Below are 60948 nucleotides of genomic sequence, written 5' to 3' on the forward strand. Positions count from 1 at the left end.
GCATTTCACAGAAGATCATTTAGGTAACACTACCCCAGCTGTGTCAGTCTATTTACCATTTCTCAAATGCACAAAAGTATTTTTTCTTTCATGCTATTGAAACTTCTTTCCTCACTGCCCAGAATGACCATGCCCATACTTCTTTTGTCTGCTGAAATCACACCAAACTCTACTTCTCTCATTAAGGATTCTGTGATTCTCTGAAGTTAAACAAAAACCATCCCAAATGCCATTAGATTCTTTGAGATGTAGGAGGTGCTTATGTTTTCTTTTTCTGGATAATGGGAGCCATGTAAATGATAATTTTTCTTTATGGGCCACCAGGAATTTCACTTTAGTAAAGTTTAATAATAAATGTATTAGGCCTATTATTTGTGTTGTTTTTAACTATTCTTGAGCTTTTATTCTGACTGGTATTTTCTCTAACTCTTATTATGTAAGTATTTGTTTTTATATAGGTTCCTATACATTTTTACAAATACTTTTTAAAACAGACCAAGAGTAAATAATAACAATCAAACAAAACAAATTTCTTCTCAAGGCTGTTTCAATTAATTAAGTTGAACCTCATTTTCAATCATTTATGACTCATATTTTTCCACAACTAAATTGTAATTTTATTGATGGCATAATTATTTCTTTGCCTAGCACGTATACTTGGGGAACAAAACATTGTCTAGATTAATTTTGTGCTTTAGATTATTACAATTATTATCAATTTTGTGCTTTAGATTATTATAGTGGTATAAGCAGACCCTCTGGGACCCAGAGTACCTGGTTTGATTCTCACCTCTATCTCTTACTGCTTGAGATCTTGGGCAACTTGCTGAAACTCTTTTGCCTTATTTTATTCATATTTAAAATGGTCATTTGTTTGCTCTAGATTAAATAAATGGATACATATATATATAAGGCACTGAGAAAAGTATCTGGCACATAGGAACTCCTCAAAATATTACATAGGCAATTTGAAAAATTGTTATAGTCTAATATTTGAAATGGTGAATTTTGTAAAAATATTTCAAAGTGCCAGAAGTTATGAAATGGCCCTGTAGTAATGTTCAAAATTTGCTAGCTTTGCAGTCATGTAGCTGTTACTATAAAAAGTGAATAAAAATACAGTTGCATTAAGAAATACAAAAAATAATTTCTTCTAAAGCTTGTATTTTAGCTTCCTTATACTGGTGGTAACACTTTCAGAAGAAGTAATAGGATTAGAATATTAGCATGCTAACACATTATTCATCAATGATTAAGCATGCTTTTTTAAATGTATCAGTGATAAGTTTAGAAACCCCCGGTAGGGTAATGCTAACTTAACTAAAAGTCATATGATCTGTGTATTACTATTGGTTATGATCACTGACATTGTTTTAATAAATAATATTAGTATGTTATGTGTGTGATTGGCCATAGTAACCTGCAGATCCTTCCTTTGCCTGAGCTTACACTTTTTTTTTTTCTTTTTTTTTGAGACGGAGTTTCACTCTTGTCCAGGCTGGAGTGCAATAGCGTGATCTCGGCTCACCGCAACCTCTGCCCCCCAAGTTCAAGGGATTCTCCTGCCTCAGCCTCCCAAGTAGCTGGGATTACAGGCATGTGCCACCACACCCTGCTAATTTTGTATTTTTAGTAGAGACAGGGTTTCTCCATGTTGGTCAGGCTGGTCTTGAACTCCTGACCTCAGATGATCCACTGGCCTCGGCCTCCCAAAGTGCTGGGATAATAGGCACGAGCCACCACACCCGGCCCTGAGCTTACACTTTTGTATGAATTCTCTGAGGGAAATTTGTGCCTCAAAAGTGCAAGGTAAAATAACTTTATTATCAGCTTAATGTTGGACCTAATCTTCATTGTAGGACTCTATTAAGCAAGACTGGAGGTTTCTGTTTTGTATACCAGGTGAACCTAAAGAACAAAGCCAGACAATAGATCTTTGCCTATTTTCCTTTACTCTTATGATGACCAATTTTGAAACTTACCATCTTGGGCCAGGTGCGGTGGCTCACGCCTGTAATCCCAGCACTTTGGGAGGCCAAGGCAGGCAGATCACTTGAGGTTAGGAGTTTGAGACCAGCCTGGCCAACATGGCAAAACACCGTCTCTACTAAAAATACAAAAATTAGCCAGCCATGGTGGCGCATGCCTGTAATCCCAGCTACTCGGGAGGCTGAGGCAGGAGGATCACTTGAGCCCGGGATATGAAGATTGCAGGACACCTCGATTGTGCCACTGTAATTCAGCCTGGGTGACAGAGTAAGACTCTGTCTCAAAAAAAGAAACTTATCATCTTAATGGAAAAGAATACCCACTTGGAACTACCATAGAAAACAAAGACAGAGTGAGTAAAAGCATTTGACCATATGCCTAGAGCCTGGCTGGTCTAGATTGCTGGCCTGGGGTTTCCCTAAGATAGGAGTAGCCTGAGCCAGTGAGAGAGAGCGCATAAAGATTTCAAGGAAAGCAAGATGACCAGGTCTTTGGAGTAGCTTGGGCTCAACGTGTTCTGACCCCCATGTAAAGAAGAGAATTGGAAAGTGAAGCCAAACAAATAGGTGCTTAGGCCTTCTCACTGGCCTTACTGGCATTCTGGCTGCATGAGTGGAAGAACAAGAAGTGTGGGAGAGTAAGAAAAAGACATAGGCATTGTTCTGATGGTGAATGAGACCTGGGATTTGTTGTAGTCACCTGGGCTTCTAGAAGGAAAACAATCTAAAAAAAAAGTGTTGTTCTGATAAGTTTGGAAACCTAACTTAGTGTTGTCTCCACTCACTAAAGCAATGGTGAAAACACTGTCCTGAATTTGATTGGTCCAGCTTAGAATTTCAGAGGATATCTTGTTTTAGGTCTGGAATCTTTATTGTAAAGGAGTGAAAAGGGAGTGGCTATTAAAGCCAATGGATGTTTTATAATTTAAAAATGTCTTCTACATATAGTGGAGCCCTGTTATCAAAGCCCAAATTACCTCATTGAAAAACAAAGCTACATAAACGAAATTGATAGTAAATGCTTCCAACAATTTATTTTATCACACACACATTCACAAATGTGCACACTGGTTCATTGAGCAATATTTTGTTATATTGTCAAGCTTCTATCAATATGCATGTATTAATTGGAGTTCAATTTTTTTGAATGTCATTATTCATAGTCTGCAGTTTCTAATTTTATTTTTTAAAAAGTGGAATGAGCTCTTAAATACATTTTTAGAGTAATAGGAATTCAGGATCTTTCTAACTTTTTTTTTTCTCCTAAGTTTTGTTTTACCTATGTTTAACACAATAGAAATTGTTATTCTTAATTTTTAAAATCAACTCATCTTTATCATATTTTTTAAAACACTCATGTTTCAATGTTTTTTCATATTTACATTGCATCATTTATAAATTTAAATTGTGTAATTATGATAAAGTAGGGTAGGTATGCAAACAAATACAGCAGATTTTTATTATCAGTCCTTTAAGGAGCAGAAGTGCTTCTCAGTTCTGAGACTCTAAGGACTCTTGGTCGTTTCAGAGTGAATGAGGAATGTTGATTAATGGGGTAAAACATACATACTAACAGAGCATAAACAAGAAAAAGAGTTTAATAATCTAACATTTTAGATAAGTTATTTGCAAGTGGAAGTTGATTGTGATATAGTTTTCAAGTCCTTTGCAAAATCCAGTGGCATTTTGTCTACACAGATTTTCCTGAGGCACTTTCTGCACAAATGCACACAAGTACGCACCTCCTGCCCCGCAACTTTCCATATCATCTTTTAGATCTGGCAAAATACTCTCTAAGGCTAGACCAATTTTGGCTCAAACCAGGTCTGAGCTGCTCTTTGGAATTTGGAAATATTTATATCTAAATTTGAGTTGGTTACATAGTCCAAGTTGGGGGAGTATAACAGAATGCATTCAGGTCTGAGAGCCCAGTCTGTGCGCACCCTAATAGGAAAGACACAATGGCAGGAGAGCACCATTAGTGCTTGATTATGTGCGCAGATTCACCACTAGCTTTTTGAAGCTTGTCCCTCTTTTTTTGTGGTTGTCTTATATATGTAGCAACTAGCTCTTTCTGTATTTGGCTGTGATAGAAAAGATAAAAATAAAGGTAGGGTTTTTTAGATGATTTTTAATGCAATCTGAAGTTAGAAGCAGAATGTTAATAAAACATGGCACAGTAGAAAGCTTTCTCAATGAATGCTTTCAGAATAAGAATTTCTGTCTCATGTAGTCACTTACTCACTTAGCAGTGCTGTCAGAGTCTGAAGCCTATGTGGGTGGCAGCTTCCAGGGAATATGAATATACATGAGTGTGTGAAAATAGGGATATTAAAGGTAGCTAAAACCTTGAGTCATTTATTTTTCTATTTTCAACTTGGCCCTTAGGATAAAGCTGCACAACAAATTTAGGGATACCAAGTCGAAAACAAAATAACTAGAGTGTGCTGGATATTCCTAAACTTTATTAGATCTAAGAGAGCATACAAAACATAGTGATAAAAGAGACAGCGAGTGAGCTGTGTTTTAATAATTGAATATTGAATATTAAAGAGAGACTAGCAATGTTTTTATGGATTTTCCTTGGACTTTCCTGTGAAGTATTAAATAGTTTCCACCCTAATTTTCTTGCATTTAATAATTTGCAATCAGTTCATGCATTCATTCACTGAGTAAATATGTAAGCACCGTCTGTCTGTGATATTGCACTATCCCAAGTCATTTAAAATCTGATTAAACAGCTGAGGGGAACAGGTAATGGTAACAGAACATGAGCATGGTCTAAGCAAATATTACAGAAGAGAAGAAGTGAATTGGCACCAAATAGTCAATATGTCTTTTTGGCTTAATGCAACCTAGCACTGCAGAGAGGGAGGACTGACAGTGACAAAGTAATCCCTTTATCACTGTGTCTTGGAGTTTAAGTATTTGCTTTTCCATTAGGAATTAAAGAAGGCTAAATTTATATTTTATAGCTTACAACTTTTAGAAAGGAAACTCTCCTTGAGCACAAGCAACTATGCCTTTTATTATTTTTTTCTAGGACTAGAGTTCCTTGTACTTATGGTTTGTTGACATGTGCCTGGCCTCTTGGAGTACGTGCAGTTAGTAATATGCGGTTTAGAAGTAACAGAAACTAGCTGTGAATCAGCTTACACAACTGGAGGAAAAACAATCAGTCATGACAGCAATAATTAGAATTCATCAAATTATATTCATATTCTCTCCTGTAACTTCTTTATTCTGATAATCTCCAATGCACATTAAGAGCTAATTAGAGAAGAATTGTTCCATCCAACTGACATTTAGTTACTCATAAGCCATTGAACTGCTAGAGGCTGGACTATGTTGTCTTCTACAGTAGTTCATAATTAAGATGTTATAATGCACATAGACATTGTGTATGTATCTTTAAACATGCATAGGAGTTCATACTATATATTTCATTATGCCTAGAAATTTTTCATATTAACCTACCTTTTTCCCATTAGTTTTAAACAAGGAAAAAAGAAAAGCAGGAAAGCAGTGCAAATAGACGCCCGGTTTTACCCTGTGAGTTTTGGAGAATTTAGTCTTCACCAATTGCCAGATAGAAGAGTAGAAGTTGATTTTCCCTGGTAGATTTATTTAGAATCAGCCTGGAAGCAACTTCTGACTTTTATTTTGTGGATGAGAGATTCCCATGACAGTGAATTAAGTGAAGTGTGAAGGTCTTGGGTGCTAAGCCGGTGTCCTGCTGCTGAGCTGAGTTTGGTTGGTATTGCAGAGTAAATTGAAGCCAGTATAACAAGTCATTTGCACAATGTTAGACTAAAAATGCCTGTAAAAATCAAAGCACTCACATAAAAAAGATTCAACTAGAGAAATAATGGGACTCAATTTTGATGATCAAGAAAATCATCATAGAAGATTTTAGGAGGGCAGCACAAACGTCTCACATGATGAAGAAGGAGACTGATAGGATGGAAAGATGGCTGGATTCTCAAATAGGGGAATGAATAAAGAGAAGTAAGAACTTTGAAATGGCAGTCTACTTGAGATCGTACACATAAATGCATGTTTGTGGGAAAAGTCTACTGCTTGCGAACACATTTGTTAGTGAACCAAAAATGCCCTGTGGGTTAAAGCATTTCCCCACCCATCAGCAATTGAGGACAGCAAAGTACATGTTTAAAAAGGAAATTAAGTTCAATAGCTTCTGGTATGTTTGAATGGGAACATACATCATTTTTGCAAAGCTTCAGTGATATTCTTTAAACTGACAGCAGGTCTGGCCACATTTCCTTCAGTTTCACATAATGATTGAACTTGTGAACTCTCCTGGCTTCAGACATTTCAATGGTGTTGGCTCTTTTCAAACCTTCAGCTTGGAGGATTTCTCATAAATTTTATTTGTTTTTATTGTGAATTTTTAAAATTATTTTATCCAGTTGCTCATTGTTGGTGAAAGCAATGGAAAAAGTTACCGTTCATATTCTTGGTCTTTTTGGGTTAAATGATGTCACCCAGCACTGACCGGGGTGGGGGTGTGTGGGGAAAGCGATGGAAAGAATACTGTGAATCATACACAGGCTACGGGACCAAGAAGGTGAACGCTTGCATGTCTGGCTGTGAGTAGCTCCAAAGAGAAATTAAAATTTCATTTATTATCAAAAGAGGGACTATGTCTCTTCTGAATACATTAGAATGTGGTTTTTACTCTCATTGTGACAATCTTACCCACTAATACCCATCAAGAACACATTCATTTCTAGGAAATGTTGTTTGGAATACTTGGAAGAAAATTCTCTTTGCTTCTCCATGGAACTACCTCTTAGCTCTCTGTGCAAACAAAGAATGGCTTCCCCTTCCTTTCATTTTACACCTGCATTCTATATGATAATGGGTAGTGTATGAGCATTTCAAAAAACTACCCACAATATTTCAAATTATCATTAATTGTGTAGAAGTTTTTTTTCCTCTCACTGAAGAATTTCTGACTATATATTTACATGGCCTTTAGTAATTCCAGCATTTTGGGATATGTACTTTTATCATATGTCATGCATTTTCACCATCCAGAAAATCATGTATTAGGAAGCTGTGAAAAAAGCACCTTATGAACACCTACTGTACACTGAGGACTTTACATGGGCTATTTAAGTTAATATCCATAATAACTTGAAGAGGTAGACATTATTTTTATTTTAAAATGACTACATTTGTCTAGTGTGTTCAACAAGAAGTTTTTAAATCAGGATTTGAATAAAGTCCTTTTCTTCCCCAAAGCGTAAGAAAAAGATGAAAATAAATAACTCATAATCTCACACCTGAAGGCAAACACTGACAGCATTTTCTTATACAACTTATACTTTTTATAAAAGCTAAAATATATGTCTCACCCTATTCCCCGCCTCTCAGTTAGGGTCTCTGTCAGCAACAGAATTCCAATCAGACGGTTCAATTGAGAAGACCTCAATGAAGGGATGATTTGCTGAAGTGTGGATAGGGCTGCCAGAGCCAGCAGGGGGGTTGGGGTCATGAGGAAACTGAGATGGCAGCCTATTACCTCCCTAGTCTAAGAGGATCTGGCAAAAAATAATGTCACTGAAGCCCAGTGAAAGCTGGAATACTGGAGGAGGAGCTTCACACCGGGAACTGTAGTCTAGGAGGGATGCAACGACTGCCACAGCCACAGGGCAAGACTGGAAAGAAATAACCTGACCTCCAACTCTCTTTCCCTCCTCTCATTTTAGTCTCCTATTGGTCTTCTTATTGGCAGAACCTAGCTGGAAGCCAGCCTTGATGGGAGCCCAGGTGCAGGGTTAGCCTCTCAGAACACAGAGAAGGGCAAAGAATCGTGGAGGAGTGCAAATGATGAAAAGCCCACACAAGGTTTTGCTATGCATAATCGTTTTCTGTTTCAGTAAAATTAACATTTATCAATGGCTTAATAGCAGTTTGCCACCTGAATATGTCGTAATCTTTTACAATGGGATATTTAGGTCATTTGAGCATTTATTATAATAATGCTATAATAAACACCTTGTAGAAAACACTTTTGTACATATCTTTTATCATGTCCTTTGAATAAATTCCTGGAAGAGGAATTGGTGTTTGAAGGTCTTTGCATTTTTGAGATGAAATATAATATAACATAATGTGACCATTAAGTATACAGACTCTTGAGGACAGATTTTCCACGTTCAAATCTTGGCTTTGCCATTTACCAGCTGTGTGGCCTTGGAAAATTAATTAACCTCTCTGAGACCCAGTTTCTTCCTCTTTAAAACTGGGCTAATAATAACATACGGCAATTTTTAAGCCTAGTTAATAAATGCAAAACATTCGTAATACTATATGACTTGTAATTACAATATAAATATTAACTATTGTTATTTGTAAGGCAACATTTTTTTTTCTTTTTTGAGATGGAGTCTCACACTGTCACCCAGGCTGGAGTGCAGTGGCGTAATCTCGGCTCACTGCAACCTCCACTTCCTGGGTTCAGGCGATTCTCCTGCCTCAGCCTCCTGAGTAGCTGGGATTACAGGCAGGTGCCACCATACCCAGCTAATTTTTGTATCTTTAGGAGAGACAGGGTTTCACCATGTTGGCCAGGCTGGTCTTGAACTCCTGACCTCAGGTGATCCCGCCCGCCTTGGCCTCCCAAAGTGCTGGGATTACAGGCGTGAGCCACCATGCCTGGCTGACAACATATTTTGATGGGAACACTTCTACACTGCTGGTGGGAATGTAAACTAGTACGACCACTATGGAAAACTGTGTGGAGATTCCTTAAAGAACTAAAAGTAGAACTACCATTTGATTCAGCAATCCCACTACTGGGGATTTACCCAGAGGAAAATAAGTCATTATATGAAAAAGATGCACAAGCATGTTTATAGTAGCACAATTCACCATTGCAAAACCGTGGAACCAACCCAAATGCCCATCAATCAACAAGTGGATAAAGAAACTGTGGTATATATGTACAATGGAATACTACTCATCCATAAAAAGGAATGAATCAACGGCAATTATCGCAACCTAGATGGGATTGGAGACTATTATTCTAAATGAAGTAACTCAGGAATGGAAAACCAAACATCGTATGTTCTCGCTCATAAGTGGGAGCTAAGCTATGAGGATGCAAAGGCATAAGAATGGACTTCGGGGACTCAGTGGGGAAAAAGGGTGGGAAGGGGTGAGGGATAGAAGACTACAAATTGGGTTCAGTGTATACTGCTTAGGTTATGGGTGCACCAAAATATCACAAATCACCACTAAAGAACTTACTCATGTAACCAAACACCACCTGTTCCCCAAAAACCTATGGAAATAAAAAAAAAAATTTAAAAAAGACAGCATATTTTGAAAAACTGTTCTTCAAAAAGTTTGTACTAGTTTACATTTTCTTAAGCAGTCTTTAGGGGACACATGTCCCCATACTTTCACCATTTCTCTTAATCTTTGCCAATTTAATAGACCAGAGATAGTATCTCATTACCATTTTAATTTTTAGTTGAAATTTAATTTGGAGATGAATTTACTTCCTTTAATATAGAAAGGATTTAAAAATCATGTAATACTTTAGGGTCATTATGAACATCAATCATCATAGTACTGTGGCTGCACATGAGTGATGGCTAATAGAGAGTTCTGGTTTGGAAAATTGGCTGCAGTGTTTAATAGCTTAGTGACTATGTAAATAAGGTACACTAATGAATATTCATGAAATCTGTAGCCCAGCTAAATGAATGCTCTATCAAAGGGGTTAAATGAATGCACAGATTTTCCACTATGAAACACTGGATATATAACAGATGTACAATTCCAGTGTGGGATGCGCCCACTACTGTTTCCAAACAGCCGCCACACCGCTCATGAAATCATCCTTGCACCTGCTCATGCGGTGTGCATCTGTGCTTTGTTGGCGGTGCCACTGGCATCAATGTAAGAGATGGAACTAAACGTGATTGTTTTGTATCTGTAGCTGTTAGTGCATGGTAAGATACTTCTGGTGATAATTTTATTTACAGCTTCCTCTCTTGTGACCTCATATCTCCCCTCTCAAATTAGTTATTCAAATGCGTCACTATCACCATGCAGCAGGCTAAGCAATTCATCTATTCTTGAAAGAAATCTGCTCGAAACTAGAAGTAGAGATTCCTCTTTAAAGGTTAATAATGAAATTTCAATTACTTTTCCTTAAATGTAATGGGTAGATGCTTTAGATCTGACTCAACTATGACAGGCAAGCAAGCATGTGGGGAGGTGATGACAGTGGAGAAAAGTGATGTCTTCCTCTTGCTGGCAATTTAGTAAAAATTGCTGACACACTGAGGCTATCCAATTAGGTCCTATCAGTCAATTTGTGTAGTGGCGTCTAAGGGGGAAGAAGGCTGTGGCATATACATTTTCATAGAAAAGACTGATTGACTTTTTTATTTTTTGTTTTTATTTATTTTTAATTTAAGGATAACATCGCACGTATTTACTGTGTACAACAGATTGTTTTGAAGTATATACATATTGTGGAATGCCCAAATGTAGCTAATTAACATAGACAGTACCTGACATAGTTACTGTTTTTGTAAGGAGAATACTTTACATCCACTCTGCAGTTTTTAAGGATACAATACGTTGCTGGGCGTGGTGGCTCACGCCTGTAATCCCAGCACTTTGGGAGGCCGAGATGGGTGGATCACCTGAAGTTAGGAGTTGGAGACCAGCCTGGCCAACTTGGTGAAAGCCGGTCTACTAAAAATACAAAAATTAGCTGGGTGTGTTGGCAGGTTCCTGTAATCCCAGCTACTTGGGAGGCTTAGGAAGGAGAATCACTTGAACCTGGGAGGTGGAGGTTGCAATGAGCCAAGATCATGCCATTGCACTCCAGCACTCCAGCCTGGGCAACAGAGTGAGACTTTGTCTCAAAAAAAAAAAAAAAAAAAAAAAAAAAAGAAAAGAATACAATATGTTGTTGACTATAGTCAGTGTTTTGCACAATAGGTCTCTTTAACTTATTCATCCTATCTAGTTGGAATTTTGTATGGTTTTCACTAACATCTCTCCACCCCTGACCTCAACCACCTCAGCCTTTGGTAACCATTCTCCTCTCCACTTCTATGAGATCAGCTTTGTTAGATTCCACATAAATTTGAGATCATGTGGTATTTTGCTTTCTGTGCCTGGTTTATTTCACTTAAAAAATGTCTTCCAAGTTTGTCCATGTTGTCACAAATGACAGGACTTCCTTCTTTTTAATTACGGAATAGAATTTCTTTGTGTGTGTATACCATGTTTTTTAAATCTATTGATCCATCGATGAACATAGGTTGTTTCCATATGTTGGCTATTGTGAATAACACTGCAATACATAGGAGAGGGCAGCTATCTTTTTGACATACTATTGATTTCATTTCCTTTGTATATGTACCCAGTAATGGAATTCCTAGATCATATGATAGTTCTATTTTTAACATTTTGAGGAAACTACATACTGTTTTCCATAATGGATATACTAATTTACATTCCCGCCAATAGTGTGCAATATTGAGAAGATTTGCCACATCCTCTCCAATGTTTGTTATCTTTTGTCTTTTTGTTGATAGCCATTCTAGCAAATATTAGTGATATTTCATTGTGGTTTTAATTTGCATGATTAGTGATGTTGAGCATTTTTAAATATACATATCTTGGCCATTTATGTGTCTTTTTTTTGAGAAAAATCTATTCAGCTCTTTTACCCGTTTTGAAATCAGTTTGAGTTCCATGTATTTTGGATATTAACCCCTTATCATATGTACAGTTTGCAACTATTTTCTCTCATTCTGTAGGTTGCCTCTTCACTCTGTTGATTGTTTTCTTTGCCATGCAGAAGTTTTTAGTTGGATAATTTTTATGATTAATTCTTTTAGAAGATTCTTTAGCCCAAAATTTTCTCTCAGAAGATTTTTTTTTTTTTTTTTTTTTGAGACAGAGTCTCTCTCAGGCTGGAGTACAGTGGCATGCTCTCCGCTCGCTGCAACCTCCGCCTCCTGGGTTCAAGCAATTCTCGTGCCTCAGCTGCCCAGGTAGCTGGGATTAGAGGCGTCTGCCACCATGCCTGGTTATTTGTTTTGTATTTTAACAGAGATGGGATTTTGCCATGTTGGCCAGGCTGGTCTGAAATTCCTGGCCTCAAGCAATCCACCCGCCTCGGTGCCCCAAAGTGCTGGGATTACAGGCTTCTCCTAGAAGTTTTATAGTTTCAGCTTTTAAATTTAGGTTTATGATCTATTTCAAATTAGTTATTTATGTATGGTTTGAGGTAGGGTCAAGGGTCATTTTTCCCAATGTGTATATGTGATTATTCCAGTTTTATTTGTTGAAAAAATTTTTTCCTCCATCGATTGCCTTGGTGCCATGAAAATCAATTAAATGTATTTGTGTGAATATATTTCTTAAATTTCTATTCTGTTTTATTGCTCTATTTGCCCATCATCGTGGTTTTCAAAGTATGGTCCCCAGATCCATGGGGGTTTCTGAAATTCTTCCAGAGGGTTGTGAGGCCAAATTATTTTCATAATAATACTAAAATAAAATTTATTTTTTTCACTAAATTGATATTAGTACTGATTGTGTAAAAGCAATAATAGGTAAAATTGTTGGTGCCTTACTATGAATCAAGGCAATGGCAGCAAACTATACTTACTGCCATTGTATTCGTTACTAGAACTTTCAGTACAATGTTAAAAGAGAATGGTGAGGGGGAATTTTTTGCCTTGTTTCTGATCTTAGCGTGAAAGATTCTAGTTTCTCATCATTAAGTATGATGTTAGCTGTTGGTTTTTTGTATGTACTCTTTATCCAGTTAAGAAAGTTCCTGTATATTCCTAGTTTGCAGAGTCTTTATCCTGAATGGGTGTTCGGTTTTGTCAAATATTTTTTTCTGCATCTATTGATATGATCATATGATTTTTCTTCATTAGCCTGTTGATATGATGTATTATATTACATTAATTGATTTTCAGATGTTGGACCAGCCTTGCATATCTGGGATAACTCCCACTTGGTTGTGGTATATAGTACTTTTCATACATTGTTAAATTCTATTTGCTAAGATTTTGTTGAGGATTTCTATCTCTATGTTTATTTAGCATCTATGTATTGGTCTATAGTTTTCTTTTCTTGTAGTATCTTTGGCTGGTTTTGGTATTAGGGTAATTCTGGCCTCATAGAATACATTAGAAACTATTCCGTGTGCCTCTATCCTTTGAAAAAGATTGTAGAGAATTGTCAGAATTTCTTAAGTGTTTGGTAGAACTCACCAAGGAATTCATCTAGGCCTGGTGCTTTCTGTTTTGGAAGGTTATTAACTGTTGATTCAATTTCCTTAATAGATAGGAGGCTATTCAGATAATCTGTTTCTTCTTGTGTGAGTTTTGGCAGACTGTGTCTTTCAAGAAATTGGTCCATTTCCTCTAGGTTATCAAATTTGTGGGCACAGAATTCTTCACAGTATTCCTTTGCTATCCTTTTGATGTTTATGTGATCTGTAGTGAGGTCTTCACTTTAATTTCTGATGTTAATAATTTGTGTCTTCTGTTCATTTTTCTTGGCCTGACTATAGGCTTATCAATTTTCTTGATCATTTCAAAGAGTCATCTTTTGATTTTGTTGATTTTCTCTATTGATTTCCTATCTTTGATTTCATTGATTTCCGTGCTAATTTTTATTCTTTCTTTTCTTTTGTGTACTTGGGAGTTAATTTGCTCTTCTTTTTCTGGTTTTCTAAAACCTTCTAATTGTCTACTTACAAGGTCTAGACACTTGGAAGGTTTTAGATCTTTTTTTTCTTCCAATATATGCATTGAATACTATAAATTTCCCTCTAAGCACTGCTTTTGCTGGATTACAGACATTTTGAAAAGTTGTATTTTCATTTTTATTCTAGAATTATTTTTAAATTAAAATTTCCATTTGTTTGCTGCTATAATATAGAAGCACAATTTACTTTTGCTTATTGACCTCATACCCTGCAATCTAGCTCTATTTCTGACTTTGTTCGTGTGTGTGTGTGTTTATTCCTTAGCTTTCTCTATGTAAATAATCATGTTATCTCCTTATCGAGACAGTTTTACTTTCTTTTTGATCTTTATGCCTTTATTTATATATTTTTTGCCTTTTATTTAGATTGGAACTCCTTATAAGAGCTTCAGTAGTGGCCTTTTCATATTTGATGAGGTCGATAACAAGAGCTGTTGTGTGGTGATGGATTTTTTGTAAGAGAAAACTCAGTGGGATCCAGAAAAAAAAGCCTTGAGGAACTTTAGGATAGGAACTGAGATTTGGTTTAGTCTGGATAAGGACTCTGACAAAAGCTACCTGAACCTTGAGGAGTGTCTAAAATTTGGAAAAGGACTCTACTCAGATCAATCTGGTTTCTGAAAAGGAATCTATCTTGGAAAACTGCCACATTTAAGCATTTTTCTTAGGATAATATGAATACTGTTGCTCTAATTGTGGCAGATTGCTTGCAAGGGATTCCACCTCCAGCACCCCTTGCCTGAGCTCCTTCCTTAAACACAGTGAATGCAAGCACTCTGCCACCTTCAGCTGACTCTTCCCAGACAGCAGGTGCACATGGTGCTACCACTGGAGTTGGAGAAGGGTGAAGACTTGGAAGTCATCACGTCATCTCTCATTCACAAAAGGTGGGGGCGTGTGATATATATGCCTAAGTTAAAACATGGTCATCCATCATAAAACATTGTTGATGTGGCAAAGGGAATCATGAGAGCAAAGCTTTCAGAGAGTTGGTTAGCGCCACTTAGGCAGAAAATCGACATTGCACTTAACTTGTATTGGCCTGAATTAGAAGAAAGAAAGATGTGACTTGAGACACTAGTTTGAAAGTCGACTGTTTTCTTTGTCACACAGAAGTCTATATTGAGCATTTGCACTGTGTTCACAATACAAGATATTGTAGGAAAAGAAGTTATACTAGCTCTGTCTTAAACAGTGATCGGAGAAATAGCTGCTTTGTACCGTTCAAAATTTCATGATGTTATTGAGATAATGTAAGCTAAGGACTGGAAGTCCTTGGGAGATGTGGTAAACACACATACAGCAGCATATACATTAAAAACCAGGAGAAAAATGTGGTGCTTTCTCAAACCAGAGTGTTTATACACAGAGGACTTTTTGAAATAAGGGGGCTAGAAATTCTTTTACTGCAATCTGCTTTCCTACTGACTTGAGATTTAGGCTCATTTATATAAGAAGTTATGTTAAAGAGATTAAGAATGAAGAATAAGTGAGCGACATTAATTTACCATCACTTATTAAGGATTACTGGTATAGTAGGAACAGACCTAGGACTTAGAGACACACAAATAAGGAAGAAATAGCCCTGTCATTAAGATACATTCATATTGGGGGAAAAAAAGGATACTTTTTCAAATAATTGTAATGAAGTTAAATGATAGTACAAATTTGAGAGATATTCATAAGGACACTGAAGTTTAGGAAGGCTTATTGTCAGATATATTTACAAATATATAGCTATATATGTATATTGTCATTAAACTTGAAGTTTAATATACATCTAATTGTAAAGTGGTTTTTGGACTCCATGATTTTCTATATTTTTTGTTGTTTTATCTATTTGGTATGTAAATTGTTTGCAAGTGAATCAGCTGAGATTTCATTTAGTAATTTAACAAATGTTTGTTGATCATCTACTACATTCTAGGCATTGTTAGGCCTTAAGAATAGAGATGATACCATATAGTGGACATCATCACAGAGATTAAAATCTAGTTAAAAGATATAGGAGTGAACAGGTAATAATGAGGTAGTGTTAACAAGTCATCTTATATTCTGGATGCACAAAAGAAGGGCAGTCCAGTCTGGGTTGAGGGAAGAAGCAATCAGGAAGGGCTTCCAGGATAAAGCATTGTCTTGAAGGATAAACAAGAATTGGCCAGATAAAGTGGTTGAATGCCTGAGATTGGCATAAGAAGTTTCAAGTAGGAGTAATTGTAGCTCTATTTCTAATAGGTTGCTATGAAATAGAAAAAGAAATGATGGGATATAGTCAGAGAAGAATGTTTGGATTCTTTCCTCTGGGTATTAGGAGTGGGGAAATCACATAAGGAGATTTGTATTTTAGAACGTTTGCCTACTAAATAAGACTCCATTTGGGCAGAAATGTTCAACATTGCACTCATAAAAAAAGGGCTGATAAGCCATACTGGGACAAACGGTGTGTACACAGAGACACACATAGACATAGACTGAAACACATATGTGTAACCATAGTGCCTATGTCTAATGGAAACATATTTATTATATGATTATTAATAATAGAAAAAGTGTTATATAATTATTAATAATATAACCAATTTTTAATATTGCATTGTTTTGAAAGGCTGAAGTGGAAGGATCACTTTGGCCCAGGAGTTCAAGACCAGCATGGACAATAATAGTGAGACCCCCGTCTCCACAAAAAATTTTAAAAAATCATCAAGGCATGGTGGCACATGCCTGTAGTCCCAGCTACTTGGGAGGCTGAGGTGGGAGGATCACTTGAGACCAGGAGTTGAAGGCTGCAGTGAACTATAATTGTGTCACTGCACTTCAGCCTAGGTGACAAAGCAAGACCTTGTCTCTAAGAAAACAAACAAAAAACAACCTCCTCCCCACCAAAAAACCCATTACATTTGATAAGATGACATTATTCCTACTTTCCCTTTTTCTTTTTCTTTTTCACCGAAATATTTGTTAAATATTTCCAGCTAAAAGATACCCTGCTTTAGGCATGTACAGTTACATGTATGTGCATATATGTTTTCTAGACCATTTTAGGAGGAAGTATTGAGACAAAGGTAAATGCAAAATCATTAGCATTCTTGGAGTTGACTTTTGTGTTTTTATTGTTCAAGCCTATGTGAGCAAGTTAAAACCAGGTATAGGTCAAGTTCACCTAGTAGACGAAGATAAAATTTGTGTGTGTGTGTAAAATATACCTGGTCTATAGGCCTCCCACACTGGTCATTTTTAGTTGGTGCACAAGCTTATTTAAGGAGATGATTTTCCTTTCTTGCCTCATTTTCTACATATGAGATCACTGTGCCTTATTTTCCCCACCTATGTGACCCTTTTCTGCTTTGTCATTTTTGACCTCAAGGCAGGAAGAGATAGTAATCAGAGAAAGAATTGAAGAAGGATTTTTGTGGCATCAGAACTTTTGGAGTTGACTTGATGAGTTCCAAGTAGTGTTTGACTTTGTACTAAGCCATGGGCAGCATATTTAAAATGCTATCACATGAGCTAGAAATTGCTGAGAGGCTCAACTTGATATTGGAATGGTTTAGAATTGCCTGTTTGATTTGGTGTCTCCTGGGTGATACTTTCTTTGCTTTTCCTTTTGTTCTTACTTTTCTTTGGCTTATACACCCTCTATCCTATAATATTACAATAACCTTTACTTAGACTGAGTGAGAAGAAATTTGTTAAGCAAGGCTAACTTTTCTCTCTGTTTTTATAACTATTGCTTTTTGCTTACTTTTACTGTAGAATCACTCTGGTCCCTATCTAATATAGCTAAATGGAGAATAATTTCCTTTTAAGTAAACTTTAAGACATGTTGAGTTAGGAAATACAGCAATGTTGATGATGATTGGGAAAAGGGAAAAGTCTTACATATGGAAAATCTAACCAGAGCTGTGACAAAATTTTGATCTGATTGAAAGAAGAAAAGAGAAAATTGTTCCAAATAGCAACATGATAATGAACAAACCTGAAGCATAGCTTCTTGCAAGTTTCTACATTATGAATAACTTGCACCATCTTATCTTCCATTGCTTCATTTTTAAGTAATACAACAGACAGAAAACATGCAGCAGGAAGGACTAAATACCTTTTGAGAGAATGCTATTTGCAGCCAAGTTTTGTAAGGCTCAGGCATTATAGATAGATTAGATTAGATTCAAATGTATAATTCACAGTGGCTTCTTCTAGCAACAACATCTAAATGATGAGACTCAGTTGTTGCTTCTAATAGTAAAGGCAAAGAAAGAAATAATTGGAGAAGAGGAGGAGAGAGAAAACAGTAGAATTTGCGGGAAAAAATAAGCCTTACATATGCCTTTTTACTTATGCAAATTTGGAAAATGGAGCAGAGAGAAATGAATTAGGCAGCTGTGTGCTGCATGGAATATCCTAAGTGATCTGATAAATATGTATGTCGTACTTTACCTACTTAACACAGTGTCGTTTCAAAACAAAAGTATTGATTGTATTAATGAAATTCTATTGTATTACGGCCAGAGAGGTGATTCTCTTACAAAATATAAAAGAGGCTGGGTGCGGTGGCTCATGCTGTAATCCCAGGACTTTGGGAGGCCAAGGCGGGCAGATCATGAGGTCATGAGATCGAGACCATCCTGGCTAATATGGTGAAACCCCTGTCTCCACTAAAAATTACAAAAAATTAGCCGAGCATGGGGGCATGAGCCTGTAGTCGCAGCTACTCGGCAGACTGAGGCAGGAGAATCATTTGAACCCGGAAGTTGCAGTGAGCTGAGATCGTGCCACTGCACTCCAGCCTGGGTGACAGAGAGAGACTCTGTCTCAAAAAAAAAAAAAAAAAAAAAGTAAAAGTAGTTTTGTTTTTAGGTTAGCAAACTTTCCTTAGCTTTTATATACATGCCCCCTCCTTGCAAATTCTGCCTGCGAGTATAACTGATTAATCAATAATACACTCAATAAAATATTTTTATCTTGTATATATCCACTGTTTATTCTGATTGCCTTACTTTGGTGAACATAGTAGCCATGATTGGACATTTTATGTTGTTGACACAATGATCTAGTTTTACTACATGAGGGTACTGGAATTTAAAAGGAAAATAGCTTTTAAACTCAACTTGAATCTTTATCTCCAGTTGATGCAAAAGAGTGTCCTGAGTGCTTTTTAAAAGTACAAATGCTCAATCTCTAGGACTCTTTCACTAAACCAGAAACCCTGAAAAGGTAGTCTCAGTATTTGCATGCTCCATAAGTGTGACAGGTGAATCAGCTGATCAGGTTCCACTGGGCTGGAAATGGTTAAGGGATCTCCAATGGCATCTCAATTGATTACTTCCTCTGAAAACTGTTTCCTTTAAACTAATTAGCAGCCATCTGACCAAGGCATCATATTTCTTGTCTTTTACCTGGTTTTGTGCCCAAGGTCTCTGATTCTCAGTCCCCTAGGGGACAGAAACAAGAGATAGAATACTGTGTCATGGACTTGCTTGTGTCAGGGAAAAGAAGAAGAACTTTCCTCGTATGCATTATTGTGAGTCTGTCTTTTATAAAACTACCGTGCTTCTCAAGTCAGTGAGAGCAGCATTCAGATGAGTTGTGAGGATTAGGTGGTGATAGCACAGATGTCTCCTCAGCTACCTCTCTCTTTATCTTTCACCAGTAATAATATAACAAATGATGTTTTCACATTTAAAGTCATGATCCCAGGGAGGAAATTCTCACTGCAAGCTGTTGCCAGACTAGAAGCCACTTGCGCCAGAACATTTTATAGTCCTCCTTGGCTCTCTGACCACTCTTGAGATGGAGCCAGCATTTTACTCTATTTTGACTTGGGTTATAATGATTGTTTTCCCAACAATAATTATAACATTGTATACCAATCCTTTTCATTGCTGGCAAATATCTTTGACTCTTGTAATGCTAGTAAATTATTAGTCTAGGTATTTTATGATTAAAAAAGTATGAATTAAATATACAACTTGCCTATAAGGGGTGTATAGGCTAATAAGAAAAATAAATCACACATTAGTAATTAAAACTGAAAGGAAAGTCATTCATGCAGTAAGGGAAGTACAAGGTAACTGCTATGGCGGAGTTCAGTTGAGGAATAATGTACTTCTAGCTGGGAGCAAGAGATTGTGGGAGACATTGTAGAGAAGGTGATTTGTGAATCTGACTTTGAAATAAATCTAAACGGTGACCTCTAGAGATGTGGTTGTTGGCAGACAGAGCAAAGTGGCAAAGGCACAGGAAGGGTGAGTATGGAGGCCTTTATAGGAGGACTATGAATAGTGCAGATTGGCTACTGGAGAGTGGGGTCCAAATTAAAGAGAACCTTGGTTCTTAGCTTACGGCATTCAGACTTGCTCTGTGGTTAATTGGAGAGGCAGTAAAAGTATTTTCACTGAGAAGCACATTGTTTTAGTAAGATTATTCTGGCAGCAAGAAGTAAAAAGGGAAGAGACTAGAAAGAGGGAAGATATAGTTGAGGAAAAGATTGTCTACCTCTTGTCATGCTTTAAAACTAAACTCAGCTGGTGTGACTCAAAGATTTTTAAAATTTACAGAGCAGTCAGGGAATTAACTCTCTTGTGGAAAATTCCATTAATGACAGAATCTGGCAAGATAATGTCATTAATAGTAGAGTCTTTGAATTTCAAGACTATATCCAGATGATGTTTCTGCTACTACTACTTCATTTTTCTAGGATACATTTAATTCTTTAAAGTGCTTTTACATTTAAAGTGTGGTACTGCATCCTCACTTTATTTCAACAATGTACAGTTAAGATAATAGCTCACTGTAAGTTGCGGCACTAAAGTTCTACAGGAAGTAAGTGGCTTCCCTGGAAATATCACTCGATTTTGCAACTTGTAACATTTCTCTTTTCCCATTATCTTTCCCTTTTCTAATTCAAGTGAATACAGGAGTGCTGGCTTACCTCAGAAGTAGTCATTAGTTATGTATAAATCCTCTTTTTACTCATTTAAGGAAAGACACTTTTCCTTGTGTATACAACCACAAGTTCTACCTTTTATTTTAGGAAATCAGACTCTTCAGTCATCTGAAATGGTTAAAAAAAAATGTCTGAGAAGGAATAAAGGCATACTTATCCTTGGGAATAGAAGTGTACATAAAATTCCAATTAAATTATTATGTGAAAAAATCCTTCTGCTCCTGTGTTTCTTCCTACATCTATAAGCTCTGTAGGTTTAAACATGCTTCCAAGAGCATTTAACACTGGCAAATTTAAATGCTGATGAGAGGTATTTGAGCTGATCTTTTTCTTCCTCACCGCGCCTAATGGATTACTAAATTTAAGTGCTCAGGGCATAGTTTTGCCCTCCTTTGTGGGTGCCTGGCTCTCATTGACGTCAGTGGGAGCCCTGTGTCTCTGTAGGGCAGAATTTGGCACTTCCATGTAGAATATTTTTAAACTATAAAATTGAATTACAAAGGTATTGCATCTGCTTTTTATATAGTCATTGTTTGGTTTATTAAAGAATGTTTCATAAATCTAGCCAATTCTGCAGGACCTACATATTTAGCTAAGCAAACTATTTTTAGAAATTACACAAAAAGGAGAGTGAACTTCCCTTTCAATTTAAAATCAGGGTTGCTTAGGACTGGATTTACAGAAAAGAGAACAGTATGCAGTTGAAAATAAGCTTATTATTAAACTATGCATTTATTTTTAGCAAACATGCTGGGTAGTAAAATTTAGTTTTGCATTTTCATTGTGAAAACACAAATGAAATTGGTAAACAAAATATTAAACAGACCTTACTACCAACTTAAACATACCATTGCCTCTTTTGTTTTTCTGATAGCATTGGTAGAATTTCATGGAGTATATTTATGGTGCCAGTGTCAGAATAAAGACAACTGAGGGTTCTTTCCGGTTACCTCTGGATCCCACATCTTTAGCCAAAATTTTTATTTTAAACCAACTTTCTTGTGCCCCTTCTTGCCCACCTCTTTCAACTCCAGTCCAGGGGTAGGGCAGGTGTTTCTGAGGGCAGAAGTGGATGGACACCAGCCCGCCTGGGCAGTGCTTAGCAAATAAAATAGAACCATGCTTTGTCCATCATTTGATGGATGCCACAGTCCCTAAGGTCCTGATCCTATCTCTGAAATTTGTTTTCTGAACAGGAGCAATGCCGAATTTTTATTTTTCCATGCATTTGTTGTGTGTCTGAGTAATTTTGATAGTGTATGGTCCTAGATAACGTGACAGGACTTTCACATCCACAGGTCTGCAACACTTTGCATCCTCTGTCATTGGATGTTATCGTCATTGACAGAATATATGTCAAACTCCTTGAGGTCTTTCTCATGTTGCAAGCTGCATTCTAACCCGTTAAGAATAGCATTTTTTGGAGGACTTGCTTTGAAATGTACAGAAAAGAACTCGTACTGAAAACCCTTGGGTTTTTGCTAACTGTGCGGTTTTAACTCTGTTCACAGATTTACCCTCTGAAATAGTATAATGCTCATAATTTTAAGTGTAAAGAGCACACACTTTTGGTAAAATTCAATGAATATCACCTGGAAATATTCGCCTTTGAATTCCAATACAAAAAACTTGAAGAAAAATGGTACCACTGGTAAAAATACTAACATAGGCCAATTCCAAATCTTGGGGGAGATGTAGAAAGTTCCCCTGATTTTGTATTTCATTGTTTTAAGTCTGCTTCTTTGGAAAACATGCCAGCAAGAGCACACTGGGGAGAGAGCCAGACATTTCTGTGATCCCAGCATGTTTGAATGTTGCTACGGTAGACATGAAAATAAACAACGAGAACCTCCTATTCCAAGTGGAAACATTTCTCTTCTTACTGAAAAATTATAGAACCCAACAGGACACAGTAGGAGATATTATAATTCAGCAAGACCGGGAGCACTTGGAATCCTTGGGCTTATATATCATTTTGTTCCACCTCTTCCTTTTATAGATGAAAAAATGGCAAAGGGGAGAAATTAAGTGATAACTGCACAGCCAGGTAGTGACAGAGTTGGGACTGAAGCTGGGTTTCCTGGCTCATTATTCCAGTGTGGTTTCTTCTTCAGTAGGCCTGAAAAATTTTTAGAAACTATTTTTCCCCCTTCCTCTTGCCCTTCTCTATGCCTTCCACACTCAGAATTCCAGCAGGTATCCCTGGTGATGAGGGGATGGGCTGGTGGCATTGCTAGTATTTGAATAATCTCTCCATGTATTGGCAGGAAAAAATTGAATTTTGCTTCTCTCTCCTCCCTCCCACCCTACCACGTTACTCTTCTCTGCGAATGTTTAAACAACGTTCTGGTATGGCCTTTGGACTATACCCTTCATGAAGTGTGTTTTATAACACACCAATAAACACTTGCCCAATGTTCTCTTCCTTTAAATCTCTTTTAGGTGACTTTGGAAAACTGAAAAAAATTGGCATTTTAACAAAATACTTCAGGCTGTTTACCCAAAGGTTTGACTAAGGGTGGAAATTTCTAGGTTCTGTCAGGTTGGTTGAAAGGACTTTTGAGCACAGTAATCATTTGGTATAACACAAGTCACAACAAAGGTGACTATTCTGTCCATTTGTAAGTCAAGCGTTGGCTTCTGTTTTCTGAACTTTGTTGAGACTGGAAGGGATGTCTAAAACACTCTTGAAAGGGACATTCAAGAGTGTTTTAGAGTTTTAGCATAAATGTCATTGGTGCATAAAACCCACGGAGGACCTATGTGCTCTGAAGGGCTTAACTCCAAACAAAGCAAAACAAACAAAAAGTGAATTTTAGAGTCACTGAGACAAGATCAACTTGTAGATATGTTCCCCTTCCTTATTGAGATATAACTTACGTAGAGTGAAGTGCCTAAAATGTAACTGGCTAATCTGTATACGTGTATACGTCCATGCAACCACCTTTCAGATCAAGATAAAGAATATTTCCAGCATCCCAGTAGGCTTGCTCATGGAAATACTTGTTAAAATGTTCTCACAGTCTTTTGTAACACCACTAAATATTTATAATGTTTATTTGGCTGCAGACGTTAATGTCGTGGTAGCCATATTTTTCCTCTTCCACTTTACCCTCTAAACTTAAAAGTGCACATTCTTTATCAACAATTATTAAGATAAGAGGAAGATGATGAATCAGCAGATGAAAGCTGAGCTCTGTAATTTTATTAGCCATTAAACTTGGCTGGCAATAAGAATTGGGCCTAATTCCTCTAAAAACTTTTTTTTTTTAAACTGTGTAGGACTTTACTCCTATTCTTCACAAATTCCTTTACAGGAATTGTTTAAAATACATAGCAGGAGTAAGGTCAATAGCAATATCCTGATTACAAGTTTTGTCTGCCTCCAAGGAACTAAAAAACTGTGTATCAAATCTGTTTTCAGTGTCTTTTGGGTATCTAGAAGGTTTGAATGGAGAAAGTTTAGTTGTGGACAATTAAGGGACCTATTTAAGATCATAAAGAAAGGTCAGTTTAAACCATATGAAAATTTGGTTCTTTTGAGAAATGAAAACATTTAAAATGTTAGAAACTGTAATCTCATTCTTCCAGACTTTATGTTTGAACTTTCCACTGCTTCTGCCAGTCATCCCTGGACTCCTAAGATTTTGAGCATTTCATTTTGCCATGAGAGAAACTAAACCCGTGGTTTGGGGTTCATTGTATTTAAGACTTGTGCAAGAGCCTTTAACACTTCACTACTTCTGCTCTAAATAAAGATTCCTCTCTTCTAGGAATTTAGAAAATATGACTTCCGCTTCAGTGATTTGCTAATAATAAAAAAGGACAGAAAAAATGAAAGTTTTGTTTTCTTTTTGGTCAAACTTATTTTTTCTTTGAAATATTGCAAATAGCATATCAAGGTATAAACACTTGTCTGGATCTAAAACATTGTTTTGTTTTCTATTTTGGGGATAATCTTTCCTTTTGTCTTCTTTGCTTGAACTTTTCCCAGAGAGAGGGGAACACTATCTTATCTCACATGATGTTCATTAGCATTTCAGAGTTTAAGTAAATGAATGGATTGTGCAAGTATTGAAATGTTTTTGCTTCAGATTATTTAGATAACAAAATTGAGCTGACTTTCTTAAAGCATTAGTGTTTCTTATGTCATAATTTAAGATTTTGATTTCTGGGCCAGGCGCAGTGGCTCACACCTGTAATCCCAGCACTTTGGGAGGCCGAGGCGGGCGGATCACGAGGTCAGGAGATAGAGACCATCCTGGCTAACACGGTGAAACCCTGTCTCTACTAAAAATACAAAAAATTAGCCGGGCGTGGTGGCGGGCGTTTGTAGTCCCTGCTACTCGGGAGGCTGAGGCAGGAGAATGGTGTGAACCTGGGAGGAGGAGCTTGCAGATCGCACCACTGCACTCCAGCCTGGGCGACAGAGCGAGACTCCGTCTCAAAAAAAAAAAAAAAAAAAAAAAAAAAAGATTTTGATTTCTGGGTAAGATTGTTGAGAATTGGAAACTGGCAATTCAAATGGTGAATGTCTTAAGGATACTTAACATTTCTGCTTTTTTGTAAGATGGAAACTTTAGAGTATGAAAGGTATATGTAAATGGAAGGCAACAGTGCAGTGAAGTCATGCCATTTTCTTGGATTATTTTTACTAATAGGATATTCATATTATTTGACCTTTTGCTCCCTCTGTCTCCACTGCATTTAGTTGTGGCATCCAGAAGAGGGAAGGTGAGTTTCCCGCTGTATTCTCCACTGGCAGATATGACATGTATAAGGTTGTATTCTTTTGGGGGAGTCACACTTGGGTAAGCCATTCGTGGGCAAGAAAGAGACCAAGAAGATGAGTTAATATCTCTGTCATATGAAGTACAGTGAAAGGAACTGGGCATATTTAGCTCATAGATGAGAAAATGTTTAGGAGAAATATAAAGTAATTTTCACATATTTAAAGGGCAGAGAGGGGTCACAAGCATATTCAATGATTTATGACCCCAAAGGGTAGCACTAGAATTGATGGTTACTAAACCATTTTGATTCTTATTCTATAATGTCTTCTGCTCCTTTCTATTTCAAAGTTAATATTTTAGTTCACATGCTCCTTAATATTAATACTTCCTGATCTATTGTAATAAGGTCTCCACTTATCTCCCTGCTTTGAACAGTTTCCCCTTTCAATCCAATATGTATATTGCTTCTAGCTTAATATTTCCAAAGCATAGTTATTATCGTATTACTTCCTTGCTCAAAACCTGTCAGCTGTCCCCTATTGCAGCAGTATCCTGACTGGGGTACACGTGTTGCGGGAGGCTTACAAAGACTTCTCAAGAGATACTTAGGCATAGATAATTTTATGATTATTAGTATCCAAATTGTCAATTTTTTTCAAATTGACCTGCCTGCTGTGAAGATGGGATGCAATTTGTGAGTTTTCCTTTCCAGTGATTTCTTATACAATTGCCCGTCTCCGACCTGACAAAAGAAATGCCTAGCCTACTCATCCTGAATCCTGTGCATTAGCCCAGGTTGCAGAATTTCTGGTGTTAAAAAAGTGGCAGCTTGGACTCTAATAACATCCTCTTGTTGATAAGATAGTATCTCATCCCTTGCTGTGAATAAAATTAAGGTGAATCTAATTGAATTGTTAGATGATAGTTCCAAATAATTTTTTATGATAGATCATTGTGATTTCTGCCATATAACCCAAAGGTCCAGAGAATTACATGATATTTCTATAATAGAACTCATTTCACTCTCATATACTTATTTATATGATGCTTATAAACATCTATAAAAGCAAAAACTAAGGCATAGAATTGATGCTGAATCTACTTTTTGTGATAAATAATATTCATCCACTTATACGTGAAATAAGTTTTTTAAAAAGGCTTAATCTAAAAAAAAAGGCAGACAATGGTGCAGTGCCTTTAAAATAATGAGGGAAAATGATGTTTAAATGAGACTATATAACTAGTCAGATTATAAATCAAGTGCCAATAAAGACATGTGCAAACAAAATGAATAAAAAGGCACATCTATCTTATTGAGGAATACATTTCTAATAATATTTTTACTTTTATATTTAATAATGATTTATCAAAATTTGTCAAATATTTATGTTTTAACCAATTGTGTTCTGATAATCATTGTAATGATAATTTACTGTAGAACATTTTTGGTAACAGGAAATAAATTTCCTTTACATCTCAAACATATTTTTGTTTCAGAGAAGTAAAAAAGTGTGATTGAAAAAAGACTGGGGAATTTTAGGATAAAATTCTATGGAAGAAAGGGAATGAAAACAGGAGTTCAAGAAAGAAAAACAAACTGTAGAATTTCTAACAGAACATGAGCATATATTTTTCAAATAAATGATTTTGAATTCCAATGGATACATTAAAAGAATGCTGTAGCAAGCATTTTTTTAAGTCAGCATTTATAATGTTCCTGGAAATTATATTCTTGCAAGTATTTAAACTATTTATGATATAAAATATAACATCATTGTAAAGACAAAATTGTACAAGGAAGTATACAGCTTTTTCAAAATTCTTTGAGGTATATTTGAGCAAAATATTTGAAGGCCTTGGAATAGAATCCAAAATCTTTAGCATGGCAGTGACAGTCCCATCTATGTTTTCAGCTTTTAATTTTTTATTATTATTCTTCACCTACCATAAATACTTGCCAGACTCTCCTACTTTCTGTTCCTGGAAAAAGTTCTGCATTTTTCATTGTTTGCACCATTATCTCCATGTGGAATGCCCTTTTCTTCCCCTTTTCCACTCTAAAAATTCTACCCATCTTCCAAAGGACATATGAAGAGCCTCTCTTTCCTGGAGCTATTCTTGGTTCTATCCTCTGACATCCTACAGCACTTTTCCTTTTATTTAGTGGTCATCTAGTTTATCCAACTTTACCTCTGTATTAGAATATTTGTGGTATACAGATGAATAAATTGTGTTCTTCAACCTTGACTAGTTCCCAATCTGTATTTGAAATCCCCATATTCAATGCAGAACAAAAATTAGAGACTTTTAGTCACTGCATATTGTTTCATGCACTGATATTGAGGTTTTTAAAAATTTCCTAACCAAAATAATTTTCTTCAGATTTTGTGAATCCAAACCTCCTATCAGATAACTTAACTACATTCTTTCTATCTATTTCACATTTACTGCTAACAAAGACTATAATCTGGGAAAAAATGGATTTTCACCAGATAATACACCAGCTGGTGTTTTCTGTTTTACTGGTGATGTATTACTCTGTAGCAAGTGTAGCAAGGTCTTACTTATTCTCAAAAACATGTAGATATATCCAGTGCTGGAAAAAAAAATCTAAATTAATTTAATAGAATAATATTTATCTTTGTGCAAAGAGAAAGTATATTTTACATAGAAAGATCTGAAATGCCTGTTTAAGAACTTGATGCACTGTAATACATTTTGATTGGGGTGTGTTTAAAAAACAAAGCAAAAAGCAAATAAGAAAAGGATGCTGTGCAATTAGATTGCCTCAGACATCAAAAACCTGTATATTTATGTTGTACTTGCCTACACAGAGGAACACTGACTTGCTTTGGACACAAATTCTAACAGTTGGGGTAAGTAGCAAACATGAGTGAGAAGAGACAGGCTATACTAGACAGTGAGCTCCTTAAGGGCAGGAGGTGTGTTGTCATTATCATTATTCCCATTACATATTTTAGAAACAGAAACAACCATTACATATTTTACCGTATTTCTTTCCAATACTTAAAACAACCCTGAAAAGCAGGCGATTATTAAAATGATTATTAAATCATTTTAAATTATTAAAGTGATTATTCTCATTTTACAGATGGTGCAGCTGAGGCTCAGATATGTAAAGTAACTTTTCCAAAGTGACACTTTAGAAATGCAAGATTGGAGATTCAAGCTTGGATTTCTGTTGACGGCCTTACTTCTGAAATACCTTGCAAAATTATAAAATGAAGAATAGTAGGCATTGTTTAAATATTTATTGAATGTTAAGAAAAAAAAAAAAAAGGCTGGGCATGGTGGCTCACGTCTGTAATCCCAGCACTTTGGGAGGCCGAGGCTGGCGGATCACCTGAGGTCAGGAGTTCAAGACCAGCCTGGCCTCCAGCCTGGGCAACACAGCGACTCTGTCTCGAGGAGGGGTGGGGGGAGGGGCAGGAAAAAAAAAAAAGCTTTGTGACAGGAAAGTTTGCAGGTCCTGATATGCTTTGGTTGGAAGAGGAGGCTCTATAGAAATAGCAGCAATAAGAGATAACTGCCCAGAGTTTTCAGGTTGGGTGGAACTCAGATTTTACGACCGTAATTGAAAGAATTCCTAAGCCTCCCCTAGTGAAATTTTTCTGTTAGGCACTTGGAAGTAACTGGCAGTTTCAGGGAAGCAATTGAGAAGGAGGTATTTCCTTTGCTAAAAGGATAATAGTTCAGCTTATTCTTTCTCATAAATGGAAAAGAAGGACAAGAGCATTTGGATTATATATAATTTGCATGTTACAGTACATAAATTGGTCACTGCCTGATGTGCAGTGATTTTTCCCCAGTTTCAAATTCTTTGGGAATGTGTTTTTATTCCCTGTATTTTAAACATATGTTGTGAAAGGGATTAGTCATATTATTCTATGACTTTGCTTCCCTGCCAGGCAATAATTGGTAATTGTTCAAGGGTAGACAACAAACTTGAGCTAGTCTAGTCATAGACAGGGTTACAATTTATTATCCAAATGGGGTCATTTTTTCCTCAACTTTTTATTTTGAAAAATTTCAAGTATACCAGAAGTATCAAAAGAATAATACAATAAATACAATATGCTGAATTACCTAGATTCTACAACTGTTAACGTTTTGTGACATTTGTTCTATAGCTCTTTCTCTATCGATATGTCCTTTTTTCCAATTCATCTGAAAGCAAGGTGCAGACATTATTACACTTTTTCCTTAAATACTGCAGCGTGTATTATCTCACAGACACAAAGAATATTCTTCTTCATAAGCCCAGTATTGCCATCACACCCAGCTATTCCCCAAACATTCTTTGTAGGTGTTCCTCCACTTCCCAGGATTATGTATTTCATTCAGTTATTATGTTTTGTATTCTTTTTAAATCTCCTTTTCAATATCATTTATGCAACTGACATTTTTCAAGAATCCATGATGATGATATTAATCCAGAACGTCCCACAATCTGGGTTTTTCTAATTTCTTTCTTATAATTAGCTCCAGATTAAACATTTTGGCAAGAATGCTAAATAGGTAATGTTATGGAAACAGGCAAACTTTAGAGACTGGGAGGGTGCATTATTAGTCATTATGCTGAAACTACAGGTATAAACTGGAATGTTGGGCCATGCTAATCATAGAACCCCACCTACAGCCAAAATAGCTAGTCTGGGAATTGGCACAGGATCTAAAATGGGCCAATAGGAGTTCTATTTTTTTTAAATATTTTAAATTGATCTGAGGAAAAAGGACTCCTACAGATTGTTGCTAAGCTGTTTGTCTGAAGCTGGGAAAGATTTAGATGTAGGTAGAAAACACAGTAAGAGGGTCCTGATGGCATTTGTCCTTTCATTTCAGGTTCTCTCTTAAAATCAGGTTCACCTTTGTTCTTTTAATACAATTTATTGAACATTTATTATGTGCTAGACGATTTTTAAGTGCTTTGCATGTATTAAATCATGTAATCCTCCTAACACAGTTCCATGAGATGGTTTTTATACTGTCCCCATTTTAGAGATGCCAAGGAAGGAAAGCTTGATTTACTTGCCAAAGATTTCACAGCCAAAAGAAGATAATGGAACCAAAAGAAGAATCCATAGCACATGATCTTGATCACAGTGGTAGGGTTACACCAGAAGGGATGAGACTCCACCTACTGTTTACTCTTGTGCTTAAACTAGTCAGCTTGGATTTTTGTCTGCAATCCCAGAGTCCAGGTTAATACACTTATGACTTCCAGTCTTCAGATATGAATGGATAAAACCCCCTTCTCAGACCCTGTTTTTGCCTCTTTTAGACACAGGCCTTCATTATGATTAGGAGCGTGCTCTTAATTAGGAGTTTTCCAACAATTTGTTTGTAAGGCCCTACAGGATATTACTGTAAGGAGTACATTAATAATGAAAGAATTTTGACAAAGACAGGGTTGAAGCTTTGATAATAACTGTTTAGTCAAACCTATTAAAACATTGAGGACATCAATTAAGAGGAAATAATATTCTACACATTGAACCTCTTTCACTATATTATTATCTAAAAGCAAATTGTTTTAAGAGGCTCTATTCTTAATGTGTTGGAAGACTGTGTACTCAGTTTTAAAATACAAAACAGAAGTTAGTATGAAGGAAGTGGTCTTCTTGATGACAGGGACAGATGACAGGGTATTGTGAAATTTTAATATGTAGCATGATTGGTTGTAAATTGTTCCCACATAGCTGAAGTAATTTGCAAATAAGAGATGATGAGTCAGATCTTCCATGGGTATGGTAATACATGCCAGTGAATAAAATCTGAAGTTACATCGGTATGATTTAATTTTGAGTTACATTGCTGTCAATTCATGTATATCAATAGAATCACTCCAAGTTTTAGGACTCCAGGTATAAGTTTTAGGATGTGTGTGTGTGTGTGTGTGTGTGTGTGTGTGTGGTGGTGGGGGGCTTCCTGAGGCTAAAGTGCAGTGGTGCAATCACAGCTCATTGCAGCTTCAGGTGTTCACCCACTACACCCAGCTAATTTATTTTTTGTGAGGACAGTGGCTCGCTATGTTGCCCAGGCTGGTTTTGGACTCCTAGCCTCCAGCGATCCTCCCACTTCCGTCTCCCAAAGTGCTGGGATTTCAGGCACGAGCCACGGTTTCTGGCCTGATATTTATGTTTTTAAAGATGAAATATAAAACTAAGATATCGTCCAGAGGCATAAGTTCTATACCCATTTTTATACTAACCATCAGTATCTGAGTATTTTTCACAATAAATTTGGAATCAACATTTGACTAAGAAGATTAAAGAAGAGTCACATATATGGGTTAAAGGAAATAATGTTTCTGTTGATAGAGCATCTTTACACGGGAGCTGTTGTCGCTTCTATTTTAAAGAAGGAAAGGTTGAGTCATCAAGCTACTTGTTTCAGGTCAGTTAGTAAACAGTGGATCTGAGACTAGAACTCGGGTTTTTCCCACTGCAGAGAACAAAGATTTCTGTCACATGCTGGTGTTTAAGAAAGAATAAATGGTGTAGAATGAGTAAAAGAAAGTAATCATGAGTGTAGCACAGGATTGGCGGTAAGCCTTGATTTAGAATATTTGCTGATGTAATAAATATGCTAAAGAAGGGTTAAACAGTGTGATCGTCCAGTTATTTTGATTTTATGTAATTTCTTTCCTTCATATGTAAAGAGAATCAAATATTAACGCTGGTACTGATATACAAAGGTGAACTATATTTCAACAAATATAGATTAGACTTTAGTATATTTGTAATACTGTATTACTGAAAAATAGCAGAGCTTAGAATATTTTTACACACATTTTCCCAGCTTCTTTTATTCCTAGGGGCATAGACATATGAAGTATTATGGTGCCAAGTTATATTTTTTATTTCTAGTGAATTTTTCCTTTGACTGTAGGCTAAGATATTTTAGTCAGACTTCATTTCTTTTAGGAATTGCTTTAGCAGACCTAGACTAATTTTCAAGAGTGGATTGAGTTATTTTTGAATACTCATGTCACATATATTTTCTCTTATCTGGTTTTTTTCGCTTAGTAGAAACAATTTGTCCTTCTCTTTTAAAGTCCATGAGAAATATACATTTATTAACCTCCCATACTACCCCCCCATTACATGTACATGCAAGTATAGATTTCATCTTAAATTAATCCCTCAAACGCTGCTATCAGAAAAGACATTTTAAACTGTCATAACAAGATCTTGCTGGTGACAGCAGACTTGGAGCAAGGCTAGAGTGTGATTCAATCATTGTTAAAAGTTCATGTTCCTCTCATTACATTCTTGCTTTTAATTCTCATAACCAGCCAGCAATGACAGATGAAAATATGAGCTATTTCTTTGTGTTGGCAAAATCACAATTCAAGAAGACATAGTTTCCTTAGTTATTTTTACAGTATATTGTTTATAGTACTTGATATGGTTAGATGAAAAAAAATCTACTCAAACTTTTTTTTAAAGATAAAAGGAAAAGCCTTGAAATGTTTAGTTACATAACCCTAATGAAATATTTTCTTCTGTCTGCATAGGTACAGGTTATTCTGATGGGATCCAGAACTAAATGAGGCATAAACCTCAAATATGTTTAACATTATGCTAGGTAGTATATATTTTAAAAATGCGTTTACATATGCTATAGATTATCTCCCTAGAAAATTGTTATATATATGTGTCACACATATGGTATTTTGCTTACAATTTAAGTTGTTTGTGAACCTTCTGATGCACATTCAGGGATCCAAATTAGGCACCACTGATCCATTAGCAACTTGTGTGGTTGCTATGGAAATGTTGGGTAGTGTACTTTTAAGTTACTAAGGCTGACTTGTATAAGGCACCTGTTTGGTGTTTTGGCTCAACCCTGATTGGAGTGGGGTCTCTCCTTGGTCTCTCTCTGTACCTGTATAAGACCCCTCTGCTCTCTCAAGCTGCTTCACTGGCACTATACACAGGGCAAATTCTCAAAACTTTTCTTCATTGTAATCACTTTTATTGAAAAATATCTTATTAATGGCAGTACATCAAAACGTGGCATTTATTTCCTCCTTCCTCCTCTTCTTTCTTCTTCTTCCTTCTTCTTCCCTCCTCCTCTTCCTCCTCCTCTTTTTTCTTCTTCCTGTTCCTCCTCCTCCTCCTCTTCTTCTTCCTTCTTCCTCCTTCTTCCTTCTTCTTTCCTTCTTCCTTCTTCCTTTCTCCTCCTTCCTCCTTCTTCCTCCTTCTTCCTCCTCCTTCCTCCTCCTTCCTTCTCCTTCTTCCTTCTTCTTCCTTCTTCTTCTTCTCCTCCTCCTCCTCGTCCTCCCCAGAGACAGGGCCTCACTCTGTCATTCAGGCTTGAGTGCAGTGGTGCGATCATAACTCACTGCAGACTTGGCTCCTGGGTTCAAGCACGCCTCTTACCTCAGCCTCCAGTAGCTGTGACGTGCATGCCATGACATCTGGCTCTTTATTTTTGTAGAGATGTTGCCAAGGCTGGTCTTGAACTCCTGGCTTTAAGCAATCTTCTTGCATTTGCCTCCCAAAGTGTTGAGATTATAGGTGTGAGCCACCATTCCTGGCCCTGGCATTTCATAATTCCCAGATGCACTTGCTACACCTAAGCATTTTTGTTTTTGTTTGAATTTTCAGTGAGAGCTCCCTTTGCCTCATCAAATTTCCTCTCCCAAACCCTAATCTCTTAACAAAACTGGAGTTCTCTGTCTGTATTTACAGCTTCTCTCTCCTTTTGCTAGATTAATGAGAAGCAGTTTCTCTATTAGTGAGTGGAAAAAATTGGAATTTGCTGTTGCCCACAAGCCATTCAATAAAGAGCTACACTATTTCCCTATTTCCTTAGGAGGATCAATGAGTATTTTTTTGGTGATAAAATATGGCATATATAACTGGGCAACAATAAAATCTTGAGAAATTAAGGATTTATTTATAGTTCCTCTGAAAATTGCCTACGTTTATTCATATATTTATAGTATTACAAAGTTACATATGAAGCAATAACTTACTGATACATTTGTAAAGACTGCCTAAGGAATTCAAGAAGAAGAACTTAGACATTTTGATACCCACAAAGGGCCAAGTTATTAAAACAACTTGAAACCAGTTGTCTATATAATGAAGACTACCTAAAGGAAAAAAATTACATGTGGCCACTGACTGTGAGCTTTCATTGTCTTTGCAAAGCAATTTATTAAAAGATTGGAAATGTGAAAGAGAGCTGGCACAGTTACAAACTTCAGAGCATGCTGCACATGGTAAACTATTGGCAAACAAAGCATAGGACAAATCGTGGGCATACAAATTAATGTACAAAGGAAAGTCTTGCAGACATATGATTGAAATTCCTGATTAAGTATTTCAATTTAAACTCTACTGAATTTGGGTACTCCCACAGCAAAATCTTATCTTGCTTCTGTTAGAAAGAATTATTGAAGAAGTGTCCAGTTAAAGCTGAAATGATTATGACAAGCCTGTGTTATAACTATGTGGTAAATGTCTAGTCTTAGCTCTAATTGGTCTTATTTTAATGTGTTTATTGTTTAATTGCTTGTGAGAATGATTTATTCTTTCATAGAACTGAGATTAATGGTAACTGGCAGCTTTATTGGCATTGCTATCAGAGAAATGACCAAAAGTCTCAAAATAGAATTGAGAAGACAGATTCTAGGCACAGGGTAATGTCAGACTAATATAGCTACATGATAACTGTATTTTAAAAGTGTTACTACTGCAACGTTTTTTAGTGTGTCCATTAATGTCATTTTTCATTTTCATTTTTTAATGTATGGGGTTGAGATGATACTATGGGATTGAGTATAATTGCCTTTTATAGAATGCGTGGGACTGATATTTTCTAAAAATGGACAAAAATCCAGCACTTAAAGCCATTAATTTGAAACCCTAAGGTTTCTTATATCTTCTGTAGAATAATATTTTTGGTGAAAGTTTGGAAAACTATGTGCAAGGATAACATCTTTTGGGTATTCAATTTTGTTAGATTGCTCTAAGCCTTTACGTATATTTGGAATCTACGTCATATATGTACAAAAGTGGCCTTGCCACTTACATAGATTCATCTGTTGGTAGATAGAAAAAAACCCGATATATCCTTTGCATATTCATGTTATTGTTGTGTTTTCTATGTCAGGTCAGATTTTCATATTAACTAGCTTTGGAGGTGGGCATTGGAGAAGACTGCCATTCCACATATTACGCATTTTTAAATATAAATTCAGATTGTTACAATACAGCTAAACATGATGAGAGGTCTTATATTCTTCAGGGAACAAAGTTCAATAATACAGGGAATGCATTTAAATGGGAAAATATAACCTATAAAATATAAGAAATTGCACGATAGCTATTTGGTAGAACAGAATGAAAACTCAAGATTTCAGTGAAGAAGAACCTAGAAAATATATTACTTTGTTTTCTATTGTTTTTTCTTTATTATGAAATATAATATGTATGTAGAAAAATGTATAAAACAAATACTTGTCATGTGGACAAATAATTATGTGGTAAACACTGTACAATCACCATTGAGGTCAAGAAATACAATGTAGCCAGCTCCCAGGAAGTCCTCAACCATGTTTGTCCCTCTCTCATCACAACCTCATCTCTTTGACCTAGAGATATCCATTCTGTGGTCTTTTCTCATAAAACTGTAAAGAAAAGTAGGGAGCACTAATCCCTCATATCCATCTCTAAAAACTGCATTTTAGTTTAGTTGTTTCTTTAAAAAAGAAACTCTGCTTGAATGGCCTCATATATTTCTTTTTGCCTACCAACTGTATCTCAGTATTACATTTATGAGACATATTCACAGTCATATATGCTATAGCATAAAGTTTATTTTCATTGCTGTATAGTATTTCATTGTATGACTACACCACATTTATATCTGTCCTACCATTGGAAGACATTTGGCTTGTTTCCAGCTGTGACTGTCCTTGTACTTGTATTCGAGTGTGCATTTATACTAATTTCTCTAGACATGAAATTGTTAAGTGGAAGGAATGCAAATCTTCAATTTTACCAAAAAATGTCAAATGGTTTTCCAGCAATATATGGGATTTCCCATTGCCACATTCTTACCAGCACTTAGTATAGTTAAATTTTTAAAATTTCTGTTAGCCTGATGAATATATAATGATTGTGGAAATTTGCATGTCCCTTATTACTAATGAAATTGAGCAACATTTTGTACATTTATTTGTCATTTAGTTTTTTTTGTTATTTTGCCTAGTTACAATTTTGCCCATTTTTCTTCTGTATTATCTTTTAAAAATTTATTTATAGAAATGATTTTAATATTCCAGTTACCAGTTTTTTGTTTGTCCATTGCAAATATCTTTCTCTCTTTTTTGTAATTTTTTTCTTTATAGTTCTTTAGATAAGAAGATGTCCTTAACGTTACATAAAAAATGTATCAATCACTCCTTCATGAATAATTTTGTTTGCACCTTATTTAAGAAATCTTGGCTGAGCGTGGTGGCTCATGCCTGTAATCCCAGCACTTTGGGAGGCCGAGGCAGGCAGATCACCTGAGGTCAGGAGTTCAAGACCAGCCTGGCTAACATAGTGAAACCCCATTTCTACTAAAAATACAAAAAATTAGCTAAGTGTGGTGGCACGCACCTGTAATCCCAGCTTCTTGGGAGGCTGAGGCAGGAGAATTGCTTGAACCCAGGAGGCGGAGGTTTCACTGAACCAAGATCGTGCCATTGCACTCCAGCTTGGGCAACAAGAGTGAAACTCTGTCTCAAAAAAAAGAAAGAAAGAAAGAAAGAAAGAAAGAAAGAAAGAAAGAAATCTTTCCCTACCTTAAAGTCATATAGATATGTTTCTCTATTATTTTATAAATACTTATAATTTTACCGTTTTAATATTGGTCTTTATCTGATTGGCTTTAGTACATTTTGTGACTAAGGGTCTGATTTTATTTTACCCTACATGGATATTCAATTTTCCTGGCACCATTTACTTCAAAAGCTGCCATGACTTTACTAATAGATTCTGGTATTTCTGTCATATACAGATGCCCATACCAATGTGGCCTGACTCTGAGCTCTCTGTCACTGGGCTAGTACCACACTGTTTTATTTACTTCAGTTTTAAAATAAGTCTTGACATCTGTTATAGCAAGTTCCCTTACCTTGTACTTCTTCAAAAGTATTTTGGCTATTCTTGACTTTAGAACTTTTGTGTATATTTTAGAATCAGCTTGTCAAACTCTATAAAATGACTATTGAAATTTTGTTTGCAATTGAATTGAATCCATTCAGCTGGGAAGAATTGACATCGCTATAATAGGGAGCTATCAACCCCTGAACATGTTTTTAATTTCCATTTATTAGGTCCTTTTTACTGTTTCTCAATTAGTTGCATAAATTTCTCTATAGAAGTCTTATATATATGCTCATTGATTTATTTTTAGGTACTTTTTATTTTTGATACTATTGTAAATAGTACCACTTTTAATTTTATTTTATAATTGTTTGTAGAAATAAGTTTTTATATTGATTTTTGTATCCAGGAACAATGCTAAGTTTTCCTCATTAAAAAACTATTTGTAGGTTTTTTTGGATTTTATATAAATGCAGTTATTTCCTCTGTAAATAATGACAGCTTTATTCCCTTTTTTTAATCCTTATACCTTTTATTTGTTTTTCTTGTCTTATTGTACTAACTAGAACCCCAAAAACAATGTGAATCACCATTGTAACAGTAGATATTTTGTCTCGTTCCTATCTCAAAGGAAATTATTTCATCATTAATTGTTGTAAGTACCAAAAACCATGTTTTTTAGATACCCTCTAATCCAGGAGTTGGCAATCTATGTATGGTTCATGGGCCAAATGCAGCCTGCCACCTATTTTTGTAAAAGAAGTTTTACAGAACCCAGCCACACTCTTTCATGTATACATTGTCTATGGCTGTTTTCACACCATGATGGCACAGTTGTTTAGTGTGACAGAGATCATATGACCTGCAAAGCTGAAGTTATTTATTATTTGGCTCTTTAACAAGAAAAAGTTTGCCAATTCCTGTTTTACCAGATTAAAATATTGTTTTCTATTTTTACTAAATATCTTTTATCATTAATAAATATTGAATATTGTCAAACGAGATTCATACATTTTGTGCATTGAGATAAGATGATGGTATAGTGAATTAAATTGTCATTCTCGTGTTAAACTAAACTTATATTCCTGGAAGAAACTCTCCTTTGTTAAAATGTACTATTTTAAAAACATATTATTGGATTTACTTTGTTACTATTTTGTTAAGAGTTTTTGCATCTTTGTTTATAGTTAGATTGATCTGAATTTTCTCTTACTGTTTCTTTGGGTTTTGGTATCAAAGTTATGCCATCCTCTTAGAATGAGCATAAATTATATTTGGATAGCTAGCCAATGGAGCCATTTGTGCCTGGTGTTTAGTTGTGGGAAGACTTCTTTATTGAATCAGTCTCTTTCATGGTTGTAAAATCCTATTTCCTCTTTCTTTTTGAGTCATATTTTTCTGGGAATTTGTCCATTTGTCCTAAATTTATATTTATTGTTATAAACTGTTCATAATATTCCTTAACCTCTTTAATATCTACAAGCTGTTCCTTTTGTCATTTTTAATATGGTTGTGTCTTCTCTCTCTTTTACTTGTTTACCAGTAGTTTATCGGTTTTATTATTATTTTCAAAGAAGTAACATTTGGCATTGATTCTTTTTATTGTGTGTATACTTTCTAGTTCATAAATTCCTCTACTAATACTTAGTCTTTTTCCTACTTTTTTTTTTTTTTGAGACAGAGTTTTACTCTGTCTCCTGGGCTGGAGTGCAGTAGCATGATCTCGGCTCACTGCAACCTCCGTCTGCCGGGTACAAGCGATTCACCTGCCTCAGCCTCCCAAGTAGCTGGGATTACAGGCGCCCGCCAGTACACCCAGCTAATTTTTTTGTATTTTTAGTAGAGACGGGTTTTCACCATGTTGGCCAGGTTGGTTTCGAACACCTGACCTCATGATTCACCCGCCTCAGCCTCCCAAAGTGCTGAGATTACAGGCATGAGCCCCCATGCCCGGCCCCTACTTTTTAGGGGTTTAATTTGATGTTCTTTATCTAATTTACTGAAATGGATGTTTAGCTAATTTTTTTTTTTTTTTGAGACGGAGTCTTATTCTGTCGCCTAGGCTGGAGTGTAGTGGCCTGATCTTGGCTCACTGCAAGCTCCACCTCCCGGGTTCACGCCATTCTCCTGCCTCAGCCTCCCCAGTGCTGAGACTACAGGCGCCTGCCACCATGTCTGGCTAATATTTTGTATTTTTAGTAGAGATGGGGTTTCACCGTGTTAGCCAGGATGGTCTCGATCTCCTGACCTTGTGATCCGCCTGCCTCAGCCTCCCAAAGTGCTGGGATTACAGGCGTGAGCCACCGTGCCTTGCCTAGCTCAATTTTTTAGCTTTTATTGTTTCTCAATGTATGCCTTTAAAGACTAAAGTTTCTCTAAAATAAGATGTTCTTAATTTGATATCTTGCATTTTAATTTTTTTATTTATAACTTTTTCTGATTTGTAAGATGGCTCTAACTCGAGAAATTTTCTAATATTTTAAAAATACTAATTTATAGATTATATTATGTTCATAAAGCTTTCTCTGTATGATTTTCTTGGAAATTTGTTAATATTCACTTTATCACTCATATGGTCAATTAAGTGTTCCATGTGAACTTATAAAGAATGTATATTCTGTAGTAGATTGATACAGTGTTACATATGTCCAAACTTAAGTCAAGTTTGTAAATTTCGTTCTATTGTTCTATATCATTATTATTATTTTTTTTCTTTTGATACGGGGTCTTGCTCTGTCGCCCAGGCTGGGGTGCAATGGCGAGATCTCAGCTCACTGCAAGCTCCGCCTTCCAGTTTCATGCCATTCTTTTGCCCCAGCCTCCCCAATAACTGGGACTACAGGCGCCCGCCACCATGCCCGGCTAATTTTTTTGTATTTTTAGTAGAGTCGGGGTTTCACCCTGTTATCCAGGATGGTCTCGATTTCCTGACCTCGTGATCCGCCTGCCTCGGCTTCCCAAAGTGCTGGGATTACAGGTGTACGCCACCGCGCCCAGCCTATCTCTTTAATTTTTATGCCTCCTTATGATACGGAAAGGACGTGCTGGGAAGGGAAGAGCGTGGTCCCTTTAAATGATGGGGGAGCTGAAGGGAAGTGCTGGGTACAGGAGGGTGTGGTCCCTGGCTAGGCCCGCCTCTCCCCCCCAGCCCAACACAGACCTAAGTGAGGACAGACATTTTTGTATTCCTGCCCCAAGTGTTGCATTTCCCAAGATCACCCTGGCCTGCCATGCCCCCATCCTGTGCCTATAAAAACCTCGAGACCCCAGCGGGAACACACAGGCAGCAGGACGTTGAGAGGGGCAAATCAGCAGAGGAACACACAAGTGGCTGGACGTTAACGGGGATGCAGTGACAGGCACCAGCACGCAAGCAGGCCACTGACTGGCCGAATGACTTGGAGTATGGCTGGGGCAGTTGGAGGAGAGCCCGGGCCATCAAGCAGCCTGACTCTGGGGGAAAACCATCTCTCTTCTGGCTCCCCCATCTGCTAAGAGCTACTTCCACTCAATAAAACCTTGCACTCATTCTCCAAGCTCACGTGTCATCCAATTCTTTAGGTACCCCAAGACAAGAGGTACACCAAGGCAAGAACCCTGGGATACAGAAAGCCCTCTGTCCTTGCAACAAGGTAGAGGGTCTATTTGAGCTCGTTAACACAAGCCACCTACTGACAGCTAAACTGAAAGGGCACCGTGTAACACACGTGCACTGGGGTAAACATTCATAAACACGCTCAGCTGTAAACATTCACCCCTGGACACTGCCTTGGGGTTGGAGCCACAGCCTACCCATCTGTATGCTTCCCTAGAGGTTTGAGCAGCGGGGCACTGAAGAAGCGACCCCCACCCCCATCACACACCCTGTGAGGGAGACAAGGGAACTTTTCCTGTTTCACTTGTCCTATGAGTTAGTGAGAACAGCATGTTAAAATTTCTCACTACAATTTTGGATTTATCTATATTTTTTTGTTTTGTTAATTTTACTTTAAATATTTGAGGCCTATTCGAGGTTGTATTATTATAGGAAAACTATAGAAGAAAAGAAAATGAGGTTATCTAGGAGGACTCCCTGGAAAAACTCCCTGGAAAAAGTAGAGATTGAGGATTTAAAATGATAGTCATAAACCTCTATAATTATTTAAAATGCACTAATGTATTCTTTTTTTTAATAATCATCAGATCTGTGAATTAAGAAAGGTTAAAATTAACCATACTGATGATTCTAAGGTCAGAATATTGCCCCAAGTCACAGGCTACTTAATGACTGGATCAGGTCCAAGATATGAATTTGTGGAGTCATTTTCCAAGCCTGTGTCACCCCTCTTCCCTTAGCACATCCTGACCCAAACATGCTGCTTGCCTGCTGTGTCTTAAACTCATTAGGACATTCCACCCTCAGGTCGTTGTATTTAATGCTCCCTTTTCCTGGGCAGGTAGACATCTGTTCATGTTAGCTCTTCAGAGAGCTCTTCCCTGATCATTCTGACCACTCTCTATTCCCTTAACCTGTCTTATTATTCTTCAGAGCTCTTAAAACTATCCAACATTATGTTGTCTCTTGGGGTATTAAATTATCATCACTCTCCCTTCTGATATATGAGCTCCAAGACACGAGGTTCTTTTTAAAATTCCTTGCAACATTTTCACTGTAATGGCTGACATAGAGTAGGTGATGAGTAATTTTTGGCTGAATGAGTGAATGAATGAATGAACCTTTTCTTGAAACAAGTATGTTGATTCATCGAAATGGTTTGATCAAGAAATAATTATAGAGGTTTTCTGAGTGCAAATAATTCTTTTTAGCGTGATAGAGAGGTAAAAGCAAGAATAAAACAATATTACAGACTTCAAACTATTTATAATCCAGTTGGGGATAGCAGATATATAGAAATGATATAATCTGAACATGACATAAAAAGAAGGTAATACAGGTAATCACAAGATCATGAACAATTAATGGCCAAATATATTATTTAAACAATAAGTGCTATGAAGGCAACACAAGGAAGTGTCACTGAATTCTTAGTAATACAGAAAACAAAAAAAAAATTAAGAAAGAGTATGAGCTGGGCATATTACTGGTTGTTCAATGACTGCCTTTTTTGTTAAAAAGGAGGAGAAAGAGAGAAAGTGGAAATGTATAGTTATCAAGAAGAGAGATAAGCAGAACCTCACTTGTTCCCTTAACCAGGCTATGAGTATCTCTAGGGCAGAGACAGTATTATATTCATAGCTCATTTACAAGTAGTTAGAAAGCATATCTATATCTATGATATTTATCTGTTTATCTCCATATGTATGTATGTATGCATGCATGTGTCTATCTAATCTATGCTTGGTGATTGGCAATGGGACATCAAGATGTAGGCATCTCGCAGCCACAGGATTTTGCAAAATGAGTTGGTAAATATAAAGCAGGCTGGTAGATTTATGTATCATTATACCCTAAAATTTTATTTTACTTTTTCTGTACCATCTTTTCTCTGGCTGAGAGACAGAGACCTTGGATTAGTGAACATGCTTAAGACATCACTTCAGTCCCTTGACAAATGAGGAATGGCATTCTTTTTATTTTGATTTAGTTTTCCATTCTTGCTTAACCTGGACATGTCTACCTTCTGGTTTTCAACATATTATAGATAATTTCTATAGCTGAATCCAAAGTCAAATACTCTAGAAAAAAACTCCCTAAGAAAAAATATTTTACATTGGATTTTCAGTGGCATGTGGACATATTTCGTTTCTTACCGTGACTTAGTTTTATCACTTTTGACTAGATGATTGGCAGTTCTCAGAAAAATAATGATTCTTAAATATTTTACACCTTTAAAATAAAATTCTCCCCACCAATTTTTTATTTTAAAATAAATCCACAATAAGAATTTCCTCTTTGGCCAGGCTTGGTGGCTCATGCCTGTAATCTGAGTACTTTGGGGGCTCAAGTTGGGAGAATCCAGGAATTCGAGATCAGCCTGAGCAACATTGCAAGACCCTGTCTCTACAAAAAAAGTATTTTTTTTTTAATTAGCCACGTGTGCTGGCACATACCTGTAGTCCCATCTACTTGGGAGGCTGAGGTGAGAGGATTGCTTGAGCCCAGAGTTCACAGCTGCAGTGAGCTGTGATCACACCACTGCACTCCAGTCTGGGCAACAGAACAAGGCCCTGTCACTAAGATATAAAAAAAAAAAAAAAGTCTTCATTATTTCAGCAAACTCTACTGCTTGAAATATTTTAGTTGTTTGACTCTAAATTATATATCGGCATTAAGATGAAGTTTTCTTTAAGAACTATAAGTAATTAAAATACTGCACTTATTCTTCCTCTTTGACCATAAAACCCCCTCAGTTTTTATTTTTCACCTGACCTAAGAACATATCTGGAACTGTGAGGACTACTGGGTCCTTAGGGAAGAAACAGATGCCTACTAAATCTGGATAATTTCCTTTCCTAATTAGGCTATTAATAAATGTAGCTTTCCTGTGAAAACTCTTCATGGTTTTTATTACCATTTATATGCCAGTGCCTTGCGATTTTATACTTCTGTTTTAAACCTCTCTTTTGAGATTTACGCTTACTTTTCCAAATTCCTGCTCACTATTCATTTAGTTATTCCACAGGTGCCTCAATATATTTATGTACTTGCACAGGTACCCCCTGAATCTATAAAAATAAACAAATTTTTAAAATCTCAAACTGAATCCATCTACTTCCCAATAGACCTATTGGCTCCTTACCCACTATTACCCTATCTCAATTACTGCCACAGCCAATTACCCAAGGCACAAGCTGGAAATCGGGCTTTTCTTAACTTTTCCTACTTACAAAATGTTACCAAATTTTTCCTTAGTTATTGCTTGAAAAACTTTCATGTAAATATCTCTTAAATTTCTTCCCTTCATCTTCATTCCCAGTTTTACCACTTACTTGTTCTATTACTGTTTTGGTCTATAACTTTTAGGCAAGTTATTTAACCATTTTCTACTTAAGTTTTCTCATCTGTAAAATGGGGATAGTAATAGGTCTTACTGTATAGGATTTTTGTGAATGTTAAATGAATTAATACATGTTAATTGCTTAAAAGGGTGTCTAGAACAGAGCAGGTGCCACAATATGTTAATTTTTTTTTTTTTTTTTTTTTTTGAGACAGAGTCTCGCACTGTTGCCTGGGCTGGAGTGCAGTGGCATGATCTTGGCTCACTGCAGCCTCCACCTGCTAGGTTCAAGCGATTCTCCTTGCCTCAGCCTCCCAAGTAGCTGGGATTACAGGCGCCTGCCACCATGCCCAGCTAATTTTTTTGTATTTTTAGTAGAGATGGGGTTTCACTATGTTGGCCAGGCTGGTCTTGAACTCCTGACCTTGTGATCTGCCTGCCTCGGCCTCCCAAAGTGCTGGGATTACAGGCACGAGCCACCGTGCCCAGCCAAGTTGTTTTTATTATTATTGTTATTGCTCTTACTATTGGTACCAACATACCTAAATTCAGGTTCTGATTAACTGCTGTCTAGAGTATTTCACCAGCCTCCTAATCTTCCCTTCAGTATCTATTCTTGTTCGTCTCAAATTTGGCTTCAACAACCCCTCAGAGTACACTGTCTAAATCATAAATTGGACCCTACACTGTTTAAGATAGGTTCTTAATAGTTGCCAAAAGTATCAGTGAAACAATAAATGGATTAAAATGTCTCCAATATCAATGTAGCAAGGTTTCAATGAACAGTTTTAAAATTATGAATAAATGAATAAAATATTTGGAATACTCTTTGCATTCTCTATATAATTGCTTGTAAGCTTTCAGGTTTGTTTTTGCATGTTCTTAATTGTCTTTACTGTGTAATTTTTTATGTATATAATGTCAAAAGCCAAGATCTAGATTTACAATGAGTCTTGTACTGATTTTTCTTGGGTCTCTCTGTCCTTGCTGATCTCTCATTCAGCTTCCAATTATTTTCTCATTTTGAAGACATTGTCTTTAATTGCTCCAAACACCTTCTTTTTCTACATATCTAGCTAGATGTGCTTTCCCAGCATAATTACTTTCATTATTGATCTTTCCAAGCACGGAAAAAGAACATCACACAATATTACTTTTGTCGTGGTTGCAAGCACAGTGTGGTTTATTCTCAGTCTTTACAATATTCTAATCTATTCTAAATGTACCTTTCTTATTTGGTTCAACTAATTATCCACTTGAATTTGCATAAACTCAAATCCTAGGAAAATAACATTCTAATCAATAAGTGATATCCAAGGCTGCTCTTCTGCCAAACTCTGAAAAAGCCAAGAGCATCCTCCACTTCCTCTTTCAGTGCCCTTCCTCTTTTTCGTTTCCATTTCCCAACCTAATGATGTAACCAAGATAAAGACTTCCTCCCAGCTATCTGTTAAAATGTTTTTTTCTGACGTGGATGAATGATATATGGTCTTAACCTTGCTAAACATGTTTGCATTTCAATTGGAAATTACTGAGAGCTGAAATGCTGTCCAGGGCCAAATGAATATTCTAGGAGTCGAATTTAAGGCACAGATACCAGGAGATGTCTTGGCACATGAAGGTTTTCCTGGAACTTTCAAAGCATAGTGAAAATGTATTTAGAAAGCCAATCCACATTTTCCTTCTAAAGATTGCAAACTTTATCTATTTTTATCGTACATATTTATGGTGGACAACATGAGATTTTGAAATATGCATACATTGTAGAATGGCTAAATCAAGCTAATTATGCATTGCGTGACATACCTATCATTTATTTGTGGTGAGAACATTTAAAATCTACTCTTTTAGCAATTTTCAAGTAAATAATAGTTATTAACTGTAGTCACCATGTTGTACAATCAATCTCTTGAACTTATTCCTCCTGTACAACTGAATTTTGAATCCTTTGACCGATCTCTCCCCTTTCCTACTTCCCCTTTCCCTCAGCCCTTGATAACCACCATTCTACTCTCTGCTTCAGTGAGTGTGACTTTTTAAAATTCCACATGTATGTGAGATAATGCAGTATTCATCTTTCTGTGCCTGTTGTATTTCACTTGTTAAACACAATTTACAGGAAGCCATTGGTTTGGACCGAGCTCCTGCACTAGGCCCAACAGACTAAACCTAAATGGAGTTATTCATGCTAAAGTTCCACACCACCAAGCTGAAATTAAGTTGTTTAGCTGATTCTCCCAGAAATCAGGAGAGATAGTAGTCAAATCCCCAAACAGGCTAGTTTTACCTGCAGAAGGGAGTCCCCTCTGCTTTAACTTTTACAAGGAAAGTAACTTTGAAACACCCAATCTACTTTTTGTTCTCTGTTTCTGCTCTCTGTGTCTCTGTTTCCTTTTCTGGGGATAAAGCTAACCTCCTTTGTTCAGCTAATTGAAACTCTATCTGTCTATCTATCTGTATATCTATCTATCTACCTACCTACCTACCTATCTATTTATTTAGAGATGGTGTCTCACTCTGTTGCCAGGCTGGAGTGCAGCGGCAGCGATCTAAGCTCACTGCAACCTCTGCCTCCTGGGTTCAAGCGATTCTCCTGCCTCAGCCTCCTGAGTAGCTGGGACTACAGGCACGCACCACCACACCCAGCTAATTTTTGTATTTTTAGTAGAGACGGAGTTTCACCATGTTGGCCAGGATGGTCTTCATCTCTTGACCTCATGATCTGCCCACCTCGGGCCTCCCAAAGTGCTGGGATTATAGGCGTGAGCCACTGTGCCCGGCCACTCTTTTTATTTTGTAGAATGAGGTGTTGTCCACTTTTAGAATTGCAAATAAAAGCCAATTAAGATCTTTAAAATAAATTTGTTATAATTTTGTCGTTTGACACAATTTACATAATGTCCTCCAGGTTCATCCATGTAACAAATGACAGGACTTCCTTCTTTTTAAGGCTAAATAATATTCCATTGCGTATATATACCATGTTTTCTTTCTCCATTCATCCATTAGGTTGATTCTGTGAATAATGATGCAGTGAACACAAAAGTGCAGAGATATATCTGACATGCTGATTTCATTTCCTTTGGATAAATATCCAGTAGTAGGATTACTGGTTCATATTATAATTCTATTTTTAATTTTTAGAGAAACCTCTTACTGTTTTCCATAATGACTGTACTAATTTACATTCCTTCCAACAGTACATGGGTTCTCTTTTCCTCACATACTTGCCAACCAACACTTGTTATCTTTCATCTTTTTGATAATAGCCATTCTAACCACTCATCGTGGTTTTTATTTGCATATTCCTGATGATTAGTGAAGTCGAGCATTTTTTAATGCATCTGTTGGCCATTTTTGTGTCTCTTTTTGAGAAATGTCTATTCAGGTCCTTTGCCAATTTTTAATTTTTTTCTATTCGGTTATTTAGTTTCTTGCTGTTGAGTTCCTTGTATATTTTGGCATTATCCTTATCAGATATATCATTCGCAAATATTTTTCCCATTCTATAGGCTGTCTCTTCACTCTGCTGATTGTTTCCTTTGCTGTGCAAAAACTTTTTAGTTTGAGGTAAACTCATTTGTCTATTTTTGCTTTTATTCCCAATGTTTTGGGGTCATATCCAAAAAATCATTGCCAAGACCAATGTCATGGAGACTTTCCCCTATGTTTTCTTTTAGTAATTTTATAGTTTTAGGTCTTATGTTTAAGTCTTTAATCCATTTTGAGTTAATTTTGGCATACAGTGAAATTCTTTCCCTCCCTTCCTTCCTTCCTCCCTCTCTCTCCCTCTTTCTCTCCCTTTCTTTCTTTCTCTTTCTTTCTTTCTTTCTTTCTTTCTTTCTTTCTTTCTTTCTTTCTTTCTTTCTCTCTCTCTCTTTCTTTCTTCCTTCCTTCCTTTCTTTTCTTTTCTTTCTTTCTTCCTTTTTGCATACGGATATCCAGTTTTCCAAGCACCATATATTGAAAAGATACTCTATTCCCCATTGTATGTTCTTGGCACTTTTATTAAAATCAATTGGCTATAAACATGTGGATTTGTTTCTGGGCTCCTTATGCTGTTGCATTGATCTATGTGTCTGTTTTATGCCAATAACATGATAGAGCTTACAAACTTTAAGAGCATAGCCTGGATTTCATTATCTTGTATCTTTCCACAGTATGCCAGGAGCACAACAAAGATGACTAGGGCATGAAGAAATACAAGCTGAGATTGAGAAAGAAAACTTAGGCCAAAAATCTGGAAGTATCCTTTAAACCAGGGGTCCCTAATTCCTGGTACTGGTTCATGGCCTGTTAGGAACCAGGTCGCACAGCAGGAGGTGAGTGGTGGGCTAGTGAGCAAGGCTTCATCTGTATTTATAGCCACTCCGCATTGCCTACTTTACCGCCTGAGCTCTGCCTCCTGTCTGATCAGCAGTGGCGTTAGATTCTCATAGGAGCACAAACTCTATTGTGAACTGTGCATGCGAGGGATCTAGGTGGCATACTTCTTATGAGACTCTAATGCCTGATGATCTGTCACTATCTCCCATTACCTCCATATGGGACTGCCTAGTTGCAGGAAAACAAGCTCAGGGCTCCCACTAATTTTATGTTATGGTGAGTTGTATAATTATTTCATTATATATTATAATGTAATAATAATAGAAATAAAGTACACAATGAAGGTAATGTGCTTGAATCATCCTTAAACCACCCCCAACCTTGTCTGTGGAAAAACTGTCTTACACAAAACCTGTCCGTTGTGCCAAAAAGGTTGGGGACCACTGCTTTAAGCTAACATCCAATTTATCACACTGAACCAAATATGCATTCAACTCCATAGTATGTCTTGAGTTGATTTTTCTCCCATGTTTTTACCACCCTCTAATTTTGCTCAAATTCATCATCATCTCTTCACTGTACCACTGAATGAACTTTCTAATTGGTCTCCCCCTTTTATTATTATCCCTTGCAATTCATTCTTCATACTAGTAATCAGTAAGTAATTTATTTAAAATGTAAATGGAATCATGTAATTTTCTTGCTTATGTTTCAGAGGTTCGCAACTGTGCTTAAGATAGAATACAAACTCAACATTGTCTTTGAGTCTCTGCAGGCTTCAGCTCCTGCCTCTCCCTCTAGCTTCATCTTTTTCATTTTGTCTTATTTTCATCTTTTTTATTAAGGTATAATTTACAAATAAAAATTGCATATATTTACAGTATACCACATGATGTTTTGATATAGGTATACTTTATGAAATATTTAAATAAAGCTAATTAACATGGCCCTCACCTCACACTTACCATTTTTTTGTGTGATGAGTACATTTATGATCTAAGCTCTTAATAATTTTAAAGTATAGGATAAATTATTATTTACTGTGGTTACCATGCATTACAGTAGATCTCCAGAACTTATTCACCCAGTCTAACTGAAACTTTGTACAGTTTGACTGACCAGCATCTCTCCACCCCGCACTGGCTCCCGCCGTGCCCTCCCCTCCCCCGCCCCAAACTGCATGACCTCCAGTTTCATCTTGTACCATCACTCTTTGCTCAGAACCAGCAAACACAGCTGGCCTCCTTCCAAAGCTCAGGAGCACTGAGCCCTTTACTGAATCAGGACTTTGCACTCATGCTGTTCTGCCTAGAGCACTTTTCACTCCACTCGCTGTTCAGGTTTCAGCTGCAGGTCACTTCCAGGAGAAACTTTCCTAGATACACCAAATCAATTAGCCTCCACCTGTTTATTTTTCTCATTCATTTTCATACCCAGATATTTTACTTCACAGTGGTAGTCTCAATTGGTAATTATGTGTATTTATTTATTAATTATTTATATCTCTCCCAACTAGACTCCCAACTCCCAATTATACCTTTTGCTCTACTTTTAACTCTTATCTGAGGCCCCAATACTTTTGTGTGTTTTTCTTCATTTTAAGTTAACCGATTTGATTGTCTTTTTTTGTTTGTTTGTTTTGTTTTCTCCACTAAACTGTGAGCTACACTGCTGGGCCTTTTTTCTTTTTTTCAATTTAATGTATCACCAAATCTTTGCAGATAGTAGTTACTCAATAAATGATGATGATAATTAAATTGTGCCAGTGTATATACCTTGGTGGTCCTAGGTCCCATTGCCCGGTGACTGAAAGAACACAACATGGGAAGCAATAAGCTTCTAGAGGCTTGAATATGCATGTTTTTAAAATTGTATGCAGTATACGCCTGTACATATGGGATAGTTGGGGCTCAGGACACATCATCCCAAAATATGACCATAAGAAACATATGCCACCTCAAAATATACTACTCTGGCATACTTTAAGCGGAGAACTGCAGACACGAGAGGAGTACCCCTGAAAAGCTGTTAACACTGAAAATTTGTGTGATAATAAATTTATATCCATGAAGGAAATCTACATTAGTAAAAATATCTATATCTAAAGGAGGGCTGCTCTGAGAGACCTTTTATTTATTATTATGCATAATAGGACAACCTTTATTCATTATACATTTCCTCTTCTCATCTTTCCATAACTTCTGTGGTCCTCATCCTTCCTCCCCATTAGCAGCTTCAAGTTCCTATTACTTTCTATAGCTCAGTATGCTAGATAAGCTTCAATCATCTGACCCTTCTTCAAGTCTTACATTTTGTGGAACTCCCATATGCTATGTAGGTAATTTAAATGGTTTTTCTCTTGTTAATCTGCCTTATGTTAATTTAACTTTTTGCCCAAACAATCCAGAAGTGTGGAGGGAAGCCACTTTTTCCTCCCGTACAGGAGAGTACACATCTGAATTTTAGAACAGTATGAATTTCATGCAACTTCATTCTTTTAAATAAAGTTAATTCTCCAAATGCAAAATCATCTGTGATTTAAATTTTATGCTTTCCTAACTCATTTTATGTATGTTAATTTACATATTATGCACAAAAAAATAAAAAAAAACTCCTATCACGTGTCTTCATTTTTGTTCCAGAACTGTGGGCACGTTATGTATGCCAGCAAAAGGGAATTCAAGTAACCAGATTAGAAAGGTAATTAAGAATGCAGTTGAGCAAGATACTCAGTCCCCAGTCCTATGCTGGAGTAAGGTATGGTAGAGAGAGAGAAGAGAGGTGGGCAATAATTGTAAGTTCAGTATCAGAAATAGTGGGTTTTGGAGAGGAAGGAGTTTTCGAATGTCTGATAGGAAGCAGCCATTTATCAGCTTATTTGACCCTAGACATGTCAATTAAACTCTTTAGGTTTCAGTTCTTTTTCCTTGTGGATGAAAGGACTAAACCCCATTAGAAATACTTTCCTGCTCTATGATACTTTGATTCTTACTTTCTCCGTAATGGTGGGAAAACAAGAAAGAATAATCTGAGAAAAAAAGGATAGGAAAAAGATAACAATTATTAAAGATAGAGAGATGCAAAAAAGAGACATGATTGCTGGTTATGAAAGGAAAAATATTTTAAAAAGTAAGAATTTAGGTCTTCATTCATCCCCCTCTGAGTTTCTTGAACAAATATTTATACAGTGCTAGTCAATACTTACGTAGCACTGACTACATGCCGTTTTAAGGGCTTTATAAATATTAACTCATTCAACAAGAATATAAGTTTTACTATTATTCCTATTTCATTGCTGAGGAAATAGGCACAGAGAGTTTAAGTAACTTAATCCAGGTCACATAGCTGGTAAGGGCCAGAGCTGGATTTCAAACCCAGGCAGTCTGGATCCAGAGTTCATGCTCTTGTAATGCTGATTTTACTGTTAGAATTTGCCATACATTTTCCTCAGTGAAAACCCCCACATCAAAGACAAAAACTTATTGAACTGTAACAAGTATAATAAATCACTCCAGACATATTTAGGCTAACACATACCCTATTTGTTTCTGTGTAATTACACTTTCTCAAGAGCCTGCCACAATTGGTATCACTGTTTTCTTATGAACTCTTCAAGCAAGACTAATGCAAAAGGGAGAGGATTGTTCTTTGTTCAGCTGCAAACCAGGTGGCACAAAGCACAGAGAAGAAAGCCAGGCTCCAGAGAACGTGTGAAGGCAACCAACTCTCAGAGACACTTGCATAATTAGTCAGAAAGCATTTTCCTTCAAATGACTGCAATTTTTAAAAGCGCTATCCCATTTTTCTCCCATCACCCTAATTAAAAAAAGACAACAAAAAACATACAAAAAAACCTTCCCCAAAGCAAGACTACTAAAATAAAATGGTCTGGCTGTGAGCAAACATTTGAAGCTTAAGTGTTATGTTGACCTTGTACTGCAGGAGGCAGCATCTCATTAATAAAACAATGACCATGTGTTTTTGTTGTTGTCCTTGAGGTTCTTTTTATGTTTGTTTCAGTATTGTGAATAGGACTGTGATTGTCTCATTCTCTAATATGCTTGATTTCTATTCAGAAAGTAAACAACTGAAAGGTTTTGTAAAGGGGTTAGAACCAGTGATTGTTGCTGATTTACTTCTGTGAAATTGAGTCCCTTTCCTTTTCTATTGTTTGTCTACTGTTAAATTTAATTTCTTGTGCTCACAATTAAAGTTTAAAATATTAGAGTCGGAGGAAGCTAGGAGATCATTTCTCTTGATTTAATTCTCTGATTTTACAGATATGGAAACAAGATCAGAGTGGTTAAATGGCTTGTCCAAGACAGCTAGTGGCATAGCCAGGACTGGCTTTTCCACTGCAGGTTCTGTGCTCATACCAAGCTTCATTGTTTGATCAGTCTGGAGTTGAGCCTCTGTAACACCCTCTTTTCTTTTTCCCAACCAAACACATCCTTCTTCCACCTCATATCCCTTTATTTTCTTTCATCCAATCCAATTTATTTTAGTAGGAGATTAACAATGAGTACCTGTGAAGTTAATGTTGATGTCTAGAGGGTAATTCAAACTTGCTGAACTTCAAGCAATGAAATGTCTTGGGAGCCATCCATCAGAGGTGCTTTGAGGCTATGCTTGCAGAGAGAGAAGTCCCGACTGCTGGAAGCTAGGGCTTCCTTTATTCCAGGGTATTGCAGTGATGTCAGTGTGTGTTAGAACTTAGCATTGTGCCTCTGGTCCTGCTGCACTGACTCTCCCCTCCCCCCATCATCTTTTTATATTTTATTTAAATATGCATGAATTTCTATTAAAGTCTCTCTTCTTTCTTAAGAATTAAAATTGGTATCTCAGGATAGAATCTGTACTCTCCCACTCCCTAGAACCCCAAAGCGTTCCTGGATTTTCCTGTATTTGCTTCTTTCCAAAAAAAAAAAAAATCTTGCATTTTGCCCATCAAATTTCATTTACAACACCCCGGTCCATAGTAATATTTCCTTCCTTTACCCTAGAACATCTGTATTGATAGCTCTTGTCTTACTATTGTTAAAAGAAAAACTTTCATCAAATTAAATTTATCAGAGCTTAATTGAGCAAAGAATAATTCCTGAACCCACAACCCTCAAAACGAGAACAGGTTCGGAGAGCTCCAGTCCACAGTGTGGTCAGGCAGCATTAATAAACAGAGGAGGAAGTAAGATGCAGAGATAGCTCTCCTGGTTACAACTCGGTGTTTGCCTTATTTGAACAAGATCTGATCAGTTGTCCACCTGCAATTAAGTGAAGCTCAGCTGTTGTCACTGGCTGAGACTCAGGTATTGTTACAGGAGTACTCCTAAATTAGGTCTTCTGTTAGTTTATGTGCTAAGTGAGGCTGCAGTTTGTTATGAAAGGACTCACATCCTCAGGCCAAATTTAGTTTAACACTACTTAATGTTCAAAGTCTGGCCTCTCCAGCTAGATGATAACCTATCCCAGGTTATTTTCACATCCATTTTGCTGTGGAAGATAGGCATCTATCTAGGGGATTAGCTAACTCAAGGCCCAGCCCCTCTCCTAATCCTTGCCACCACAATAAAAAGGATTTTGTGGCTAATTTGATTTATCAAATTTCAGGATGCTGATTAGGCCACATTTGCCAAAGGGTTGATACTCGTTTAAAGGTTACCTATGGATATGACCCTTTCTTCTCTCTTTCTTCCAAGTGGCTGGCAGGCAGGCTGATCCATAGGGCAGTCTGGCCACCCACCTTACTCTCCTCATTTAAAAAATCTGGGGTAGCTGCCTGATCATAAAATTTAGATTTGGGGCTAGGTAGAAGGAAAAATCACTCTTTAATTCTTGAATCCAATTAACATAGAGCTCCACGTTGGGGTTTCAGGCTGTGCCAATATCAATAAAGTGTTGTTTGATTTTGCCTTTGCTCCTTTATGTCTCCATGAGATCCTTAAGGAGAGATAGTATGCCTGATACTAATATAGGATTTGGGTATTTCTACACAGTTTTTTTAAGTGAGCACATTAAAGATTTACCTTTTTAATTAGCCCTAAGTGTGATAAATCTGGTTCAAAGGAGTATACTAGAGAACAAGTGTAGTCACTGAAAGAATAAATATTGAATGAAAGATTGCTAAGTTAGGTACAATCTAGTCAATGTCCTCTAGAGCAAGTAAATATAATATTGGGAGTTATCTTTTTTTTTTTTTTACCTGACAGGAGTCATTTGGATTTACTATATAACATCTCTACTAATCTCTAGGAGACAAAATTTATTTTCATTGTTATTTGTCAAGAATCATTTGCATCATTATAAGTTTTCTTAAAAAAATTATTTTAAGTTCCAGGATACAAGTGCAGAACGTACAGGTTTGTAACATAGGTAAACATGTGCCATGATGGTTTGTTGTACCTGTCAACCCATCGCCTAGGGACTTCTCCCTAACTCATTTTATGAGGCCAGCATCATCCTGATACTAAAACCTGGCAGAGAAACAACAAAAAAACTTCACATCAATATCCCTGATGAACACTGATGCAAAAATCCTCAATAAAATACTGGCAAATCAAATCCAGCAGCACATCAAAAAGCGTATCCACCAGGATCAAGTTGGCTTCATTCCAGGGATGAAAGCCTGGTTCAACACAGGCAAATCAGTAAACATAATTCATCACATAAACAGAACTAAGGACAAAAACCACATGATTATCTCAATAGACACAGAAAAGGCCTTCGATAAAATTCAACATCCCTTCATGTTAAAAACTGTCAGTAAACTGGGTTTTGATGGAACACACCTCAAAATAATAAGAGCTTTTATGACAAACCCATAGTCAATATCATAATGAATGGGCAAAAGCTGGAAGCGTTCCCTTTGAAAACCGGCACAAGACAAGGATGCCCTCTTTCACCACTCCTATTCAACATAGTATTGAAAGTTCTGGCCAGGGCAATCAGGCAAGAGAAAGAAATAAAGAGTATTCAAATACGAAGAGAGGAAGTCAAAACTGTCTCTGTTTGCAGATGACATGATCCTATATCTAGAAAACCCCATTGTCTCAGCCCAAAAGCTTCTTCAGCTGATAAGCAACTTCAGCAAAGTCTCAGGATACAAAATCAATGTGCAAAAATCACAAGCATTCATATACATGAACATTATAAGTTTTTCTACAAGTCAACATCTACCCTCATTGAGTGGTAAAATACCCTAATCAATAGTAAATTGTAAATCAAACAGAGGCAAATAATTTAGAGAATTGAATAATCTTTGAATGTGTGTGCTACACGTGTGTGTGCATGACTTGAAAGAAAATGTAGTCATCCTTTTGCCTTTTTCCAAATTTTGGATATTTTTTTCCTTAGCAGTCCCACATTATAATCATAAATAATCTCTAAAAATAATTCTTGATCTCCAAAAAAAAAAAAAAAAAAACCTGGTCTTTGGCCCGGTTCATTTACAAAGATATAACAAGAGTATAAACTAATATACTTAGTTTATGTCACCTTATAGTATGGTCAGCAAATACAGAGATTAGAGTGCTAAGCAACTACCAAGACCAGAAAATTCTGCAGATTTCTTAAGAAACCAAGATTGTATTTTGAATAGGCTCTCTACAGAAGTTTAGAAACATTGTATTAACAAAATTTTAAGCATATGCAGAAGTAAAGTTGATCCTGTAATAAATACCCCTGTACTTGTTTCCCAGCTTCAATAATTATCAACCCTTGGCTCATCTTATTTTTTCTATAGTTGCCCTCTCAACACTAAATTAATTTAAAATTTTCTTATATCTTTATTGAAGTATAATAAAATACATAGGTTTATTTTAAGCCTTGGTATACATGTGCATAATGTGCAGGTTTGTTACATAGGTAAACATGTGCCACGGTGGTTAGCTACACCTATCAACCCATCACCCAGGTATTAAGTCCAGCGTGCATAAAATGCATATGTTTAAAATGTGTAATTTGATCAAGTGACATTGGCAATGTCAATTTCATTGACGTGTGTATATACCCATGAAATCATCTCTAAAATCCAGATACAAAACATTTACAGCACAGCCAAAAGTTTTCTCTTCCTCTTTGTAATCTGTCTCTCATCTATCTTCAGGCAACTACTGACCTACTTCCTGTCTCTGCAGATTGCATTTTCTAGAATGTTATATAAATTCAATTATGTAGTATGTACTCTTCTTCTTTGCTTGGCTTCTCTCACTAAGCATAATAATTTTGATGTTCATCCTTGTTGTATGTCTCGATAGTTTAGTATTACATGATACGGATGTATCACAATCTGTTTATCCATTCATCTGTTGATGGCCATTTGGGTTGTTTCCAGTTTTTAACTGTTAAAAATACAGCTGTTATGAGCATTCATGTACAAATTTTTATGTTTGGGTTCTCTTGTGTAAATACCTAGCAGTAGAATAGCTAAGTTGTATGACAGGTAGCTGTTTAACTCTTTATGAAATGTCAAATTGTTTTCCAAAGTGGCCATGCTGTTCCACAAAATCTGATATGGTTTGAATTTCTGTCCCCACCCAAATCTCATGTTGAACTGTAATCCCCTATACACAGGATTGGAGGAGGGGTCTGGTGAGAGGGGATTGGGTCATGGGGGCAGATCTCCCCCTTGCTGTTCTCATCACAGTGAGTTCTCATGAGATCTGCTTGTTTAGAAATGTGCAGCACCTCTCTCGTCTTTATCTTCCTCTTTCTCCGGCCATGTAAGATGTGCCTGCTTCCCCTATGCCTTCTGCCATGATTGTAAATTTCCTGATGCCTCCTCAGTCATGCTTTCTGTACAGCCTGAGGAATTGTGAGTCAACCTCTTTTCTTCATAAATTACCCAGTCTCAGGTAGTTCTTTATAGCAATGTGAGAACAGACTAATACAAATCCAAAGCAGTGAGTGAGATTTTCAGTTGCTTCATACCTCACTGAGGCTTGGTAAGATTATTTTTATTTTTTAAAATTTAGTCATACTGGACGGCCATGGTGGCTCACACCTGTAATCCCAGCACTTTGGGAGGCCGAGGTGGGAGGATCACGAGGTCAGGAATTCAAGACCAGCCTGTCCAAGATGGTGAAACCCTGTCTCTATTAAAAATACAAAAATTAGCCAAGAGTGGTGGTGGGCACTTGTAATCCCAGCTACTCGGGAGCCTGAGGTAGGAGAATCGCTTTAACCCGGGAGGCGGAGGCTGCAGTGAGCTGAGATTGTGCCACTGCACTCCAGCCTGGGTGACAGAACAAGACTCCATCTCAAAAAACAAAAACAAAAAACAAAGTCATTCTAATGAATGTGTACTTGTATCTTATTGTAATTTTAATATGTAATCTCTGTAATGATTAGTGATGTTGAGCATCTTTTCATATACTTCATATTTCATATACTTTATATCTTCTTTTGTGAAGTGTTCACAACTTTTGCCCACTTCTAAAATTGGGTTTTTGTCTTCTCATTGAGTTGTGAGAGTTCTTTAGATATTCTGAATCAAAGTTTTTTGCTGTACATATGTGTGGCAAAATATTTTGCCCAGGGGTTTGCCTTTTCATTTTCTTAATGATGTGTTTCAAAGAGCAAAATTTTTAATTTTGATGAAGCCCAATTTATAAAATTTTAAATTATTTGTGGTCTTTGAGTTCTGAGAAATTTTTGCTTGCTCTAAAATCTCAGAGGTATTGAAATAATATGTATGTTTTCATTGTTGATTTCCAACTTAATTCTATTGCAATCTGAGAGCATACTCTGTAGAATTTTGATTTTTAAAAATTTATTGAAACCTGTTTTATGGTTCTATGCTCTATATTGGTGAATGATATGGTTTGGCTCTGTGTCACCACTCAGATCTCAAACTGTAATTCCCAGAGTTGGTGGAGGGACTTGGTGGGAGGCGACTGGATAATGGGGGTGGATTTCCCCCTTGCTGTTCTCATGATAGTGAGTGAGTTCTCATAAGATCTGGTTGTTTAAAAGGGTGTGTGGCACTTCCCCTTTTGCTTGCTCTCTTCTGTTCTGTTATGGTGAGATGTGCCTGCTTCCCCTTTGCCTTCCGCCATGATGGTAAGTTTCCTGAGGCCTCCCCAGCCATGCTTCCTATACAGCCTGTGGAACTGTGAGCCAATCAAACCTCTTCTCTTTATAAATTACCCAGTCTCAGGTAGTTCTTTATAGCAGTGTGGGAACAAACTAATACAGTGAATATATCATCTACATGTACACTTGAAAATCATGTGAATTCTGCAGTTGCTGATTTTGTTAATTATGTCACGGTGGTCCATGGTATTTTTCAGATTATGTTTTTACTGAGATTGTATCTGGCTGTTTCCTCAATCGCTGTGCATGAGATGGTAACATCTCCAACTTTGATTGTAGAATTGCATAATCCTCCCTTTAATTTTGCCAATTTCTGCCCTCATATCTTATATATTTCAAATCTCTGGTAGTAGATTCATACATGTTTATGATTTTATGTCTTCCTTTATTATTTTTATTAACTCTGGTAATACTATTTGCCTTGAAGTCTAACTTATCTGATATTAATACGGGCACTTCAACCTTCTTATTCTGACTTTTTGCTTCGTATATATATTTTTAATCGATTTTATTTCAACTTATGTCTTTATATATAAATTGTGTTTCTCTTGGGTAGCATATATTTGTTCTTGCTTTTTTAATCCATTCTGAGAACCTCTGCCTTCTATTTGGATTGCATAGTTAATATTTAATCAGATTACTGATATGATTGGATTTATGTCTACCATAGCATTTTTTTCTTCTGTTTGCTCCTGTGCTTTTTATTCCACTATTGTTCTTCTCCTACCTTTTAAAAAAATTATTCGAATATTTCTAAAGCTCTGTATGCTACATTTTGGATGTGGTTTGTTTGGCCCCTCCAAGTCTCATGTTGCAATTTGATCCCCAGTGTTGGAGGTGGGGCCTGATGGGAGGTGTTTGAGTCATGAGGGCAGGTCACTTATTAATGGCTTGGTGCCATCCTCTTGATAATAAATTCTTACTCTATTAGTTTCTATAAGAGTTCCTTCTAGAGCTGGTTATTAAAAGTGAGCTTAGCACCTTTCCCCTCTCTCTTGCTTCTTTTCTCTCGCCATATGATCACTATACAGGCTAGCTCCCCTTGGCCTTCTGCCATGAGTGGATGCATGCTGGGGACCTCCCTGGAAGTTAAGCAGATGCCAGCACCATGCTTCTTGTACAGCCTGCAGAAATGTAAGCTGAATATAAACCACCTTTTTTTTTTTTTTTACAGATTGCCCAGCCTCACATATTCCTTCATAGCAACACAAAGGGACTGAGACAATATATAAGGTATTTTGTGGCTTTTAAGCTATACCTCTTTGTATTATTTATGTTTAGTGATTTTCCTAGTGATTTTATTGTATGTCCTTAACTTTTGCAGTCTATTTAGGATAAATGTTTTATTGCTTTTTGTAAGATGTAGAACCCTGCAACTACACAGCTTCACTTGCCTTCCTCTCCAGGCTGCTATTTTTATGCCATAAGTGTCACGTGTATCACATCACATACATCTAAATCCCATAAGACAATGTTATAACTTTTGCTTTAAAGTCATATGCATTATTTATAAATTAAGAAGAAAAAGTAGTCTTTTATATTTACTGCCAATGCTTACTAATTCTTATGCTCTTCATTACTTCCTGAAGATCCAGGATTTTTCTTTTTCTGTGAGGGGTTTTCTGGTTAGAAAAAAAAAAGAAAGAAAAAAGAACAATTGGAATACCTGACAGACAAATTCTAAAAGAGCTGTAACACTTATATAGGGCTTTATATGATATCATTTCTCTCTCTAGGCTGAAGAAATTCCCTTAGTCATAGAATAGACCAATTTCTTAGGAGGGCTTTGTAGAAACTGGTACAACAAACAAATCACAGCATTTATTTAAAAATGGTAGGTTTATCACACGAGAATAATGACATATATTTTCATATATAAAACTCCAGAAAATTCAACAAATTTGGTTGTGCAATTGTTCTGTCAAATTATATCCTTGTAAAATGGAGGACAGACTCTTACTAATGCTCTGCGCAAAAACTACACTAACCATTAAAAGAAAAGAGACTATA

General features: G+C 36.6%; 1 pseudogene, besides 3 other annotated features; it reads right to left on the minus strand.

Moving 5' to 3' along the window:
• Positions 31738 to 31847: an enhancer, noted in NCBI's record as "active region_6084". NCBI's record gives its function as "activates an Ori minimal core promoter by ATAC-STARR-seq in GM12878 lymphoblastoid cells {active_cell/tissue: GM12878}" and the evidence as "EXISTENCE:reporter gene assay evidence [ECO:0000049][PMID:35858748]".
• Positions 40327 to 40827: an enhancer, noted in NCBI's record as "H3K4me1 hESC enhancer chr12:20056346-20056846 (GRCh37/hg19 assembly coordinates)". NCBI's record gives its function as "activates a minimal SCP1, AML or CMV promoter by ChIP-STARR-seq in naive H9 embryonic stem cells {active_cell/tissue: H9 hESC(naive)}" and the evidence as "EXISTENCE:reporter gene assay evidence [ECO:0000049][PMID:30033119]".
• Positions 40828 to 41328: an enhancer, noted in NCBI's record as "H3K4me1 hESC enhancer chr12:20056847-20057347 (GRCh37/hg19 assembly coordinates)". NCBI's record gives its function as "activates a minimal SCP1, AML or CMV promoter by ChIP-STARR-seq in naive H9 embryonic stem cells {active_cell/tissue: H9 hESC(naive)}" and the evidence as "EXISTENCE:reporter gene assay evidence [ECO:0000049][PMID:30033119]".
• LOC124903095 (uncharacterized) lies at positions 60552 to 60638 on the minus strand (annotated as a pseudogene).
• Between the last annotated feature and the right edge of the window lie 310 nt (positions 60639 to 60948).

This window comes from Homo sapiens, chromosome 12 (assembly GCF_000001405.40).
Source record: "Homo sapiens chromosome 12, GRCh38.p14 Primary Assembly".
NCBI lineage: Eukaryota > Metazoa > Chordata > Mammalia > Primates > Hominidae > Homo > Homo sapiens.